Source organism: Akebia trifoliata, chromosome 11 (assembly GCF_017979445.1).
Source record: "Akebia trifoliata isolate Shusen 1 chromosome 11, ASM1797944v1, whole genome shotgun sequence".
Lineage (NCBI taxonomy): Eukaryota > Viridiplantae > Streptophyta > Magnoliopsida > Ranunculales > Lardizabalaceae > Akebia > Akebia trifoliata.
The window spans coordinates 5,300,207-5,352,182 of NC_141385.1; the positions used below are offsets into that span (position 1 = coordinate 5,300,207).

General features: G+C 33.5%; 5 protein-coding genes across 7 annotated transcripts; 4 read left to right on the forward strand and 1 right to left on the reverse strand.

Moving 5' to 3' along the window:
* The first annotated feature begins 14,241 nt into the window (after window positions 1-14,241).
* LOC147390530 (shaggy-related protein kinase eta) lies at window positions 14,242-20,471 on the forward strand. The gene is made up of 12 exons (XM_086417467.1): window positions 14,242-14,400; window positions 15,323-15,415; window positions 15,832-15,891; window positions 15,969-16,241; window positions 16,327-16,401; window positions 16,488-16,544; window positions 17,422-17,562; window positions 17,659-17,709; window positions 17,793-17,888; window positions 18,665-18,748; window positions 19,045-19,146; window positions 19,775-20,471. The coding sequence occupies exons 1-12, from the start codon at window positions 14,314-14,316 to the stop codon at window positions 19,868-19,870; spliced, it is 1,215 nt and encodes a 404-aa protein (XP_086273593.1). The 5' UTR covers window positions 14,242-14,313; the 3' UTR covers window positions 19,871-20,471.
* A 2,657-nt stretch (window positions 20,472-23,128) lies between these two features.
* Window positions 23,129-26,419, forward strand: RPL16A (ribosomal protein large subunit 16A). The gene is made up of 5 exons (XM_086417468.1): window positions 23,129-24,077; window positions 24,166-24,273; window positions 24,369-24,411; window positions 24,539-24,734; window positions 26,015-26,419. The coding sequence occupies exons 1-5, from the start codon at window positions 24,075-24,077 to the stop codon at window positions 26,211-26,213; spliced, it is 549 nt and encodes a 182-aa protein (XP_086273594.1). The 5' UTR covers window positions 23,129-24,074; the 3' UTR covers window positions 26,214-26,419.
* A 1,320-nt stretch (window positions 26,420-27,739) lies between these two features.
* DOT4 (Pentatricopeptide repeat (PPR) superfamily protein) lies at window positions 27,740-31,463 on the forward strand. Of its 2 annotated transcripts, XM_086460023.1 has the most exons (2): window positions 27,743-28,434; window positions 28,723-31,462. In XM_086460023.1, the coding sequence occupies exons 1-2, from the start codon at window positions 28,080-28,082 to the stop codon at window positions 30,708-30,710; spliced, it is 2,343 nt and encodes a 780-aa protein (XP_086316149.1). In that variant the 5' UTR covers window positions 27,743-28,079; the 3' UTR covers window positions 30,711-31,462. The 2 variants fall into 2 exon arrangements, with proteins under 2 accessions (XP_086316148.1, XP_086316149.1); XM_086460022.1 differs by having other exon boundaries at window positions 27,740-31,463.
* Window positions 31,464-31,762: 299 nt separating this feature from the next.
* LOC147390533 (uncharacterized) lies at window positions 31,763-33,372 on the reverse strand. Its single transcript, XM_086457263.1, has 3 exons — window positions 33,058-33,372; window positions 32,859-32,954; window positions 31,763-32,775 (listed from the first exon to the last, which is right to left on the reverse strand). Exons 1-3 carry the CDS (start codon window positions 33,283-33,285, stop codon window positions 32,695-32,697), a joined length of 405 nt encoding a protein of 134 aa, XP_086313389.1. The 5' UTR covers window positions 33,286-33,372; the 3' UTR covers window positions 31,763-32,694.
* Window positions 33,373-37,528: 4,156 nt separating this feature from the next.
* Window positions 37,529-49,735, forward strand: LOC147390534 (DNAJ heat shock N-terminal domain-containing protein). 2 transcript variants are annotated; one of them, XM_086458255.1, is made up of 9 exons: window positions 37,531-37,837; window positions 38,459-38,587; window positions 38,691-38,820; window positions 40,168-40,288; window positions 42,769-42,850; window positions 44,540-44,590; window positions 46,147-46,185; window positions 48,273-48,372; window positions 49,417-49,735. In XM_086458255.1, exons 1-9 carry the CDS (start codon window positions 37,616-37,618, stop codon window positions 49,542-49,544), a joined length of 1,002 nt encoding a protein of 333 aa, XP_086314381.1. In that variant the 5' UTR covers window positions 37,531-37,615; the 3' UTR covers window positions 49,545-49,735. The 2 variants fall into 2 exon arrangements, with proteins under 2 accessions (XP_086314382.1, XP_086314381.1); XM_086458256.1 differs by lacking the exon at window positions 44,540-44,590 and having other exon boundaries at window positions 37,529-37,837.
* The last annotated feature ends 2,241 nt before the right edge of the window (window positions 49,736-51,976 follow it).

Here is a 51,976-nt window from a genome sequence, read left to right on the forward strand (position 1 = left end):
ATTAAGTTTGGGGCCCTAAGATTTTATTTATTTTTAACTATATTTTATATAAATTGATTTTATGTTTCTTCCATTTTCAATTTATTTACAAAAATCTACATATTTCTTCATATAGGTTGCAAGAAAATCTTAATATTTTTTACTAGGTTTTTCATGGACTCATCAAAGAGTCCAAACTTCTATTTTATTTTTTCATGTTAATTGATTTGTTATTCTGCTTTTATGCTATAGTTGTAAGATTTTAGGGTTTAAAAACTTTGAATATTTGAGAAATAAGAAGATTTGCAAGTTTTTATTATTCTTATAATATTTTGATTTATTCTCATCAAGGATATTTGAGATTTTTTTTTTCTTTTAATTTTTTTTTTTTTTTTTTTTTTTATTTTTTTTGTAGAATTATATCCATTGTGGATATTTGAGATTCCATTAAACATATTGCTGAGATATGGGAAACATAACAAATTACATGATTTTTTTGGACTTTTAGGCTCTCCATCAAACTTATGACTGAGATGTGGGAAAAACACATACTATAAAACCCATGGTGGAGAACAATGTGTTGATGGAGAGCCTATGAGAGTCTTACATTTTATTTATTTTTACATAAATCATTATTTTTTCCACATCTCAACCACATGTTTATTGGAATCTCAAATACTCTCAATGCATACAATTCTTCAAAACACACACAAGAAAACAAAATAGAATCAAAAGAAAAATAAGAAAAAAAGAAATCCTAAATATCCTTGATAAAGAACAAATCAAAAGATTATAATATATAAAAAAACTTGCTAATCTTCTTCTTATTTCCCCAAATATTCAAAGTTTTTAAATCTTAAAATCTTACAATTATAGAATAAAAGGAGAATAACAAATCAATCAACAACAAAGAAAAATAAAAATAAAAAATTGGACTTTGTGATCATCTCATGTAATGAGATTTTGTTTGCTAGATATGGTCTACCACAAAAGAGCAGCATTAGCTAGCTTTAGACGTTCCAAGGGTAGTCAGTCATATAATATGTTAGTTGAGTAAATTCTTCAATTTTTTATTCTGGTCATGTCTTAGAGCTCATATCCTTTATTAGAGGTATGTCCAAAACACAAAATTGAAAAACTTACTCAGCTAGCGTATTATATGACTACCCTTGGAATGTCTAAAAGTGTGGTAGACCACAAAGTAGCGGACAAAAGCTCATTACATGAGATGATCACACACAAGAAGTATTATCCAAGTAAAACACATAAAGTATTTCAAAAAAATATATCTAAAAGTTCTCTTCCTTTAATTCAGTCTCCTCTCAAAAGCTTTTCTGCAACCTCTAGTTCAGTCACCACAGAATAGTTCTTCCATGAGGAGGTTCTTATGCAACCTTCGGCGTTAAGTGGGTAGGAGAGGAGAGACAATAAATTTGGAGGGGGACACTATGTGAAAACTGAAAATTTTGACGAGAAAATTCGACAGGCCAAAACTCACAAATTTTAGAAAGCTAATTTTGACGGTCTATGGCCATTGAAATTTTTTATGATCCCCAATTCTACGGCTTAGAGCCATCAAATTTCTCCCATCCTTCATTAATTTAATGATTTCGGTCCGTCAAAAAAAAAGTTACAATGGAAATTTTGACGCCTTGGTCTGTCAAATTTTATGAAATTCAACAAGCCAAAGTCCACAAAATTTTAGAAAGCTAATTTTAACGGTTTATGGCCATTGAAATTTTTGATGATCATCAATTCTATGGTTTACAGTCATCAAATTTCTCCCATCCTTCATTAATTTAACGGTTTCAATCTGTCGAAAAAAAAATTTGACAATAAAAATTTGATGTTTTGATCCATCAAATTTTATGAAATTCGACAGTCTTAGGCCGTCAAATATAGGCTTTTTTTCACATTATGAGGGGAGGATCCACAGTTGTGTTTTATTATATAAATACATAATATTAAAATGTAGAAAAAAAATATTATTAACACAATCAAACCTTGAAAAAGTAAGCGAAGTTTGGAACAATCAAACCAACAATTAGTTTAGTAATTATCTTGGATAGAAAAGAGCTCTTTGGATATGATTATTCTCGTATATACCTTGTTTGGTTTTAGAAAAATAGAGACAGCTCAATAAGCTGAGTAAAATAATAAATAGATTGATTGGTCGTTTGAAACATTACATTAATATTCGATGATGTAAGAATTTGTTTAAACTTTGATAAACATAGTTGAAGATGGATCTTGTATTTTTATAGTCACATCTTCTTCTGTTTTTTAACAATAATAAGTGATTAGGTAGGGGTTTGAAAAAGAATAGTGCATTTACGTTGCCCCCATCCATTTTTCTTCAAAGCTCCACCCACACTCTGATGTTTATGACAAAATGCTCTTATATTTTAAAGTTGATGAAATGCTCCTTTGACCGTGCTGCCCCCATCCTCCTTCAATTTCTTTTGCCCCCTCTTAAGTTTTTTTTTTTTGTTTGTAAATATTTGAAAAAACTTTGATCTTTTAGCCCTTCTCCATCTCAATTTTTTAGGTTATTTAGACACCCCTATGTCAAATTGGTGAATTTATATTTCTTCATATAAATTCACTACAAAAGTTTTACATAGAAGGTAAAATTTATATCCCATTACATAACTTTGACCAAGTAATTAAATATTTTCCCATCTTTTTATATATATGTGATTCCCATCACAAGGTCATTTGCTATTGGGAGTTCACGTATTATAGTTTTCTTCACATTTCCATCTATAAATTATTATTATTATTATTATTATTATTATTATTATTATTTCAAGAATTATTTTTGCATTTGCAAATTATTTGTAGTGTATCATGCGAGGCCTAAGTGCAAAATTGTCACAAATGAATTGTTGGGATAAACATCCGATTCTCCATGATTTTTCTTTCTGATTATAAAATCATGCATTAGATTCCATAATCCAATTGCATTGTTTGGTTTGGATTATCCAGCATTTCTTTTTCATAATCATATTGGATTTTAACATTCAAACCAGATAGCACTTTAAGAAATTCTGGATTCTGAAAATCAGAATGTAACAATTGGAATAGAACGGACTATTTCTCATAACATATAAATTCCTTCCCAATGTCACAGTCTAGGTTTCCTATAAATATCCTCTCAATCCAAAATTACTTGGATGAGTTCATCCATCTCTTAGTAGAATTGTCTTTTTTATTTTTTTTCTTAATCAAACTTTGGATATATATGCATTAATTATGATCATTATAATTTTCCTTTTTATTGGTTTATAGCTAGTAGTTGATCATCTATTCTCCCAGCACTAACAATTCTTTTATACTTTTATATACCATTAGAGTTTGCCGAGCTTGCAGAACATCCATCCTCTTTAGGTTTAAGGAGGTAAAAGAGGATAGACAATAAAATTGGAGGGGTTTTATCAAAACAGTGGAGAAGAAGAATGATAATATGTAAAATTGGAAGGATATTCTTAAAAAGGAGGGGTAGAATAGAAAATGTAGTAAAGTTGGGAGGGTACTTTAATTTAAAGAAAGACTAGATGAAAGACAATGAAGTTAAAAGTTGTCATCTAGATTCATAGCGAAATTAAATCCCAGCCTCTTTATGTGGAGGATAAAGGGTGTGTGGTTTACCATTGTGTTTTATTTTGTAGATTATAGCTACACAATTTTTAATTTAATTATTCTATATACCATAACAACCTAACACAATCCTTCTTTATCTTGTTTTGGATTGTTAGGGCCATTTGGATATCGCTTTTCATCAAAATAAGATCCAATCTCTACCCTAGTTGATAAAATGATTAAGTGTCTTAGATCCTAACCCATATTGAATTTAATGGGGTTAGAAAATTGTGAGCTGGTGTGGGTTCAAGATCAAAGTCCTAACCCTTGTTTTTTGGGGTGCGCAAAGTATACATTTTGGAAATTTTGCACACGTCATAATATACAAAACTAACCCAAGCACATTCACAACTTTTGTTTCCAAGACTTTATTTCTAGTGTCTCTGACGATAGAAGTTGGCAGCTATTCCAAATTACTCACTCATGTTCATCGTCACAATTTCAAAAGTCTATATACACAAACTGTACATTTATTTTCAAAAAAATGAAAATTTATTTAAATGACCCTCACGGAGAGACTTCTTTCTAAATAATCCCTAAGTTTTCAACAGTTGCTTGGCAGGACATATAGTAAACTTTTTCTTTCTAAATACTCATTGGACTTCATCTACCACGTTTCTCACGATTGAATGCACTAACCATTCAAACTTATGGTTTTCATCAAAAAAGTGGGTTTTTGACACCTTGATTTATTTTTGGAGGCCCCATTCCATCATAGAGTATTTAAGAAAAAAGAAAAAAATCATTTTTAAGGGTTTTTTCAAACATTTTGAAGATGTTAAAAAATCAGAGTTTCTTCATTTTTTTCTTAATTTTTTGATGAAAATTGATCAATAATGATTCTTTTGGGTTGAAATCATGTAAACAAGTTGCTATCTTAAGTTTTTAGTCAATCTTTCCATGTATATTAGTCGAAAAAAACTCAAAAATTGAAAATGGGTCGGTCTTACCAGTGTCGATTTCACCACTTTTTTATTTTTTTTTTTAAATGGTGAACTTGACAGTAATTAAAAGGGCGTTGAGTTCGATAGTAAATAATAAGTGGTGAACTTGACTGTATATAGTAGTGAGTTCGACAGTAAAAATGGTGAACTCAACATTAAATAAAAAATCGTCAAGTTTGACAGTAAAAATTATGAACTCGATAGTACTAAGGAACCATTAAGAAAAAGTTTACTAAATGTCCTGTCAAGCTAACATGCAAAACTTAGGGATTATTTAGAAAAAAATCCTTTCGTGAGGGTCCTTTAAATAATTTCCCCTCAAAAAAATGATTAGATTTTTTTATATTATAGATTAGATTAATAAATGTTATAATCACACAATTCTCATTTTAGAGTTGTCAATGGGCCAATTTGGCCCTAAAACCCAGAACTAAATAGATGTGTTATGCGCCAGTTGACGCTAAACCGCTAGCTAGCCTAAATAGGTCCAATGTTATCCTAGTCTACATGAGCTTTGGCTTAGTTTTAGGTTTGAAAATTTTTCAACTTCGTCTACAACTTCTACTTGTTAGAATTCTCTGTAAAAGGAAGAGCGGATCAACAAGTTTTTGAACAATCAAATATTGATTTTGCCACTCTTAATACAATTGTGCTAAAAATTATTAGCTTGAGCCTAACTTAATGTTAATCATATTAAGCTCATTAATTGCCAATATCTTCACGTCCAGCTTTTATATATCACAAGTTAATATATCAACGGTTCCAATAGACAGTCCCATATTAATATAGATAGTAAATATTTAAAGAGGAATGCTTGCACTTATCAAAAATGAAAAAGCGAAAACTAACATCCCTATACCTATTTTGTCTTTTAATAAAAAATATAAGAGTATATTGATATTTTATATAATAAACGCATGTACATAATAAATGTTAAAAGCATTTAATCTTTGGATAAATACTTTGGCAATCAATGCTAACAAGTATTTATCATATAAAAGACTATCATTTATTGTATAAAAGATTAACATAGACTTGTCTTTTTTACTAAAAGATAAAAGCATTTTGTAGAGTTATAAACACACTTGGGAAATTGGAATCTGGGGGTATTTTGGTAAAAATAATCTTTTTAAGAGTATTTTTTTATACAAAATTCAAGTTCCCAAGTATTTTTTTGCACTTTAACGGGCACAGGTTAACAAGACCCAAAATATATAACGGGTAAGCATATTGTTATAAAGTGAATGAAAGTGGGAGAATGTTGACCACTGAGGTCTTTGATGTTAGTATTCCCCATATTTCAATTCTTAAGAATAATTTATACATGAAGAGAGAGAGAGAAAAAACACTTATCTTGTCCCAAGGGATGTTTGGTGGGCCAACATATGTCCCCTTATGCCCCCAACACAAAATCGTATATCATTTTCCTCGGGATGTGTAGAATCATGAACATTTTGTCTGTGTATCCTAATACAAATGACATATGGTTATATGACAATGGCATATGTCAAAGAGGGGGGACGGGTCAGATTATCAAGACTCATATATAAATATCCTCATAACACACATCTTGGGACTATTTTTCTTGAAGATAAATCTCAACTGTAAGGTTTTGAATTTAAATGATTGCGATCATGTTTTTTTTTCCATAAATTACTCGATCCTGACCTAATTTGATTTTAAAATTTTCACTCGATTGACTGGCATGTGCACATAACCTTAGATCAGAGTGAAAATTTTCAAATCAGAAAATCATCAGTGTTTTTTATATCCTACACTCACATAATTCAATTAACACTAATAGGGGCGACATTTGAGGATTAAAATGGCAAGTTCATCCTTCAACCCATTTTAAAATGTCAAACATGACTACGAAAAAATTTGCTAAAATAAAAAATTACGGCCATTAAGGTTATCGATTAACAGTGAAAAAAATTACAGTGAGACCTCAGCTTCCGATTTTTGAGATGGTAGTCATGATTGTACTTGAAAGTACAGTAGTGAACACCAAGTAAATGCACTCAGATAAAATACGTGTCATCACAGCAAATTGAACACGTTTAACTACTGTTGGAAGTTTTACCCAGCTGAGTAGTTGTGGTGTGTTCAGGTCTGCACTCTGCAGTGCAGGTTTTCAGAAGTCTTACTAGCACAAGAAACTAGTACAAGAACATCAGACGCCAATTTGACATTTTGACCGTTTTCAAGTATAAATAAGTGAAACCCTTTTCTTACTAACATAGTAAGATTTTGTGCCTTACTAAGGGCTGTTATGCCCAAATAGAGAAAAATTCAGATAAAAAAATAAAAATAAAAACCTTAAAAAACAAGTTGTTTTTAGACAGATTTACCAAAACATGCACAATTTTTCGTTTATTTACCAAAACAGTACACTATTCAAAATTTTTTATCAAAATGATAAAAACAGTAAAATATTTTTTCTTTTTATCAAAAGTACTTTTTTTATTTTTTGACTGAAATTACAAAAATAATTTGGTAAAAAAAATTGTAAATACATATGATTGTTGGATTACTGAAAGAGAGTGAATCTTTTTAGTTGGATTTTCATTTTTTTAAGGTTAAAATTATAAATACATATGTAAAACAAAAAAAAAATGTATTTTTGGTAAAAAAAATAATTTCGAAAATGATAAATTTATCATTTTCAAAATTATTTGCTATAATGTACCCTTTTGGTAAATAATTTCAAAAATTCTATCGTTTTGATAAATTATTCTTGTTTTTAACTAGATCAATGGAACTTTCACACACCTCCCAAACTTAAAAATAAAATTCAATGGTGAGTAATAATTTTTTTTTAATATTTTTTTTTCAAAATTCATAAAATTTCGTGGATCATGTTTCAGGATGAGAAGAGGTGAGCCCAACGACCCTCAGCACGGTTAGGGGGACTCTATAAATAAAGGGGTGATTTGGACGTGCCCTCTCTGTTTTGATAACTACAAAAGATCCCTGTATTTTGAACTTGATGGCAATACGTCCTTTGACCTGGGTCTTCTTCAATAGATCAATGTAAATAACTTAAAGGGTCAGGTTCAAGGGCCATATGAGAAAACATATAAGAAAACTTTCGACGGTAAATAAAAATTTAAAATATGGGTTAGAAATTTTGGATTGAGCTGATTTTTTGTGAGGATGATCTCTATGATGGGAAGATCATCCAAAAAAAAAAAAAAATCAGCCCAATCTGAAACTTCTAACCCCATTAAAAGTGATTTAGAATGTGGACCGTCGATTTTTTACCAATTTTTATCACTAATTTGTAAATCACTTTTGATGGATTTAGAAGTTTCTGATTGAGCTGATTTTTTGTGAGGATAATCTTCTCATCATAGTGACCATCCTTGCAAAAAATCAGCTCAATCCAAAACCTCTAACCCTTATTTTGAAAAACGAAAGTTTTCTTATATATTTTCTCATATGGCCCTTGAACCTGACCCTAACTTAAATGCCCTCACATTTAACCTCTAACTCACTTCCTCTCCCAAAACAATCTTCTTTTAACTTTAGGGTAAAGTACTTTAGCCTCTTCCTCAAATTTAAGGTTCTATTTCTTCAAGGTTCAGAACTTAGGAACATGATAGTACTTTAGAGAAGTGGAAGATCAATGTAATTTTAGATAGAAATATTAAGAGTTTATACAAGACATTGAAGACTAGATTAAATAAATCAAAAATAATTTATCCTAAAAGTTAATAGTTTGAAGATGAAAGATTTTTTTCTTCGTCTCAACCTTCAAATTATTTTTTCTTCAGCTTTGAAATCTCAAGAACAAAGATCAAAACAGTGAGACACGTTTTTAAATTATTGTGACAAAGTCCGGATTCAAGACAGTTCGGCAAGGGAAAATCTTGAACCAAGTCAAGGAAAAATAGAAATATACTATTATTTATGGATAATAAAAAAAATTTGCATACTTCATATGTTAAATAAAATTTTATATGAAAATATAGAATTGGGATTACTATTTAGATAAATAAAAAAATTAAAAAAATCCAACAATTGAGATTTATGCGTATCTTGATAGCACAAAACTAAGAGACACTTATCCTGAGGATAAATCTCAATCATTTGATTTTGTATTTAAACGATTGGGATCAATTTTTTTTTTTAATGAGTCGAGATCTTAACCCTAAAAATGTAACATTGAAAGTTTGTAAATAAGTAGAAACTAAGTAGTCAATTGAAAGAATCATGAATTATTAGCGTATTTTTCAAATAATAGGATAATTTTGTCACTATTGTATAAATAACCCTAACTAAAAAGATAATTTTTAATTTTGGTACCCTCTTCACAGCAAGTTAAATGATGTTGTACGCCTAACTTAGAAGTATGTTTTCTCAATTTCTCTAATATCCAATGTCCAAACCGCTCGATGTCCTTCAAGCCAAGTAAACACGATTATTTGGTCCTAGACTTGAGTTGATGCAAACAATAGACCAACGATGATTTTTGCGACTAATAATCCAATGGTTGTCGCAAACTATCGATAAATGTGTATTTCATGAAGTGGGCCACGTGGTTTGAATCTCAACATATAAGTATTGGACATATAATGTGTATAATGTGGTAGAACATTTACTAAATTATTGGTATGTTGATCTAATGGTTATTAATAAGCAACTAGTTACTTGGTATTCATTTGAATGGATAATAACCGTTTGATCAAGAGAAGGAAACATCGAACATTGATGTTGGTATTTGTATGGAATCAAGAGACGACGAAATCAATAACATAGGATGCCTTTTTATAGAGAGGACGAAACTACGAAAGTGATGATGTTCGAGATAATAGTGTAGTTGCAATTTTCCTTGAGATTTACATGATTCGCTGCTGAGATGCAAATTAGTCTACCACATAGACATGACGTAGTTCTTAATCCTCATGTCGTGGAAGTGCGTACAGAAACATAAATGCTTCTTACTTGTATCTTGAGGAAAGCATCTATGGTTCCAAGCACACCATCATGTCAATGCAGTGTGAAATGCAGTCACTCCAACATTTTTCTTTGGAAATACTGTAATAAAAAAAAGATATGTATTGAGAATCGTGATAATCTGACTACTTCACATGGCAAACTCAATCGACTACCCTAATGTGACAAGTTCAGAAATCGTAGATATGCGCTCCTCGAGATACACGACAACTCTTCCCCATAAAAAAGTGTATCTCAAGAGAATCTTGTATCCTAAGGACCGCATATCTACGGTTCTTAAACTTGTCGTGTCAGGTAGTCGATTGAGTATGCCACGTGGGGTAGTCAGATTATCACGACTCATATATTAATCGTTTGTTTTAGAGTATCTTTTCCTTTTTGCAAGAACCGGGATAATATGACGCTCTCCTCTGACAAACGCCCCCATCATAGAATTGTAGATTTTTTACCTTAGGATACACGAGAAAAAAGATACATGGTTCTGTGTATCCCAAGGCAAATGAACTACAATTCTGTGATGGGGGGATTTGTTAGAAGGGGCGTCTTATTATCACGTCCCTTTTTACAAAGACTCAGGATTCAATATGGTGTCCTTGTTCTTATAAAATAAGTTAGGTGTCTACGTGGCAGACTTTGGTTGGAGTTTAAAATACCTTGGGCTCCTTATCAAGCCGTTCATAAAATCCAATGTGTTTATTTCCTAATCAAATTATGCCACGTGGACACGGTTCATGTCTATAGAAATGGTACATCGTATGTAACTTTGGTCTTTGGATAACATTTTTTGAAGTACCTTGAGATGAAGACATGTGTGTGTATATATGTATAGAAATTATTAACAAAATATTAAATAATTTATTAGTAATATATTAAAAGATATGTCATAATAGAGCTTGGAAAATACTATATCCCATCAATATTCACACATTGAAAGTAAAAAATTAGATAAAAGAACTTCATACACAATGTGAAAAAAGCCCAAATTTGACAGTCCTGGACTGTCAAATCTGGTAATATCTAGAATTTTGACGGTCATAAACCGTCCATATTTAGTTTCTAAAATTTGTGGACCTTGGCCCATCAATTTTTTCTGTCGAATTTTCCAATTTTCAAATTGTGATAATGCTTAGAAAATAATCTTTCCGAACAAATCTATTATAAGAATAATTATAATAGTTTGACAATCAAAACACCTCAACATAATGTATTTTCATGCAAATTAGTTAAGACCAAAATATTTACTTGAAAGAGAATTTCTTACAAGACAGCTCAAATTAGAATTACGAATGCTTACAAAGATTATCATGAAGTAAAGAATCCGCCCGAAATAAATATAAATACATTTGTTAAAAGAGCTTGGAACAAAGATTTCAATTGAATAATTCTCCTAACTAAATTAATTAAGTTAGTGATTTGATGTCTAAAACTATAACATTATATTATTTTTTATATGGATAAATGATTTTAATAGAAAAAGAAAGCAAAAAAAAGACAGTGGTCAAGGTAAATTAATTTTATAAACCATCATATACATAAATAAAATTATTTATTTATTATATCTAATACAATATCTTTCATCAAACTTTTAAAAAATCAAATGCACAAGATTGTAGATATTCAACATTCATCTTCCCCAAATATTGGATATTTTCAAATTAATAGACATCCCTTATCAACCTATATACACTATATTGTGGACTAGCCATTTAATTTGGATCCACTTAAGTGCATTAATTAAAGTGGCCAATTGTTGAATAGAATTCTCTAAAATTGTATGTATTAAAGGCCCAACTTATAAGATTTCCACTGTTGAATTTTGACAAAATCAAGTATGACTTAGCGATGATAGGTTTGTTTTCAAAGATGAATATCTCTTTCAAGACCAAGTTGTCATATTATTTGGCGTGGACTACCTTCATTTTTAAATGGTTCATGTCTAGAAGTTGCAATCAATTTTTGATTGGTCTGGTCTTCTTTTGCATTGTCTAAATCATGGAAACAACTTGATCAAAACGATAGATCTTCTTATTGAATTTGCTAACTTATTATAAGTACTCAGGTACCAATTCATATGATCCTTCTAATTGAGTCTGATTACTTACTATATAAGCTTCACATTTGCTTGAATGATTATTTCTTAATTGATCTTCGTATATAACTTACATCATCCTTTTGTTTTGATAGACAAACAAGGGGTAGTGGTCATTAGAGGTGAAGGTGGGTTTAATGAGTTTTGAACTAAGATTGCTGTATTAACACTTCACAAGCCTCACCAACTTAGCCAAGTCAACACTTCACATCATCCCTTATTTAAAGTAATCAATTGCAAATAAATACTTAGTCTTTTAGGAAATCACTAAGATTTAGATAAAATATAAAATTATAATAAATTGTTAAATTCTATAGGTGATGATACCATAAACCTAAATTCAAATTCTGCTAGTATTGATTACTGAACTCCTGAAAATTAACTTATCAATTCTTCTACACTATCTTCAAGTTCTTTTAAGAAATTATATGCTAGTTGTTCAAATTATAACAATTTCTGATAATTTTTTTACAAACTTTCCACAATTTGTAAGTGTAAGAAGCATGGCTTGATAGTATATGATCCCCTCGTGAAAGATGTCAACCCAAACATGACTTCAATTTAAAACTTCAATCATTAGTTTAATAATTAATTTAAATTTTATGAGTCTTTTCCCTCAAACATGATTTGAAGTTCATGACACTCCTTCTACACCAGACTTCATCAATTTTACTATAAGTTCTCCTTCTACAAATATTTTTTTCTTTAAAAGACATAAATGCTCCCCATTTATAAATACATTTAATATGTTCCTAAAATCAACACATCTATAATAAATGCCTCCAAGTTGTATATGACAACACAAAAAATTCAATATTTTTTTTAAATGGTTACAGTACAAAGAGTTTCTTCTTACATTCCTGATATCTCATGAGAAAGAGTCATGATAATTTGACTACCCCACATGACAAACTCAATACGTGACTAAGTTAGGGAATTGTAGATCTGCACTCTTTGAGATACATGATTCCCTCGAGATACACTTCTTTTATAGGGAAGTACATCTATGTATCCCGAGGAGCGCAGATCTACAGTTCACTAACTTGACAAGTCAAAAGGTAGCGATTGAGTTTGCCACGTGGGGTAGTCAGATTATCACTATTCCATGAGAAATGTATTACATCATATTTTCTAATACATTGACCATCTATTGGTGGACCTAAACACAAAAATCAAATATATATATTGATGATTTATAACTATTTTCTTAAGTATCTGAAAATGGTAAAATCTGATGGATGTAAATTACCTTGTAAAAATGCTCAAGTCTAACAATTAAAAGTCATCATTAGGATGATGTTATGTATGTAATTATAGATTAAAAAAAAAAAAAAATACATTTGATACAACATTTGGAAGAATGTGTAACTCCAACGGGATATCAAAATTTTATTTTGGAGTTTTATTGATGATAAATCAACTTTGATTATAGAAATGTTGTGCAAGTGGATATTTGTGTCTCATTACTAACATAATGAGAGAAGGCCACATTGGCATTTGTTGACACTAAAATTTGGAAGTTAAAAAAATGTTTTTTACTTTCATATTTATTCTAATTATTATCTATGTCATTTTTGTAAAATAAAAATAAAAATAATAGAATAAAATTATAATCCCACACTTCCTATAATCAAGTCAGTTTTCTAAAATATCAAAAGTAACATTTTACGTCACAAAACTTCCTTAATGTGTATTAAATGATAACGTAAGATTATTTATTTAAATTTTTTGAAACAATTTATAAGTTTTTTTATTCATGCATAAATTCCAATTTTGTAATACATGTGCACATGTCACCTGCTAGTTAAAAGTAGATATATTTTGTAGGATTTTATTAATAGGGTTGTATGGATCATATAAAATTCAAAATCCAATCGATTTAAGATTTGGGTTAACATCTTAATTTTGACAAAAACCTAATTTCAATAACCTATTGGATCACTTTTGGATCAGCCGTGCTAGTATCTAATAGAGGATTGATCTGATAATATGTGAGAAAATATCAATTATATATTTTGTAACACATAATGTATATCTATATTATATGAAGCAAATCCAATTTAAGTTAATTTAGATTATATTCAATAATCATCTGATCCGGATTGGATCCAAATACGGATATTCAATAAAGATCCGATCCATAAGCATCAAAATTGATCATAGATCAACCCCTTCTTTCACTCCCAAAACCTAATCCATTGACAGCCCTACCCCTCAAAAAGATAATTGTAAGAAAGTTGATAAAGTTGGGTGAAAAGAAGAGTTTTGTCAACTTAAAGGAAATAAATAAATACTACTTATATTTGGGGGTATACTTTTAATCATTCCAATCTATGTTTGTAATAGTTTTATTAATTATTTGTCAAACTTGGCGGAAATCTAACCCTTTTCAGACAAAGTAAAATTAGTTATATTTTTTTATTAATTTCCAAAACTACCCTAACTGCTACAGACAAATAACGACACAACCACCTATCATCATCGATGAAAACTGGAAACCCACTACCATGTGATCCAGGCCAGCTTTTGTCGGGAGTACCGCTATGAGGGTATTTTGGTCAAATTTTAATATCCACTGTCGTTCTAATGCTCAAAAGGTTATTCTCGTAATTTCCTATTATTTGTTTGTCGGGGACATTTATGTAATTTAAATTAATTTATTTCTTTAATAAACAAGAGAGAGAGAGAGCTGTCTTCCACATGGCTTCATTGCCGCTGGGTCCTCATCCGCCAGAAAACGAGGGAGTGAAGATCGCGCCTCGACGGTCGGAGATGGGAGACGATAAGGTAGTTTTTCGACCATTTCGTTATACTTTCCGATCAGATTCCATGTTTTCCGGTTAGATTCCATGTTATCCGGTTAGATTTGCAGATTTCGATTTTCTTATGTTATTTCTGATTTTTGATCCGTTTTCACACGATCGAGAAATTTATGATGGTTTCTTAGGCGATCTGTGTGTTCTTGTCTTTTTTTATTTCTCTTTCTGAAAGTTTTGACATCTGTTCGTGTTCTTCTCTCGAAGATCAAAGCCAGATTGTCTCCTAGAATTTCCTGGAGAGATTTTAAGATGTTAGATGGTTTTCTAGTTGCGATCGGAGACGGATGTAGGTGTCAGATCATCAGTGTTAGTTATTTTGTGGAGATCGGAGTAAATTTGTCAAAAATCGGTGAGAAAATGTTCGATTTTACTTGTTTGAGATGTGAGGTCTAGATGTCAAGAACTCAAGGACGTGCTGCCACCTGTGATACTTTTTCTAGGTTTCGTTTGGCTTTCGTTTTTGTTTGATCTGTTATTTAGCTAGTTTTTTCCTCAGATCTTTGATTATTTCTTGGATTCTACTGAATCTGTGGTGTTTTGATACTTTGCTTTAATAATTTGTAGCATCGGTTCTCTCTTTGTGGCTGAGTTAATCTTTCTTTGATCTGCAAGCTTTGAAGCATTAGATGCTTTCTTGAAAGCTATAGCTTCTCCATCCTACTTCTCCTTTACGTATCTTCTGAGAATCTATACTTTTTTTTTTTTTAATTAAAAAAAAAAAAAATCTAGAATCATTTCTGTGTCTATATCTTGCCGATTTATTTCGGTTATAGGTTTGTTGAATCTCTTCTCTGCAATGGTTAGTTATTTATTTCGATTTACATTTATATATACACACTTGATCTGTAAGTAGCTTTGTTTTGAATTGTTGTAATCGATGTATGTTGCAGGAAATATCAGCTGCAGTAGTTGAGGGGAATGATCCGGTCACTGGTCACATCATTTCTACAACAATCGGAGGCAAAAATGGTGAACCCAAGCAGGTTAGGTCTAGATCTTACATGCTTACTATTCCTCTTGATTATGATACTGAATCTTGAATTGTAAATTAAAGAATGGTAGTGTTAATTTTCGGTCAAAGATTGTACTGTTTCTAAGAGGTGCAATAATTATGTGTGTGGTAGATGTAGCTCATTAATTAATTCTTGAAAAAAGTTAAGACACTTCACCATTTTTAGCAAGAAATCTGAAAAATATATTTGTGCAAAAACTTTGTTTACAAGCGAAAACAGTGCTGCAAATGCTAAGTGACTTTCTATGATACCGCGTTCGACACTAATGGTTCTGTGTAGACCACGACCTCAGCTAAGTGTCGAACAAAATGTCATGCGCAGATGCTCTAGTGTTCATTTTATTTTTTTAAGATTTTGGAGGCTTAGATGTTTTTGTCATCTTGCAGACCATCAGTTACATGGCAGAGCGTGTTGTGGGGACTGGGTCATTTGGAGTCGTCTTTCAGGTACATGTTAGTTGTTTGTAAGAGATTTCATCGGTCACACCATTTCTAAATGTGTTACTGACTTACTCCTACGGTAGGCAAAATGCTTGGAAAGTGGAGAGACTGTAGCTATAAAGAAGGTCTTGCAAGACAGACGGTACAAGAATCGTGAGTTGCAGTTAATGCGCTCAATGGATCACCCCAATGTGATTTCTCTGAAGCACTGCTTCTTCTCCACCACGAGTAGAAATGAACTTTTTCTCAACTTGGTTATGGAATACGTCCCTGAAACTATTTATCGGGTTCTAAAGCACTACAGCAATGTGAACCAAAGGATGCCACTCATCTACGTGAAACTTTATACATACCAAGTATATAATATGCTTTTCTTTTGAAAGTTTTGCATCACCGGAACTTTTTAAGAATTATTATTTAGTGGGGATTTTTTTTTTCCAGATTTTCAGGGGGCTAGCCTATATTCACACCGTTCCTGGAGTCTGTCATAGGGATGTGAAGCCTCAAAATCTTCTGGTAAAATTTTTTTTCCTTTCCAAGAGTTTGATCTTCAACCAAGGAATTATGGATGTTTCTCTTGACCCGATGTGGCTATTCTGCAGGTTGATCCTCTTACCCATCAGGTCAAACTTTGCGATTTTGGAAGCGCAAAAGTTTTGGTATGCACACCCTTTTTTTTAGTCCGATAATTCTGCCATAACAGTCTTCCCTATAATTTTGAACTTAGATTCATTAAAATGCCGGTAGCTGTCTATAATTCACTAATTTTAGCTTTCTTTCCCCTTTAAGGTTCACTAGAACATGGCATGTGCAAATGCACGTGTTTCTGAAGGGCTTATTTGTAATTAAAAATATTAATGAAAGGGTGGTTTTGAAGATTACATAGGAAAAATGATATTTTTGTAATTTTGAAAACTAACAAATGTGATTTTAGGGACGTGTGACGGTGCGATTGCAATTTTGTTGATTTTTGACCAAAATGACCTTGATTATATTACTAAGTTTAAATGTTAAAGTGGGGGTGTTTTTGGAATCCAAATTTTGGTGTTGAACCACTTCTGTTATAATCACATTAGTTAGTGTTTGAAAATTACAAAAATATCCCCCTTTAATGTTATTTTAATTTCCCTTTGTATTCTAAATTACAAAAAGACCCTTATAATAATACATTTGCATTTGCTCATGCCACCTACTAGTGTTTAGTAACATCTGTTTGTGATCATTCTTTAGTTCATATAAAGTGTCTATACACTATCTTGTGTGGTAAAGGTTGGTTTAATGTTTACAAAACATGAGAATTTGTGCTGTAGCTGTGCTACACAGCCACTTGAAAGTGATTTGTGATTGTGATGTGCACTAATTACTTGTACGTTCTCTATGAACCCACCCCATGAATATCAATAACCTTAAAGAAATAGTGCCATTGATAGCACAATCTAATGCAATGGACCTAAATAAATTCTTGTCGCAACAATGTGATCCTGACCTGCTGTATTTTTTCTTGCTTTTACCTGGTACTTTTAACTGCCACACCAGGTTAGGGGGGAGGCAAATATATCGTACATATGCTCTCGTTACTACCGAGCTCCAGAACTCATATTTGGTGCGACAGAATATACAACATCAATTGATATCTGGTCAGCTGGCTGTGTTCTGGCTGAGCTTCTTCTTGGCCAGGTCTGCCACTTGTGAAGCATTGTCGATCTCACTTCTTATCAGTTTCTCCAAGCATCCACCAACACTTGCTGACTTACTTTTAATTTAATTTTATAGCCATTGTTTCCTGGAGAAAGCGCGGTGGACCAGCTTGTTGAGATCATCAAGGTACAATTTTCTTATCCATGTCAGTGTTCCTAGGAATCATGCAGTTTCAGAGATCATGTGATCACCTACTCGATGCCTTGCAGGTTCTTGGAACTCCAACTCGCGAGGAAATTCGCTGTATGAATCCAAATTACAGCGAGTTTAGGTTTCCACAGATAAAAGCCCACCCTTGGCACAAGGTATGCATGTCCTGCTTTTTAAAAGATGTTTTTAGATATCTCTGATTCTCAGACTGCTACATTCTTCAAAATTTGAATGGTATGAAGGAAAAAATTAGTAATGATCTGGAGGGGTAATAGAGAGCAAGGTTTAAAATATCGTCTCGATTGAATGTTTCGGTTAGTGAAAAAACTGATACAGTATCTGCCGCGATACATTTGATACAAATCTAAGCATTCCTGAAAGATTTGATGTTTTGGGGTCAATGTTTCGTATTGGTTTTGGCTATATACTGATAATCGGCCGATACATCCCACCGATATTTTAAAGAGGCTTTCTGACACATCTTTGCTACATCTGGAACTCATTTGTTTGAAGCATAAGGTCCTTGGATCTTGTTTTTTCTAGTTAGCCCACTTCTCACCAGGGACAATTCTTCCTAAAAGAGCACAAAATCCCTCTTGTGCCACATTAATAGCTTTTGTGGTGGCTGGTGGGGACAATGGCAACTGTCCTAAACATATAAGTTGGCCTTTCTGGACCATCTTTGAATTTTGAAATGACCTGAAATCAGTTTTTACTGTTTTTTGTTCAAGTCCTTGATCATGATGGAATCTGTATAGATACTTGGATGAAGTTTCCCTTTTGGCCAAACCATACAATGGATGTCATTTGTCTTCTAGAATTAATCTGTTTAGGTGAAAGCATGCTTGCATTGCAAATTGTATTGATTTCATGGTCAATGTTAGAAGCTCTCTCTCTCTTCTTTTTAAAATTTTTAAGTTCTTTGCTTCAGGTTTTCCACAAACGGATGCCTCCAGAAGCCATTGATCTTGCTTCACGACTTCTTCAATATTCACCAAGTCTTCGCTGCACCGCGGTGAGTTTAATCTTCTTCAGGGAAAGATGACCAAACGTAAATTACACTTCAACATTGTTTTCTTTTAGTGGTGCTTGCCATCTACTATTTTGGGATCTCTGACACTTTCCGTCTACTGTCTTTTTGAATTTTCTTTGCTTCAAAGGCAACTTTTTATTTCCTTTTGTGACTTGATAATAACTCCTGCAGGCTCTGACATTTACTTTTGTTATTAAATTTTAATTCCCTCCAAAGCAGAACTTGTAATTGTCCTTTTGTGAATTGGATAATTACTGGTTTTTATTTTGTTACTGCAGCTAGAGGCATGTGCCCATTCTTTCTTTGATGAGCTTCGGGAACCAAACGCTCGCCTGCCTAATGGTCGCCCTTTACCACCTCTCTTCAACTTCAAACAGGAAGTATGTTTCTGAACTTTTCAAACTTCTCATTATTTACTGTATGTCCACATGTAAATATATTTGCATTGTGTGGCATGAAATGGGCACTGGGGTCCATTTTACTGAAATTTAACCCAATATTGTGCAAAAGACACCAATTGTACATACAATTCGAGGTTCTTGGTTTTTGGAAGTTAATAACCAACTGTAAACCAACTAAGGATGAATTCGATGAAACCAAAATGTCTTGTTTCTTTCAAATTTTAGAAAATGGAAAATGTTGGTTTAGACCCTTTTCCATGTTTTAAATATGATTTCATTCTGATGGTAGACTTTATTCAAGTTATTAATTTTCAGTTGTGGGGTTTTGATTTGTACTCCACATCAGCAGGACATTCTAATTAATAATTTCCAGTTTAGAGTTCCTGCCTCTGAAGCTTAAATCCTGAGTGGGTACATTTGAAATCTGTGTAAATGGATTGTAAATCCAATTTGGTTGACTCTTGACTGGCATTATTTCTTGAAATAATTCACCTGTTCTATTAGTCAACTATTACCATACATAAATGACAATAAAAAGTTGGTGCAATTATTGGACTCCTTTGTTTAAAAAACTTTTCCCATTTGTTTTGCTTTAATGTGATTACAGTTATCTGGAGCCTCGCCTGAACTAATTAACAAGCTGATACCAGAGCACGCGAGACGGCAATTCGATTTGAATCTCATGTACCCTTCGGGCACGTAAAGATAGATATACCTACTACTGTTTCTACTTCTCCATCAATGGAAAGAAAAGGGCTCCCTCCATCTTTCTGGTTTAGTTATCTCATGCAATCCAGGGCCCAATTGATGTTGTTTTCACGAGCTCGGCAAAGTTATATACACATTGTTGGTGGGATGGGCCTTGGCCTTCTGAAATCTTTAGTTTGCTACTTTTTGGCCAGAATCTCTTTTGTATATTTGTCTGATCGTAAAGATAATCCGAGTCTGACTGATCAGAACGCTGAGTATAAGAAAGATGGTGTCCGAAAAGATTTGGCAGGCGTAAATGGGTTGGCTGGTTGTTGGGTTCCTTTACTTACAGGTGTATTTTTCTGCTTATGTTGTGACGACTGATGGTTGCGGACCACAGATCGAAAAGGTTAGTTTCCTTCTTTTTTTTTTTCCGCTTTCTTCCCATATTATTAATATAGGGATTTTTTAGTTGTAAGTTTGGTTTGCTTTGAATCTTTTTTTTTTTTTTTTTCTCTTTTTAATTTATGTTTTTTATTGTATACATGTTTTCGAAACCACGTCCCCTGAATATTATTAGAATTGGAAAAATCTTATTGTCGTCCCTACTTGTATATTTCGGTGCTGATATGCTGGAAAAGTGATTGTTTGTGTGCTGTTGTCTCTCAAGTTATAAAATGCTTTAAAGCTATCACTTGGAAAAGGAAAGTTGGATTTTAGGGTTTGTATGGTTGCAGGGAATTCGTTTTTCGATTTCTTGGGAAAATGAATTCTGGTGTTTGGTTGCACTTGGGGGTAATACAGTAGCTTTCAGAGCGAGGTGGTGGATAGGAAAACATTTACCCTCAAACTCCCAAGGAGATCGTATTTGGGTGGCAAAAAATGGTTTTCCAGGGAAAATGATTAATTGTACATATGTCTTATTTGTTGCATTCTTAGTATGACGGCATTCCTAAATTCATACCTTCCAATAGAAATCTCAATCGTGCATTCTTATTGCAATGTACATCTCTTCACATTTCATTGCCTATGCAAATCATCAATTCGTTGAATTGTTTTGGAATTTCTAGAATATTTTTAGATGAATCTGAAATGGAATGTTTTGTTTTGCTATTATTAGAAATTGTAGTACTTAGGTGTAAATATTGTGAAAGAATAATGTTGAAGTGACCTCAAGATTGAACCGCACATCGCACATCCTGACCCCAAAGTGAAAATTTAAAGGAACCATAGATGCTTTCACTCGAGATTTCACGCCAGGATGTGCGATGGGAGGTCACTCCAGCCCCACACATTGTGGAATGGCATGAAACTTTGAATTCAGTATGGGATAATGCTGAACCTTGTATCGCACTTCTTGACGTGAAAGTGGATTCGAGTGAAAAAGCATCTATGATTCCTATCCACTTTCACGTCAAGAAGTGCGATATGAGGTTCCAGCTTTTGAGGTCACTCCAGCACAACTCTTGGGTATAATCAAAATGTTAAACTTGACAATAAAAATGTTTGAATTTGACAGTAAAATTGTATGTTTAACTAGTTGCCAATGTGATTTAGATTTTTATTTTTTAATCTTTCATAAAAGTGATTTAGATTTTTTTTGACTGCACGACATTGGATGTTTCTAGAAATATTTAAAATGCATATATAGTTTAGCAATGACACTCAAGACTGAAATATTACAACAAAATCATCAAAAAAATTTAGAATCGAACTTTGTTTGTAATTTATAAATCATTGAAATAGATATACAATTACATCTGAATGTTCAAATTAGGGTGGCGTCTGGCTCATACTTGGATTCTATAACCCATTGCAACGTTTGATTTGTATTATCAACCTGATTTTTTCATAATCAGGAATTAAAATCATGAAGAATAGAAACCAGTTCTCAGGCTATTTCTCCTGGTTCTCAAATACTATTACTTTTGACGATCTTGAAATACACTTAATAATAATAATATCAAAAGCAACAATCACAATGCTAACAACTAATATTATTATATAATTATATTTATTAATAACAATAATACTAATAATAATAATAATAATTTTTAAAACAAAAATATAAAATCATCATAATTTTTTGAGTAAACTTAATCTAAACATAAAATTCACTTTAAAACTAATGAAAAATTACAAAATGTCATCTTTTTCAACTCTTTCCAAAAGTCTTTGATTTTTTCTTTCAAAAATCTATTATCTTCAATATTTTGGTCATGTATTTTTACTCACATTTTTAATCTTAAAAAATGTAATTGGGTATTTTTTTCTTCAAAAAGGACAACTTTTGGAAATATTGTTAATCAAACCAGATTTTGGATTTTGAAAATCAGTTTTATTGTCAAAATCGAGAATTAGGATTTACAATCCGGTCCAAACACTCCCGGAGTATATCATTTGTCATTCGTTGGAAACAATCATTGAAAGTGATGCAATTTTTGTTGGAAAATTCAAGTATGCGAAGAAGAGGAGAAAGGGTAGTTTAGGTAATCCTAAAAATTACCTGGGGGAGAGGGGCTGAGGGGACCATATGGATGTAAAATGTTTACAGAATATTCTATCAAGAATTCAAGATATCGTAAAAGTCACAGATTATTTAGAAAAGAAAAAACAACCACTCTCACAGTGCTATTCAATAAATTTCCTTTTTTATTTTTTCAAAATGATTTTCATGGTTCACCAAATTTTTATTTATTTATTTATTATTATTATTTGTTGATATCATGGTTATCCCCACATTTTGGGTGAGATTAATACTGCAGTCACATGCATCGCCCCCTTGAAAAGTCCTACGTGCAACAAGTTGAGTCAAGGGTCAATAGGACCCTAGACGGTGGCCCCAAGAAATTTTTTGTGGGGTTTCGAACACTTAACCTACTCTTCCTAAGGAGCTTATTAAGGTTCGGCTTGCAACCATGCTAATACCGGCTTATGTTTCATCAAATATGAATAGACAACTTGTTTATGTGCTAGATTTTTGGAAATTTTCAGAGAGCCCTTAATGGGCCAATTAGAACAAAATTCTACTTAGAAAGAAAATACAAAATAAAGGTAATATTTTCTGCCATATATCAGGATTGTAAAAAAGTTGAGATTTGGAAATAATTCGGAAAAAAAATGATTTTTCTTTTTGTGGCCAAGTCATGAATAATAGGAAAATTTAAAAATATATTTAATTCCAAAATATAAAAAAAATATATTTCATATATTAAACATATTATTGCTTAAAATTATAATATTTTCAAGATTTCATTAATTTTCAAAAAGTTAGTGATTTTCTCAAAAAGTAAGAATTATATTGCCGATTAAAAGAAAGCCATACTAATCACAATTAAAACAAGAACATATAATTTTGTATGGATGATAAAACCTTCATTAAATACAAGCATCCATTTATTCTTGTTTCTTTAGTGAGCCTAGTATTTGACCCAAAAAAAAAAAAAAATTGTCTAAATCCCATGGGACCATATCCCATCAATTTATCTCATCAATTTATTTAAAGATTTGGACTCGGATCATACTATCTAGTGGTTGTTGGATCAAAACATTGTTGACCTTAACCTAATCAACAAAGTCATTAACTTGACATAGACCGACTACTAAATTGATTATATCATCAGCTTGACTCAAATTGCCCAATCAATAGACAAGTCAACTAGAAACTTGGTTGAATCAGCTCGATTGGACGACTTGACCTTACAACTCATTGAATCAACTTGGCATCTTGACCTAGACAACTTGTAAAAGGTATCAAGTTGAAGAAATCCCGAGTTCAATACACTGTTCATTTTAATTCTCAAAACATTTATTCATCATTTTCATAAATTATAAAACTTGTGAGTTCGTCATTTTGAATATCTTCAAATTCATTGATTATAGTATAGAAGTGACGAATTCACATGAAATGCATGCTTTAGAAATTAAAATGAATAGTGTACAGAAATCGGAATTTGGACATAAATTTTGCACGTTTCGGGGAAAGTCCTTTTCATAGGAATTGGTGAGGCATTAATAAAAGTTGGTGTGGCAATAGTAACTCTTAAAAAATTCATTTTCTACCTATTTTCGATAATAAAGGGCACTATTGTCATTATAATAAAAAATCAACCAAAACCCTAGTTCAATTGGCTCTTATTACGGATTTTGGGTTTTGCCTTCTCTAAGCTTCCCTCCCAACACCGCAGAGCAACAGTTCTTCCGTGCCACCTTCAGCCATGGTGAGTCTCTCTCTATCTCTCTCTCTCTCTCTGATTTCTGATATTTTATTTGTTTTTAATAAATTTACAAAAAAACAAAAAAAAACAGGCCTCAGAGAAGAAACTCTCGAACCCAATGAGAGACATTAAAGTGCAGAAGCTAGTCCTCAACATCTCTGTTGGTGAAAGTGGAGATCGCCTCACCAGAGCCTCTAAGGTTCATTCAAACTACATTTATAATCCTAAATACATAAAACCCAATCTCTAAAATCCCATTTCAGACCACTCTCTTAATCCCTTAATCCATTACAGGTCTTGGAACAGTTGAGTGGACAAACCCCAGTGTTCTCCAAGGGTAATTTTTCAGATTTCTTATGTTTATAATCATCAATCTTAAATTCATTTTTTCCCCTTGTTTTTGATAATTGGGATCAATCCCAGTTGTTGTTTTATCATTGTTTGATTCTTCTGATGTTGAACAGCGAGGTACACTGTTCGATCCTTTGGGATCAGACGTAACGAGAAGATTGCGTGTTATGTCACCGTTAGGGGTGACAAGGCAATGCAACTTCTTGAGAGTGGATTGAAAGTGAAAGAGTATGAGTTGTTGAGGAGGAATTTCAGTGATACTGGTTGCTTTGGATTCGGTATTCAGGAACATATCGATCTCGGGATCAAGTAAGTCCCCTTAATTGTCTTGTTTGTAGTCTCTGTAATTTGATTTAGTTTCATTTTGATTGTTAGTGTTCATAAGTGAAATTCGGTCTGAGTTTATGATGGGTAGTCTTGTGGATTGTGTGATAACCCATTTGTCTACTTAGCATGCCAATAAAAAATAATGAATTTCGTTAAATATTAATTTAGTCGAAAATAACACATTGGTTAACCTTTTAAAACCATTGCCTCCCCTACGTTTGCACCAATGGAATATTTGGCCCCAGACACTATTTAGTTGAAAGTCGCCTTTTATGACAAATATGAACTCAGTAGCTTTATTGTTAATGTCTGTTTAACTTGTAGAATGTTAATGGTTCATCATTTCTTGGATATACTTCCTTTGATATATGAAGAGGCATTGGCGACAACTCGACCAACCTAGAAATTGTGGTTTATCCATGCTAGTAGCTGCAACAATCCTTTAGAATTGGTTTCGTTGTCATAGTTTTGTATTGATTTCTATTCATAGAGTAGTCAAATTACCTTGAACCTCGAATTTTTTTGGACGAGGCTTTGATGATCATGATGTCAAACTCTACGAGTGCAAAGTAGAAATAAATTATACCTTTAAAGTACTTTATGCATCAAATGAACAATTTCAAGTACCTTAGTTTAACCCAAATTTTGATTAGGCCAAGGTACTGTTCTTCCATCAATGTGAAATATTGTAATCCTTTTTTATTCTCTGTCAAAGTAGTAACATTTCCTGGATCTTAGTAGGAGTGCAACTTGGTCCGGTTCAAACCAAGAACTGTTAGTTTGGTACAAGTTGTAGTTTGGTTCTGGGTTAAGAAAATGGAGAATCGATCAATTCAGTTCGGTTCTTTTGTTTGAGGCTTGAATAGAACTGAACTGGACAGTTAGGACATAGATTAAAGACTTTTTTTAAATAGATAGATTCATGACTTTTTTTTTTATAGATATCTTAATGACTTATATGAAATTTCATGTTCATTGTTTATTTGTGTGTGTGTGTGTTTTTTTTAAAAATGTTACTTTCAAGGTCATAGGATATTGGCAACCCATAAAACCGAACCAAACAGACCTTAGTTTGGTTTGGTTCGGTTCCATGGACGATTCGGTTCGGTTCTAATTCTTATTTAGTGGAACGACCTATGTTGGTTTGGTTTTTATTAGGCCCCAAACCGACCCAACTTGCATCCCTAGATCTTAGTATTAGAATGTATCGCATTAGTATGTACACACCCACATTAAGCAGGCCTTTTTTTCCCCCATTTCAGGTACGATCCGTCCACTGGTATATATGGGATGGACTTCTATGTTGTTCTAGAACGCCCGGGGTACCGTGTGGGCCGTCGTCGTAGGTGCAAGTCTAGTGTTGGGATCCAGCACAGAGTGACAAAAGATGATGCCATGAAATGGTTCCAAGTAAAATACGAGGGCGTGATCCTTAACAAGTCCCAGAACATCACAGGATGACACTATGAATGAAATGGTTCCGTGGGGTGTGATCCTTAACAAGAAGTTTTTGGCAATAGATGAGATTACTCTTTCATAGTTTCATTAAATCTAGAAGTAAAAAGCTTTTTTCTTCACTGAGGATAATTTGAATTTTGAGTTACAACGGTAGCAGTGTTACTAAATGATTTTGTTCATGAGAAAGAATGCACTTCTTTTTTGGTTCATCCCTAGTAATTCTTGCTGAACTCAACCCCTCTAGATCGTCTTGATGTTGCGATTGGATTACACACTTTGGACAGTGGGAGGATAAGGGAGTGTGGATTTTCGATCTCTCCCAAACATTGTTTTAAAACTTGGTTTGATGTGGATGAGACCAAGTTGTCTTGGGCGAGTCAACTCATATCGGACAAGATGTTTAGTCATAAAATCATTTTTTTTTTTTTATAGATAATTTGTTTAAATTTTAAAAAATTAATTATTTTAATTAAATTATGCAAAATGCCAGTTGACTCGGCCGAGATTTTTAAATCTTGTCTAAGTCATCTTGTTTATCTCACAAGATTCCTTATAGATGAGACGCCTTGTCTATCCGTCTCGTTGATAAATGATACTGAGTCATCTCGCTTGGTCTCGGATGAGATTTAAAACTATGGTCCCAAATGCCATGATTTTATTTCATGTTTTTAAAATTTTTTTTTGCCCAAATCCAGGCTTAACTAGAGTTACGACAAATACATCTCATGCCAAGGGGTGGTAAGAAACTGATCTGATCTTGGTTTTTCTAGGTAAATAATGTGGTTTCCCTTGTTAATTACATATTTGGGTATTGATAGAGAGCAAAAATAGTTTTACCTAGAAAATGCAATTGTAGGAAAATCATTATCTGGGAGAGTGATTTTTTTTATATACTATTTTGATCGAAAATAGTTTGACTCAATCCTCCAGCAAAATGATTTTCTCTTCTCCTGATGTTATTCCCCAATTCCAATTCTCTTTATGACATTTTCCAAACATTTTCTTGGAAATCAATTCTTCAATGACAATTTTTCTTAAATAATTCATAATTTCATATTCCCTTGAATTTTATTTTTCCACTGTAATCATAAAGGCCCAAAGATTTAAATGAGGCCAAGCTCTTGGACGCATTCAGCTTCATTGAGCAAATGATCATCCCTAACACCTGTTTGGATTGAGAGAAGTGGAGAGAAGAATTTCTCTTCACCATGTTTGGATTGACAGATTGAGATAGTTTTGATATTTTAAAATGTCTTAAAAAGAGATCTAAGGGTAGAATTAGAATTATAAAATATTTTAAAAGGATTTCTCTACAAATCTCTTCACTTTTTGGGTAGGAAGAAAACTCACTTTTTATTTTTCATTTCTCTTCTCTCTCCCACTTAGCAATTGAAACTCATTTATTTTTTTTCCTCTTCTCTTCATTTCTCTCAATCCAAACACAGCGTAAAGAAATGGATTGGTTCGAGAGTGACAAACATACACCAATATATAGAGCGCTTTAAAATCTCTCTTTGAAAAAAATGTTTTGGTCAGGAGAAAAATTAAAATAATCTCGATCAAAAGATTGTAAAAATGTTTTGGATCAATGTTTTGTTCTGATCTTGACTAAAATCAAAATGTTTTGTCCATGAATATAAGAATAAAATTTTGACCCTTATAATCCTAAATATAGCTGAGAAGATGGATAAGATCCATAAAAAAAAGGAAAAGTTTTTTAACACCTTGTTTTCTCATTCGTTAACTGTGAGTTGAGGTCGTAAAGGTTTGACTGCAGTCAAGAGACTACCTCTGCTCCCTTATCCATCCTCGAACTCTCAACCATTCTCTTTCTCTGTATAAAACTTCCTCTCGTCCTTACAAGCAGCCATGTCATTCGTGGCAACAACACCACCAAATTTCTTCTTTCCTTCACCCCATCAAACCAAGGGAACAAATCCTCTCAAAAACCAAAATGGGTTTCTCTACTTCAAACTCTCCAGCAAAATCTCTCTCTTCTCTTCAAATTTCAATTCTTCAACCTCCATTAGAGCTTCCACATTGCTCCAAAAAACCATCAATCAAGATAAAACTGATTTCAACACAGAAATCTGCAGATTATGTGAAATGGGTAATCTTAAAAATGCCATGGATTTACTCTCCAACTCTCCAAAATCACAACTTGAGTTGAAGACTTACTGTTCAATCTTGCAACTTTGTGCTGATCATAAGTCACTACAAGATGGTAAGAAAGTCCATTCCATTATAAATTCTTCTAGGGTAGTTATTGATGGTGTTTTGGGTTCAAAATTAGTCTTTATGTATCTAAGTTGTGGTGATTTGAGACAAGGAAGATGGGTTTTTGATGAAATTGAAAAAGAGAAGGTGTTTCTTTGGAATCTCATCATGAATGAGTATGCAAAGATTGGGAATTTCAAAGAAAGTATCTCTTTGTTTAAACAAATGAAGGAGTTTGGAGTGGAACCAAATTCTTATACTTTTACTTGTGTTTTAAAGTGTTTCTCTTCTTTAGGAAGCCTCGTTGAAGGTGAAGAAGTTCATGGGTATCAACTAAGATTGGGTTATGGTTCTTACAATACAGTAGGAAATGCTCTGATTTCCCTTTACTCAAAATGTAAGAAAATGTTTAGTGCACGTAAGATATTCGATGAATTGAACGATCGAGATGTTATATCGTGGAATTCGATAATAAGTGGGTATGTGTCGAATGGTCTTCCCTTGAAGGGGCTTGAGATTTTCAGCGAGATGAGATTTTCGGGTGTTGATGTGGATTTAGCTACAATGGTCAGTATCCTTCCGGCTTGCGCAGAAATGAGTAATATTTTGTTGGGTAAGGCGATTCATGGGTATGCTATAAAATCTCATCGTTTCAATGAAGAGATGAGCCTAAACAATACTTTACTAGATATGTATGCCAAATGTGGAGATTTGAGTTCTTCAGTGCAAATTTTTGGGAAGATGAGTAAGAGGAGTGTTGTGACGTGGACTTCAATGATATCAGGATATGCCCGAGAAGGGCAATGTGATATAGCAGTCAAATTGTTTCGGGAAATGGAAGTTGAAGGCATAAAACCTGATTTGTTTACAGTTACAAGCATCCTTCATGCTTGTGCAAGTAATGGATCGCTAGAGCATGGTAAGGATGTTCATGATTACATTGTGAGAAATGGGTTGCAATCAAATCTTTTTGTCGCTAATGCTCTCATGGACATGTATGCAAAATGTGGAAGTATGGATGATGCTCGATTAGTTTTTTTTGAAATGCCCAAGAGGGATATCATTTCGTGGAATACTATGATTGGTGGTTACTCAAAGAACAACCTTCCCAATGAAGCTCTTGGTTTATTCATGGAAATGCAATGCAAGTTTAAGCCAAATGAAGTAACCTTGACATGCATTCTTTCATCTGTTGCCAGCCTATCTGCTTTGGAGAGAGGGCGAGAGATCCACGGCAATGTTCTAAGAAACGGGTTTTTGTCTGACCGTTACGTAGCTAATGCCCTTGTTGACATGTATGCAAAGTGTGGGGCATTACTTCTTTCACGTCGATTCTTCAATAGGATGTCTGCAAGGGACTTGGTGTCGTGGACTGTGATGATCGCGGGATATGGTATGCATGGGTGTGGCAGAGAAGCTATTGATTTGTTCAATGAGATGCGTGATGCGGGCATCAACCCAGATGGGGTCTCCTTCATTGCTATACTCTATGCTTGCAGCCATTCAGGATTGCTTGATGAAGGATGGAGATTCTTCCATATAATGAGAAATGACGGCAAGATTAAGCCCAAGCTCGAGCACTATGCTTGTGTGGTGGATCTTCTTGCCCGTGGTGGACGTTTAACTAAAGCATACAAGTTTATCGAAACAATGCCAATTGAGCCAGATTCAACGATATGGGGAGCATTGCTTTGTGGATGTAGGATCCACCGAGATGTGAAACTTGCGGAGAAAGTCGCGGAAAGGGTTTTCGAGCTAGAACCTGAGAATACAGGCTATTATGTACTTCTAGCCAATATATATGCTGAGGCAGAGAAGTGGGAGGCGGTGAAGAAATTAAGGGAGACGATTGGTCGCCGTGGACTGAGAAAGAAACCTGGTTGTAGTTGGATAGAGATGAAGAACCAGGTTCATGTTTTCGTTGCGGGAGACAGATCACACCCACAATTTAAAAAGATAGAATTGTTGTTGAAAAGGGTGAGAATGAGAATGAAGGAAGAAGGGTCCCTTCCGAAGAAGAGGTATGCTTTGATTAATGGAGGTGATGTGGAGAAGGAAGAGGTTCTTTGTGGGCATAGTGAGAAGTTGGCGATGGCTTATGGAATCTTTAGCTTGCCTCCTGGCAAAACCGTTCGTGTCACGAAGAATTTGAGAGTATGTGGTGACTGTCATGAGATGGCCAAATTCATGTCCAAGATGTTTGGGAAGGAGATTGTCTTGAGAGATTCTAATCGGTTCCACCATTTCATGGATGGTCGGTGTTCTTGCAGAGGTTACTGGTGAGCTCAAAGTGAGCGGTACTTGAAAACCAAATGAGTTGATTATCGAGACAAAGCCACATAGATGCTACATCATCATATCCAGTAAACTTGCACGAACTCTCAAATAACTCAATAACATTTTGGTTCTGAGTTAAGGTTCTGTGCAAAAGGTTAAGGTACCCCAGATGAGATTATTGGGTTGAGGTAACACAAAATGGAATGGAGGACTCCCAAGTTTTTTCTTCTTCTTTTGGACAGTTAGTTGCCATCATTTTTGACTAGATCAGGTTAAAACATCTTGGAGGCAAAATGAGTTTTTATTGAAAAAAAAATGCTTATTTCGACAATTCAGGGTAATGATGAGGCATATTAGGGATCTGCACAATCTATGTCACAACCACTCCACCATTTCATTGAAAGTGAAGCTCTGCATCCTATCATCCATGTGATTATCTTGGTATGATGACGGTGATAGTGCCAATGACATCAGTGAAAACAAGCTTTCAAATAGTTCTAAAAATTGGAGGAATGGCGACTAAGATTTCTTGAGTTTGATTATCATCTCTATTTTTTTATTTGATAATTGTAAAAACTATAAGACGAAGTCAGCATATTCGTATCGTAACAAGTATTTTGATTACTTCACCACTTCAAACCCTTTCCTTTTGATGGTATGTTGTATATTTGTAGACCTTCATGATATAATTCAAGACTTTCCATGATCATCTTATATAGAATCAAGGATTTTCCTTTATGGGATTCAACAGGTTTTCCTTATCAAGAGCATGTGAATGCTTCTCTTTTCTTCACTGGTTGTGAGTAGGTTGACATCACCCAGCAAAGTTTGAGATGAACCATCTGACATGGGTGAGCTTCTTTAACAGAATTTTAAGCTGTTGTAGATTTGTGAGGAGTGGTGGTGGTGGTGGTGGTGGTGGTGGGGGGGTAGTATTTAAAGTAGTAGTTTAATTTTGATAAAATAAATGTCTAACCATAAAGTTGACAAACTTGCCCAAAGAAACAATGAATGGGCATTTCATTGGTTCATATTTCTAACGATATTTTCATCATCTATGGTTAAGTATAATAATTTTATAAATAATGAGTAAAAAAGAGAGTACCAAGGAGGCTGAGATGACCCCCAAGAAGACGAACAGAAGCAAAACAAAGCAAAACGAAAGCTAAGCAAAAACAAAATAAAAGAAAATCACAAGCAATACTAAGAGCTACACAGGCTATCCCATCTAAACACAAAATCTTCAAAGAAAACCCTAGAGAACTCTTTGTTTAGTTTCGCCTAAAAGAACATCAGGCATAGTATCTCCATGAACACCATGTGCGCATTGTTCTCCTTGCCATTGAACACCCCGTTGTTTCTCTCCTTCCAGAGACCCCCACATTTTATATACCTTCAACCGATTTGACCAACTCTGCCACTGACCCCGACATTTGGATTAAAGCATTGATAACGGCAATATACAAATCAAAATCAATCCAAATTCATTCCACGAGTTTGCTCGATTCAATCAAGTCCAAATTGTAGTCAATAATGAGGTAGATGCGATCACGAGACAATAACATTTGAATAAAGTTAAAAGGGTCCAAACAAAAACATTGTGAGAAATTTCAAGACAATCCGAAAACACTCAATCCTACACCACACTACTCTGTTGAAGTTGGCGCAATTCACATTTCTAGAACCAAGGTTGATCCAATCAAAATTCAATATTGTTCTAGCCAAGCAATGTGACCATGAGATCATCACTAACTCCATAATTACCAAATACACCTAAATGTTGGAACCCATTAGAGTAAAATGAGATCTTAATAAATAGAGTAATAAAGCATTTCTTCCTAATTCATTGAACCCTATTTTTCTCACAATCTGAAACAAAACCCCTAATTAAAGACAAAAAAAAAAGAAAAAAGAAAAAGAAATAGAAAAACTACTCTTACAATTACAAACCCTCCACCTCATGAAACAAAACAATAATCATCATTCATCATCATGGAATAACAAGTTTCTTCCCAGCATAGATGGTGTTTCCTGTAAGCCCATTAGCCTCCTTTATTGCATCAATAGAAACCTAATATTAAAAAAAGAAAAAAAAAAACCCAAATAAAAAACCAAAAGATACATTTAATTAGAAAAATAAAAATAAAAATGTACCCCATATTTTCTAGAAAGACCCCAAAGGGTATCTCCCTTCACAATATCTATGGTTTGAGCAGATGAAGATGACCCATTACAAACCACTTTGGGATTCTACAATAAATAAAAAATATAACCAAATTTAGTGGTGATCAAACAAGATGGGATAAACTGTTAAAAATAGCTAATTTTTGTTTTCTGTTCTCATTAGTGTTACCTTGGTGGGTTCTTGAAAAGGAGGATGACATTTAGATTCCTGGAGTGGTGAAGGAGATTCGTTGTTGAGGTTGTTGTTCTTGTTTTTGTTGCAAGGGTTTAGGGCTTTGAGGATGCTCATAGCAATACCTGAAAACACGAAGAATCCAGCAGTCTTGGCTACTGTTGTGTCTTTATCTTTGCCTCCATTTTCGTCACTGGTGCTTCCGGTAGGCCTCGATACCGACATCCTAAGTCGTAACAGCGGACTTTGGGGTTCTGTCCAAAGAGATGAGAAGCGTCACTGTGGTTAATAGGACTTTGTCCAGTGGGGTGTCAACGGGTCGGTTCTACCGGGGCGGAGCCAAGATTTTGCTCATGTGGGGCAACCAAGTGTAGATTTTTTTGTTTTTTGTTTTTTTGGGGACAACTATGAGTGAAAAAGACATGTTGTGAGGGAAAAAAAATAATAAAATAAAATTATAGGGGCAGTAGTGACAGATTTTTTTTTTTTTTTTTTTTTCAGCTGAAATCTGTCCCAATAGTTCACTGATTCGTAGACTTTGATACCCAAAAGCTATCCGTCAAGCATAGATACTATTTTTTTAAATGAGAAAAAAGAAAAAGTTTTCAATGAATTAGACCATTATTTATAGATGGAACATTTTAAATTGTAATTCCTTAATTGAAAGAAAAGATCAATAATGAATTCTTCAAATAAGTTGAATTCTTTTAGAATTACCGTTTATTTTTCGTTAAAATTGTATAAAAATATGTAAAATAAATGGATGTTCACGTTAAAAAAAAAAAAAAAACTTTAAGGAATTCACATTCTCTTTATATTTTAATTTAATTCAAGTACATTTACTTCAAAATATTTTTTTGTTAATTATAAATAAAATAAATTTATTACTCGAGTACCCATCAGATACTCATTAGGTACTTGAAAGAGACTCGATTCATATTGGGTCTTTGGTAATGGTAGATTCAAAATCGACTGATCGATTTTGGGTAATTAGATACCCATTGACACCTTTAGTTGAAAGTGAATGATCCCTCTCTCTATATTTGGGACACATAGCTCATGATTCCTTGATGAAACATAGCCCAATAGAAAAATTTAGTAGCTAGCCAATGTAGCATTAACGATGTGATGGATTGGTTCGCATCAGGTCGATTTAGAATCAATCCATTGCTTGTTAGGCTGGCCAAGTTAACCCGAATAAAAAACTATGAGTTAGGACGGTTAAAGACTCGGTGTAGGCATCAAAATTTTGAGAAGACTTTTACAAATTTCAAAAGAAAAATACTAAAGTAACATTAAAATTAACATGGATTCTCACATTGGTGAAGTGGATGTATGTATGTATGTATGGAACCATAAATGCTTTTCATCGAGATATAAATGAAAAGCTTCTACGGCTATATATGCACTTAAACATCAAGAATGTGGGAATTAATGCCAATTTTAATATTACTCTAACTCATTTCAAAAATCAAGAGAAAATTCTTAAAATTCATAAATGGACTCACATATCCAAATTAGGCCCACTGATTAGAAATAGGCCTTTTAAGGCTTGGGTTTAGGTTTCATAGATAATAATATCCATGATCAAAATAAGACCAAATGACCATATTAAAAGACTTTACACTTAAATTAACAGATAAATGTAAAGCCGAGGTTGGGATTCTCAAAACAATCTATTCTTTTCCAGACTTCCCTTTTCAAATTCAAGAGTCGAGAAACTAGGTAGGCGTTTGGATAGGACTCCTTGGCTACTTCTGACTCTTGCGGGGAGTTAGAAATCGTTTGGATGCGTTTTGATGAACAACTCCTTCGAAGAGTTACTCCGCGCAAGAGCAAGAAATTACTTTTTGTGAAGAAGTCGAGAAAACCTATTTCTCAAAACTCATCTTGCGGGGAGTCAAAATCTAACGGTTTGTTTTACCAAAATACCCTTAATTTTATTAATTTTCTATGAAAATATTCCTAATTCATTTGCCCTTAAATCAAATGAAAGAAACATTTATTAATATTAAAAAAAAAAATTTAATTTGAGTATAATGGATTTAAACACATTATATTAATATTTAATATTTAAAATATTATATTATATTATATTATATTTATATTTATAGTTAAACACATTATATTAATATTTAATATTTAAAATATTATATTATATTATATTAATATTTATAGTTAAAATGTCAAAAACAATATAGTTTGAAGGCATATTATAACACTAAAAGACAGTCTGTCAATTTTTTTTTAAATTTTGAGTATAATGGATTTAAACACATTATATTAATATTTAATATTTAAAATATTATATTATATTATATTATATTAGTATTTATTATATTATATTATATTAATATTTATAGTTAAACACATTATATTAATATTTAATATTTAAAATATTATATTATATTATATTAATATTTATTATATTATATTATATTAATATTTATAGTTAAAATGTCAAAAACAATATAGTTTGAAGGCATATTATGACATTAAAAGACAGTCTGTCAATATTTTTTTTTTAATTTTGAGTATAATGGATTTAAACACATTATATTAATATTTAATATTTAAAATATTATATTATATTATATTAATATTTATAGTTAAAATGTCAAAAATAGTATAGTTTGAAGGTATATTATGACACTAAAAGACAGTCTGTCAATTTTTTTTTTAATATTATGTCATACTATGTCAAAAACAGTCTGTCAAATTTTTTTTAAATTTTGAGTATAATGGATTTAAACATATTATATTAATATTTAATATTTAAAATATTATATTATATTATATTAATATTTATTATATTATATTAATATTTATAGTTAAAATGTCAAAAACAGTATAGTTTGAAGGCATATTATGACACTAAAAGATAAAAAACAATAACTGGTATAATATAAGGGTATTCTGGTCTTTTTTCTAGAAGTCATGAGAAGTCAGTATGGTTCCCAAACAGACTTCCAGCACAAAAGTACTTTTGCCAGTACTTCACAGAGTTAATTGCCAAACGCCCTTTCTACACAGAATTACTTTTCCAGCTCCTCCATAGAGTACTTCAGCTCCTGTTCTTTAGAAGAGTAGTTCTGCTCCTGGTATCCAAACAGGCCCTAGCTTTCCGAATCCTGTATGTGAGGAATTCCGCCCTGGCTTTCTGGTTCCCCTTCCCTAGAGGCTGGTCTAAGCTAAAGGGCATCGTAGCAACCGATCCTTGCAGCTTCTTATTTTCATATAATATATCTTTTCCATCCAGTGCCCGCACTGCGTCAGAAAATCTTCGTCTTCGATCTCTCTTCGCAACGCAATAAAGAAGTTTCACAGTTTCTCTCGGCTCATGCGGTCATTGATTCAGTCAGGGGGGTCTGCGTCCATTAAAAACAAAAATCCGAATCGGCGAATTGACTAAGTCCAAATACTCTTATTGTACTTCTATCAGCTCTAGGACGAGGGACTTTCTAAGCCTAAAAGGCGCTAGACGGCACTGTTGACGGCTTATTTTCTTAAAATCAATTTATCTTAAGTTTATGAATATTAAAGTTTCATTGATTTAGAAATATCTTAGATTATCTTTTTTCAAAAGACAAAAACCTTTACTTTAGAGAATAAGAAGTTCTTAAGCCCTCTTCAAGAGCAAACTTTACAGTCCTTCTCCATAATTAATTAATCCTTCCTAACCAATCAAGTGCGAAGATTGAAAAAGAAGAAATCCATACAAAGTCACTATAGAAGATCAAGCATCACGAATCACTTGGAGAAATGAAAGTTACGCATCATCGTTTATGTATTTGACAATTATTTAGATGAAAACACTCGGTTCAATAATTGTACTAAGTCTAAATCATCAATCTTCATCAAATCAATAAAATCGTTTGTTATCTCATTTTGTACTACTCAAGGTAGATAGCAAAATTTGTTATCAACAATCGATTTTGGTTTGAACCTTTATGGACAACTGGTTAGACCTTACCCAACAACTCCATCAGGGCCCAATTTTTTTGTTTTTTTTTTTGGGACCTTACCTCTAAAAATTGGTTCACCTCCTTCTCTTATTGAGCCAATTTTAAATTTTAAGACATAATAGTTTAAAAATAAACTCCTCCAACGTTTTAGATGGAAAAATATTAATAGGCAAATGAATCACTAGGAAATATTACCGTGGTTGGACCATAGAAAAGTCCCTAGAAAAATTGGAAACATATGTTACTTTGCAAACGGACCCTACACATTACAAATAGCTATACGGAAACGTTTGCTTGGCGTGTGGGATAGACATTTCACAACATCACGACACGTGCCGATTCACCATAACACACGATGGTACGTGTCTCACATTAGATTCATTAGCTGACCCTAGATTCTAGGACCACTGGTGGCTTATAGAATGCCAAGTCAGCAAAAAAAAAAAAAATTCACTCAAAAAATTTTCTTCCTCAAATTAATCAAAATTTCTGATTAAAAAATCTCTTTAATATTAGAGCTCCATTGCCCTCTAGTCTCTCCTACTATTTTTTTCTGGTTTCAGCCATTTTTTTTTTCATTCTTTGGAGTGATGGCTCAGTTACTCTCTCCTGTGTGCACAGACGCACTCAAATTCCGCAACTCCTCAAATTTCTATTGTTCTAGTAACCGATGGCGCATGTTAGCAAATACCACCAATCGGTTTACGAAGATCGGTGTGGATCGACGAAGAGGTCGTAAAATCAAGGCTGTTGCAGAAGATTCAGCTTCACAGGGAGCAACTGCTGATGATTATTACTCTGTTTTAGGACTGGTAATGAATTTTTATAAGTTTTTTTACGCTAAATTTTGATGTTTGTAACTAAATTTGTTGTGAATTTAGCAGTATTCATTTTAATTTAAGAGACATGATCTTTGATTTATTTAAGAATTTAGATTAGTTTTTTTTTATATATGCCAAATTTAGCTGAATTTTGATGTTTGTAACTAAATTTAGCGGAATTCATTTTAACTTAATGTTCAATTTAAGAGACGTGGTCTTTGATTCATCTAATGATTTTGGTAAGTTTTTTTTTAATGCTAATTTAGCTGAATTTTGTTGTTTGTTACTAAATTTAGCAGAAATAACTGAATGTTCAATTTAAGACACAGCATCTTGGATGATCTACCAATAGGCTTGACATTACAAATAGAGATTACTATTAGGTTTTTTTTATTTTTATGGTTTGGTTCTTATTTTCTTTACCACAATCTGGTTCTAGAATCTGATATTGTAAAAGGATTATCCCGTAATCAGAATCAGAAATGAGGCAGGACCCATATCTTGTGATTTTGAAATCTGTTTCTCGCATTTTTTTTGGCGCTAAAGTGCCTCTTTTCTGCTTAATTCAGTTATTTGTTGATGTTAATCACACTGGTTGGTTGAATGCACCAGGTGCCGGATGCAACGCCAGAGCAAATAAAGAAGGCTTACTACAATTGCATGAAAGCTTGCCATCCAGACTTGAGTGGCAACGATCCCGAGACCACAAACTTCTGCATGTTCATCAATGAGGTTTACACGGTGGGTTATTATTTATAGTTTGGATGTTTAAATTTGTGGTGATTTGCAGTTTATATGTTAAATTTGTTGTCTCGGTTAAATTTAATTTGGTTCATTGATGCAGACACTCAGCGATCCCGTGCAACGTATGGTTTATGATGAGATTCATGGGTATGCTCTAACAGCAATAAACCCTTTCTTGGATGATTCTAGCCCAAAGGATCATGCTTTCGTTGATGAGTTTAGTTGCATAGGTATTATGAGTTAATTTGATCCCTCCAGTTCTTGGAAGACGTAACTTTTGAGTTCAACCCTTTTTTTTTTAATATTTCCTTTTATTTGCAATTTGTTAGGCATAGTGAATTTTGGGCTACCTGATTAAGAGCAAATCCAAGGGGAATATCCAAACTGACTAGCTATAATGTCTAGCCCCTCCATTTTGGATATTCAAGGGGTATGCACTCCAACCAGGGTATAAAAAATGATTATCCATAAATATTTTAATATATTTTTAATTGAGCTAGAGATGTCTAGTGCATTGGAGATCCCTAAAATCCAAAACGACTTCTCCAAAATAGTAGTTGGGGGATGGAGAGTCTAAACTTGCTAGCCAAAATGGATAATGAAAATCCCATTCTCCATTATGGAGAATGGGATGGATAGTAGAGACAGATTTTGGATTTGGCTCTCCAAAATGGCAGTTGAGAGGGGTTGGCGAGTCAGATGGAGAATGCATTGGAGTTGCTCTAAGAAGAGGAGTATTCTATCCTCCTCCCCTTTACTCCTTTCAATGCCTTCCCAAAGTTCTCTTACCTTGGCTTCATGTCCTCTGTAGGGTGTCCTAGGAAAGCACTAATGGCCTTTAGTTTCTCCCTGAACCATGTGGAAATGTCGTTGCAGATCCCTCATCTCCATGCCCAGACCCAAAAAAACCTGGGTATATCTTTCTGATTTTCTTCCAATTGACCCTCTAAAAGTGGCCACTTCAATCCCCTGAGTTGCGCTAGTAGGGCTAATGTTCTTTGAGGACTCCATGATCCCTCCCCCATTGTTAAGTCCCAGAGTGTGAGTGACCATCCAAGCATTACCACTTTCAGTAGGAAACATTACTAAATTTCCATTATACACTTACAGAGTTTCCTTTACCAGGTTCTCAGCAACAATCTATTGATTATCCCTAGATGCAGTCTCATTGGCTCAGTTACTGGGTTGAGGGTAGACTCAATAACTGATAAGAGATCAACCTCTCTGGGAAATCAGCCAAGAACATGCCCGTTCTCACCGGATATGGTGAATCCATTAGAGGGGAATCTGTATGGGTCACATCTTCCAAATTTTCACCATAAATGACTTCCATTCTTGGGGTTTCACCATATTAAATGTTTTTGGTGCCACCCCAGTCCCGATGATACTAATATCGGATGATCAACAGTCCTTTTCCCTTTAAACTCTAAAAAAAAAGGTTTGATTCGGGGAAGAGAAAGAACTGAGCTGAAGATATAATATTTGTTATATACAATATATGTTTTACATGATATCCTATGTAACAAACCTCAAGTTTTGACAATGAACTCATTGTGTGATCATCTTTGTATTGATAGGCTGTAAAAATTGTGCCAATGTCGCCCCAGATGTTTTTAGAATTGAGGAAGACTTCGGAAGAGCTAGAGTCTACGGCCAATCTGGCAACCCTGAATTGGTTCAGCAGGCTATTGATAGCTGGTGAGTGACTATGATCTGCTAGTGTTATTTGCATGGATTTTTGTTTTTGCTAATCTATGTGGGTTATGTTCGAGAAAACATTTATGAATGTTATAGTCTCTAGTTTATCTATTGTTATCTCCTTCGAGAAATCATGGTTCTTAGAAGAAACAAACAAGTAATACATGGAGAGAATATTAATAGGTTTGCTCTTGGTGTTATTCTGCCTTGTTGAATAGGGATGCTTTGTACAAAGGACATTCTTCTACTTTATAAGTTTCCCTTTCATAGTTAGATATCATTTTGTATTCAATTTATAGGGTCTATAGCAGTGCTTGACCTAACTTGGTCATGGTTGATTGTTGTTGGAGTAAAGGGGGAATGGTCATTGGTGAGAGCCGACTCTTTGATGTCAGATAAAGCCCTTGAAATATGTCCAGAAACACAATATTAATTGGTCAAATGACACATATCACACCAAAATGGTTGCGAATAATCAGAAAAAAACCAATGGTTAACAACATTGACCAAGGCAACGACGAAGCCAACGTAATGATGACCATTATCAGATAAACTAACAATGGAGGGATGAATCTTGAAGATACCGTTCCAAAGATCTCTCATCCCATATACCAAGAGAAAACTTGCTTTGATACTACTTCGTGTAGATGGAAAAGATGGGTGTTTGTTAATCTGAAAAAACCAAAAATTCGAAGAGGAAATGAGATGAAAAATAATGTTCGTATTGATAAAGATACTGGAAATGAAAGGGAAGGTGACAATGAGATCCAAGAATGAGTAAATGTTGCATGAAACAGATACGAAGGTCGTCAAATGTAAGAATTACCACAACTGGTTGCTGGTTGATGCTGGAGCTTTGTAATTGATGGTTTAATCTATGAACCAATGAAACTAAGGGGAGGGGGGAGATCAAAACTGTTCCTCAGAGGAGATAAGTTAGGAAAATAAAAGTCAAAGCTGTCTCCTCCTTTTTTACAGTTGTGTTTAAGCGAATAAACTTTTGATCCTAGTGCCAATCCTGACCATTAAAAGAAACAAAAAGCACCCTCAAAAGAAGAAGTCCAAACAACCCATTGTGGACATGAAATCCCCAAAATAACCTTGGAAAGTACCCTAGTTTTTCCTAATTGAACCAGATGAGCATGGTTGGTGTGGGAGGTAAATTTCATATATTTTTTTTGATAGGCAGCTAAATTTCATATTTGCCATGATGGTGACGCATGTCACCATTGGGATACAAACTAAATATAGTGAAGCGTTTAAGTATAAAACCTGAGTCTGACTCCAAGCTTTGGCACTAGTATGTTGGAGTCGGACTCAAAAGCAAGGATCCTAAAGCCTTGGAGTCAGACTTGGTAGAGGCAATTCTTTGGGCTCATGGCAGGTCTAAGACAATTCTGAGCTATAGGCAATTACAAGTAAGTTCTGTTATTAGCATGGTTGTTACATGACGCGAGTAATGGGTGTACAATCACATACAAAGGTTAAAGGTTACTTACCCCCGGAAATATAGTAGGTTTAAATCTCATCTCGAAGCTTCATGAGAAAAATCGAGATCATCAAGACCAAGACATTATGAAACATTCTGAGACAATCTGAAACATTCTCAAAACATTCGATGTTTGGAGTTAATGTTTTGTTCTGGTTTTGGGCAAAACCGAAATGTCTCGGATGATACATTGAGACGGGATGGAACTTTAAACCATGCTATCAATATTTTCAAAATTAAACTTTTTTTTCCTCAAAACTGGATTTATTTGAACCAGCCACAAGAGGAAACCCCACTTCTGTTCTTTCTTCTCTATTATATAAAATTTGTCCATATTTTTTATCTCTTCCACCAACCACCCTAGTAGACCACCTGGAGAAGTTGTTCCCTATTTCCTTAAAAATTACCCTATAGATACCAAGCTGTTCATACCCCCGCCACAAATTGCAATTTGATGAGCTATCAATCAGTCAACTCCTCATTGGCGATGTAAATAGCACACATTATGTAGAGTTGTATGTCTACTTATTAGGTGGCCAACCTTGAGTATACTCCGCACAGATTTTTCCGGAAAAAGGACTTTGGGATAGAGGCAGCCAACTTTGAAATGGAGAGTACACTGAAAATATCTATGCATTCATGTTCCTAAATCCTCTCATCCTTAATATCTGTAAGAACCTGATACTATACTCAATTGTGGGGTAATTGGACTAGATTTCTCACCTCCCATTTGTTTTACGTTTCTTTTTCATTGTTACTGAATATTTGAACTGCGAAAAATTGAATCTGTGCAATCAGTAAGAATTCATTTCTCATATTATAATTGTGAATCTCGTACTGATTCTATTTATAAGTCTGAAAGCTTTGGGAATTGTGACATGCCATCAGACTCTGACCATTTTATGCTTCTTTCATTGTCTGTTGATTATTCAAAGGTTGCTAGTTCAGAAAACTTATAACAATTGGCTGAGTTAATCTTCATTCTTCTCAGCCCAGTAGACTGCATTCATTGGACTTCTGCTGCACAACTATCTTTGCTGGAAGATGAAATGCGCAGGGTGGAAAGAGTAAATGTAAGATACAAAACTATTGCTTAACATAACTGTTCATTTTCACTTTTAAGAGGTTAATCTTTAAAGGCTTTATTGCGTTCATTACTGGATCACAACCTCAGGAATCATTGTGGTTAAAACTCAATCATCATCCAGTTGTTAGAGATACCATTCATAATTTTTCCTACAGAACAAAGCTAATCATAATCCGAATATGGCGTCTAATACCCTCAATTAACTATAAGGAAAAAATTGCCAATAAGAATACAGTAGTTGACATCGTCTAGTTCGTATTGCAGAGTTTATTTATTATATAACATTTATGTACAAAGAATTGGTGACTTCCCAAGGACACTGACGCACTGATAAGTGAGTAAAGTGTATGCTACATAATGAAACATCATCATCACCATCAAAGTCGGCTAAACAAATCCTTCCCTCCTTTCAATTCTATCCAGAGTCATGTCTCCTCTTATTGAAATTGTGTTCATGTCCGCTTTCCCTATTAATCCATGTTTTTTTCAAATTTCATCTTTCCTAGTCTTTCCACTCCTCCATCTCAACATCCTCATATCTTTTACGCTCGATCTATTAACATGATGCTTCTCAATCTCCCAACATTTAGCTACCTAAGGAAGCCATTACAAGGGAACTATTCAATGATACCTCCCAAAGATTTTGATTCGTTAGTTCTCAATACCCAAACTGTGAAACTAGGTCTGTACTTAGTTGTGTCAGATGAAAACCATTATGACCTTGGCATGCCTCAATTTTATTCCTTTAAGTGAGCAAGACCCTAACCAACGGTTGATGTAGCTGTCTAAAGTCCCACAATTCCAGCAACTCATGGTGCTAATTTTATCAGTCCGGAAGTTTCAATTGGAGGAGACAATCAAACAAATGATGATCCTAGTATGGTACAAAAAAATACTGGAGTGGTTTAAAAAATGAAGAGTAATGGACCGAGAAAACAGCTTTGCTTTGATTTTTGATACTGTACACCAAGTCCATACTAGTACCCTAAGCATGGTTGATAGAACACGGGATTGGACCAGAATTTATGGAATTTAAGAGTCTCTAGGTTCACTGACATTTCAATTTTCCGTATTAGGTTTTTCGCTTGTTCAAGAGTTAGTTGTAACTGTTCTGACTCTAAGAAGCATTGATTGTTATTGTTGGTATTCATCATCATCATCATCATCACCCTTGAAGGAGTAATCTGTGATGAGATCACTTGTGAGATCTTTGGTCTAGATTATTGACCAGAATTTAGCACATGATTGCTAAAGGAGTAATCTGTGTTGCGTAGTTTCCTGGCAAAAAACCAATTTAATAGTTATGGTATCAAAATTTGATTGAGTAGACAATAAACATTTTTTGTTTGGAAATATAATGGTAGTTCATGATATATGTTCTCTACCTATAATATTCAATGGCTATACATCATTGATGAAAATCATGCATCTAGCATTAAAAAAAAAAAAGAAGAAGAAAGAAAGAAAGTAAAAAGAGAGAGAAAAAATAGATTTCCACTAGCACTAAAGTTTTGCTTGGAGCATCACATTAAATTCCTAAAGTAATGAAAATAACAATTTTCTATTTATAAGCATAATAGTGTATGCTTATGAATGGCACACTATTGGAGACATTTGTGATATTTCTTGCAAGTAATAATTAAAGTGGCTAAAAAATATGAGTTGCTTTGAACAGGTGGCGCTTATGCTTTCTGGAATGGGAGCTTCATCTGATGTTTTCAGAATGGTATTGACTGAAAACATTATTTTGATCTTCCAGTGGTTCCACTTGGTGTTATTGTTTATTGAAGGTTCTTCCTAGATTAACTTGTGACTCAAGCTCAACTCAACTGCCCCTTTTCGTTTCGCAATGTGTGTGTGTGTGAGAAAGAGAGACGGGCTTATATGGACCAAAATACCAGTTATCTATATGGATCGCATGTCCATGTTGCAGCTGAAAACACGATTGCGTGCCCAAATGGATGTAGAGAATAAAATTTTATGAACTCCCCCCCCCCCCCCCCCCCAAATTTTTTTTTTTTTTTGATAAAGGACATTTTTTGACCATTGGATTTAATTTTAAAATGTGAGAGTTTAGTGGTTGTCCATTTACAAAGTTAAGACACAATGTGAAAAAAGCCCTAATTTGACGGACCAAGAGGTCAAATTGGTGTCAAATTTTTCATTGTCAAAATTTTTTTTTTTTTTGACGGGCCGAAACTGTCAAATTAATGAATGATGAGAGGAATTTGACAGCTCTAAGCCGTCAAATATGAGAACATCAAGAATTTAGATGGTTCTAGACTGTCAAAATTCAGTTTCTAAAATTCGTGGGCCTTGGCCCGTCAATTTTTTGTGTTGAATTTTCCAGTTTTCACACAGTGAGATCTGGCACCAAACAAATTTTTTTTTTTCCAAACCCAATCTAGACCACGAAATCTATAGGTCTGAGGTGTCATTTGGACCTACAAGGCCCAAATGAGGAGCTTGGTCCAGGCTCTACATTGTCCTCGGTCCATGTAACCTTTTCCCATATATTTATGTATGTATCTAAACCATATACACATTTTATTTGTACTTTTCGATCAACGTGTAAAAACTTGGAAAAGAATTTAAACTATAAGAACGAAAGAATTTAATTAAATCTGATGGATACATGCAGTTGTATCACAACTTTATTTGGTACAAAATATAAAACTAGAATTGTTAAAATGACATTTAATGTTTTTCTCCTACAGTACTTTTTGTAGATTTCACTTTATAGTTATGTTTTGTCAAACTTTCTTCTCATTTGCATTTCTGCATTAAAACGGTCTAGTATTCTTTGAGATAAGGCGTGTAGTCCCCTATGTTTTTTCAAGTCGACTTCCATTTATACTCTCACAGACCTGGTATTAGTTACCGAGGAAAATCATGTAAATTTTTGGTTTAGAGCTGTTGAATAGCTTTGAACTGACAGCTCCAAGGAAATAGAACTTATATAGGCCATCATGTTCTTTATTTTGTAGCAGTAATGATGAATTAATAATGTTTTTATTCAAGGCAGCTTATATTCTAGTGATGGAATTACTATAAATAACATCAGATCGAGCTAAGAGAATTGAATTTGGGAGTTCTTTGAATTGTAACTCTTCAGTTGGTAGACAATGTTTATAACATTCTTATGATCTGAGTCGGACAGGTTTTCTCAAGGGAGAGATTTTCTTTTCAAATCAAATGTTTATCGATATTAATTCGTTGCTTTCTCATGCTTTTGTCGTTTCTTATCTCCTCAACATCTTTACTACCATAATAATATGACAGGCAAACTCTCGGTGGGAAAAGCGCCAATCGAAAGTCTTGGTAAGAATTCTAACTCTACTATTATTTATGTTTTTAGGGGGATGAATATTTGTGTTAACCAACATGTCATACAAACTTTTCTTATCACTATTATTTATCAATCATTGAAATTTCTTTTTCTTTTGTCATGCATGAGTACGTCTTTTTTACTAAATCATCATTTTAGCCTAAATTATTTCTATTTAGTTTCTCTACTCCAGCAAATTATGAGCGCTAATTTCCAAGACAACTGTTTTAGATTGTTTACAAACCAGTTATGTAAGAAATTACAAGTACTTTCTAGGTAGTATTCCCAAATTTTGTTCTCCAGAGAAAATAAAATGAAATTCCACCTTTGAAGATTTTTGATTCCTTGGATCCTGTCATCATACTTTATATTACAATCCTGATCCAATTTATTGTGGGGTAATATTTTCATGTTGCTAATGATGTAGATGATTTGTGTTGAATATTTTTGGACTTCAACATAAATTCGTTGGACCTAGTGTAGTAGCACAAGGTGCGAGACAAGTGACAAGAGTTCTCTTTGAGACATCCTCACCATTATCCCAAAAATTTAGAGTTCCTCCTTTCAATTCCATCTAAATTGAAATAACAAGGAATTTCACTATTTGCCTTAATTTACGGAATAAAGATAATCTTCCTCAAATACTATAGTAGAATATTAAAAAAGTAATTGAGTGGTTGTACACAACTGTCAACTTTAACCCTTATTGCACCCTTGTTATTTTTTGCACAAATAAGACTACATCATCACATTATTCTTCCCAATTAACTATCAGTTGTAAAATCATGACACACACATACCTGTTGACAATAAAAATAGAATCATTCAAATAATGAGGACCTTTGATGATACTGCTGTAATACCTGAATTCACTGAATTAGTTCTAGAGCTAATCATTCAAATAACGAGGATCTTTGATGATTTGCATCAAGATACCGCTGTAATACCTGAATTCACTGAATCAGTTCTAGAGCTAATCTGTATTCCTCATTTTACGTCAGATTAGATAAATGAGTTTTATGTCATGCACTCATTTTAATAATAGTAGACAAAGATTATTAGATTTGGAATATGTTCATTGTCCATTGTTTTTTAGAGTACATGACCCTCTTTGTTTGCCTACTTTTTCAATTGAATTTCAGAATTATCGTATTAAATATGAAATAATATTTAGAGAACTTGTTTTCATTAATTTATACAGTTCAGAACATTTACTAACCCCTAATCTACTTGCTTAACCACTAAAAGAAGGAACACTTTAAGGGAATCGTTGATGATTTCAATTGTCGAAGTTGTTCCCATCTGAGAGTGTTTCTATGACAACTTTTAAAAATCATCTTCACCTACTAATGGACCAAGCACTAATTATCTTGTCTACACAAAAGACAAAATTGCAAGTGCAATTTAGGAGATCAGGCATGAAGGGGAATGGGGTGGTGGGATTTTGTTGGTACTTCAGTATCATGTAATAATATAGAACTAACATATACATACAAGGTTTAAAATTTATTTCATCTTGGTTTTTCTCAACCAAGACAAACTGGTTTTTTGACTTAACTAATACTGAAATTTAGGCAAAAATCCTATTTCCCTAATGTTTCGATTGTTTCAACTTGACTTGGTTCACATTGGCTTGTCTCAATTATACAAACAATTAGAGAACGTAAATAAAAGCAAAATCCAAAGATTTCTTCTCCAAAATTATTGATGTTCTTCATACTATCAATTATTGATGTTGTGTCATGCAGAATATGTTTGTAAAAGAGACACAGTACAACTTCTCAGAAGCATCACACACACACCCAAATGGAGAGACACCTTACCATTCTAGAATCTAGATTATCTAAATATTGCAAATTCCAAGGTTTAACCGCTTCTAGCATCTTTACTTTAAGCTTATTTATTCATCAAATATATTATTTTGGGTTTTACTTGAATTTGTTTGTTTGTCATCATTTCTTCTCTTAATTCATGAAAGTTCCATTTTCAGGATTTGTTTTAGTTTTTCACCTGATCGAGAAAATATCCGAGATGAGATTTTGTTCTCTATACATTTTTAATTCTGACACTTTTGATGCAGGAAAAGGCTAAAGTGAGGATGATGAAGAAGAAAGATTCTAAAAAACCTGGATCATACTGGGATGACCTTTGGGGAAAGCCCAAAAACCACGAAAACTCAGGTACTATGGTGGGATATAATAAAATAGGCTAATTTTGAACTTACTAGATTGAAGTACCATCTGGCTGTATTAATTTTGTTCCGATTTCTTCAACCATTTATTGCTTTTATTTAATTTATTTTCTCGTGTTAACGTTCAATATTATTTTAGTACATTCTTTATATATTATAGGCCTCATAATTCTCTATGCCTAATAGGTCCCCTTGTGAATTAGTTGATGGGGGCTACTTTTCTAATATACTTCCATCACTTTTAACTTCTCTTTGTAAGATGCCTCTTAATTTTAAAGTTTTCTTGAAGAGATTTGTTATATACTTGCACAGGAAGCACAATCCTGAAGTTATATATATATTCCCCAACCATTTCATAAGATATGGAACTTTATCTGAGGAATGTTTAGTTATTTATTCATTTTTTTTTTCAATCAATAAATTGTATTGAAGGAATTTTCATTCAGATTTTTTCTGTATTCTCTGCTACTGTGATGTAAGGGTAAATACCATTATAAGTCCCATATGAAGCAAGTTTTTTTTTTTTCTTGTTTACATTGGTGAATTTTTTGTACTCTAGAGAAGCTGAATTGCTGTTTGTACATGTTTCTGCAGCAGTCCTGAATCTCTAGCCTTATGTTCGTGCATGAACAACTTATATGCACCGTGGGCTTAGACCCATAGCTTAGTTGGTTTGACACATTACAAAACAACTTTGAGGTTGTGGGTTCAAGTCCTACTTACCCATCAAAAAAAAAAAAAAACTTAAATGTACCTTCAAAATGATTGATTTGGCATCCCAGATAGGTTTGGGTCCTAGTTAAGGTGACCCAGGAATCGTAATTGAAAAATATAGCAATAATGCTTCCCCTCGTGTTGACTTTAGTGTCTTTCCATAACACTATTGTGACAATTGCATCGATTCTTTTGTTTGTCTACACCAAAAGTTTGTGAGGCATTGGTAGTTCACTAGAACTGCATTTTACATATTAATTTGCATGACTTGTCTCTTTAGTAGAATTAAATTGAAAAGGTAATATTGGTTTGTTGGCAGAGGAGGACATAAAAGAGAGATCGAAGCGAGCTGCTGCAGCAGCTCGAAGATGGAGGGAGTACTCAAGGAAGGGCGCCGATAGACCTCCCACTTTCAAATTGCCAGAAGTGATCTCCAACAAGGATTGATCCTAGCAGTTTCAGGTACCCATATATTGTTCAATCAAATGTAATTAACAAATTTAAAAGCAAATTATTTCTAGAATGCAAAGAAAATCCTCTTATATATAATATATGTAAAACCCATCTCTATTCATGCAAAATTAAAATTAAAAGGAGAAATTTATAGAAGCAGTATAAAAGTGCCTTCCAAGTTTCAATTCTGTCCTTCAAAGCTATCATCACATAGCTGCATTCAGCAGCCAAAGCATTACCACTAGTATTAAACTTGATTCTTTACCCTCACAAAAAATAAGAAGGTAATTTTGTGGTACTCCTCTGGTTTTGGTGTATATTCCATGTGCCTCGCCCCTATGAATTTTCAAACTGATGAGGTGCCCCCTTGACAACAATCTTCTGGGAGACTAATAGAAACTGGCCTAAACACCATAGTCTTCAACCTCTTGACCGAAAACCTTGATTTTGTTTTCTTCTAGAAGGCATTATTTTCGACCTATTCAACCGTTGCTATTAAAACTTTGATATATTTGACGACTCTTGAGATTTTATTCGAAAACATACCCATTATGTTCAACTCTTGATTTATTTGGTAAATTCTTCTTGATTTTGTCATTCTTCAAGATTCTTCATTTGACAATGCCTGAACATGTGAAAATTCATCCACTTTAATCTTTCGTTACTTCTAAACATAAACATCGAAATAATATTAAGCCTTTGACTTGTATACAACTCTGGAATAATCATAACTATAAATAACTTTTCTAATTGAAAATATACATAATGATAATTATGTTCGAAGAAAATAAAAACTCAAGATGTTTTGAAAACTCCCATCTTATCTGATTGATCTTAAAGGTTCACACCGTTGGTCTCTAAACCTAGTCCAAAACCTCAACACTGTGGGGACATTAAAGGAAATCACGATTTTCAACCTTTAGAGTGAGTGCAATAGGATTTTAGGGCTTTATGCAAGTGATTGAGGACAAGGGCCTTTCAGTCACTTTCTGTTAGTCTTTCACAGAAGATTGGTCAAGGGGTACGTCATCAATTTGAAAACCTAGGGGCAACTCAAATATACGGACACGCCAGAGAGGCACCTGAAAATTTACCCTCAACAACTTCACCACCTTATCTGACATTTTTAAAGTTATAAAAATCTTTGAAATATTACCTCTGACCAGAGGGACCGGATGAGGCAGGGCCAGAACCAAGGCATATGGGTCCCTCTCCCGGGCACGTGCAACACTTGTGGATCACACTCACCATGTAAGTGAGGGAGTGCCCTCACAAGTGAGACCGCGGAAATATTGCTCATACTGGGTATCGAACACACAACCTACTGACTCTCATCTCCCAATTCAGTTTTTACTAGAGGGAGGAAATATTAAGTTATAAATATATTTATTAAATTCTTTCAAGTCAAGAAACACAAGACAAAAATCCAGGTATGAAGACTATGAAATAGCGTCGTTCGCTTCATTTTTAGTCATCTTTGGGGGTAAGATATAATGTGTGGGATGTTGCAGGCACTATTAAGTCCTAGTCCGATTCTAGATTTGATGGACTGAAAATTATTGAACCTGATCCTACATTACATGTTCAATATGAAGGCCTCAATCCTTGTTTTGAGTTAACTTGATGAAATTTTGAGAACATTAATGGGGAATTTCTAAAACATAGATAGATATAGACATATAAAGTACATAAATCATACATAAACACGAGCTCGAGCTTATGTGTAAAGGAATCTGACCTTTTGGGACCATCTCTACAAGTCGCAACCAAACCATGATAAGGAAATGGGCACATGTGGACGTTAAGAATGCACAATGTGGATGAATGAATATGCTCTTGAATCTTCTGTTTTAAAGCATCAAAATTTGATTTTTTTTTTTTTTTAAATAACCAACCTGAAAGAAAATACAAATAAAAATAAAAGTAAAAGCTAAAAAAATAAATAAATAAATAAAATCAGATTGTTGAAGTAGGAAAAATCATGGCCAGTTCTCTTCCTTTCTAGGACTTGCATGAGTGGATGGTAGGACATTCAAATCATGGATTAAAAATGGTTTCCTAGCCTCTGTCACCAACGAAACCGAGTTGACTCGTCTAAGTCATATGTTTAAAATTATATATCATTATAATTACACACTTTGTTAATAAGGTGGATTACTAGATTCTCAGTCACAAAATTTTTTTATAGATAAAAATATTTAAATCATTTGATTAATTTTTTAATTAAAAACACAAAAACCCAGTTGACTCAGTCAAAATTTCATAAATTTGACAGTAACCATCTTACCCGACATCCTCCGAGATTGGGTTGACTTACCCTGAATGATTTTGGTCTCTCCAACAAGTTTTTAAAATGAGTCACTATAAACTGACTCATTTAGGATTTTTTAAAATCTTCCTCTTTCTCTCCCGCCTCCATCATATGT

What these genes read in the sequence shown, in the direction of transcription:
- RPL16A (XM_086417468.1), top strand. An exon ending in AACCCCAGTGTTCTCCAAGG is followed by an intron (nt 24,412 to 24,538) that starts GTAATTTTTCAG and finishes GATGTTGAACAG; the next exon opens with CGAGGTACACTGTTCGATCC. An exon ending in CATATCGATCTCGGGATCAA is followed by an intron (nt 24,735 to 26,014) that starts GTAAGTCCCCTT and finishes CCCCCATTTCAG; the next exon opens with GTACGATCCGTCCACTGGTA.
- LOC147390533 (XM_086457263.1), bottom strand. Translation starts at nt 33,285, where the DNA reads ATGTCGGTATCGAGGCCTACCGGAAGCACCAGTGACGAAAATGGAGGC. An exon ending in CTTTTCAAGAACCCACCAAG is followed by an intron (nt 32,955 to 33,057) that starts GTAACACTAATG and finishes TATTTATTGTAG; the next exon opens with AATCCCAAAGTGGTTTGTAA. An exon ending in GTCTTTCTAGAAAATATGGG is followed by an intron (nt 32,776 to 32,858) that starts GTACATTTTTAT and finishes TTTTAATATTAG; the next exon opens with GTTTCTATTGATGCAATAAA.
- DOT4 (XM_086460022.1), top strand. Translation starts at nt 28,080, where the DNA reads ATGTCATTCGTGGCAACAACACCACCAAATTTCTTCTTTCCTTCACCC.
- LOC147390534 (XM_086458255.1), top strand. Translation starts at nt 37,616, where the DNA reads ATGGCTCAGTTACTCTCTCCTGTGTGCACAGACGCACTCAAATTCCGC. An exon ending in TCATCAATGAGGTTTACACG is followed by an intron (nt 38,588 to 38,690) that starts GTGGGTTATTAT and finishes TCATTGATGCAG; the next exon opens with ACACTCAGCGATCCCGTGCA. An exon ending in AGCGCCAATCGAAAGTCTTG is followed by an intron (nt 46,186 to 48,272) that starts GTAAGAATTCTA and finishes CTTTTGATGCAG; the next exon opens with GAAAAGGCTAAAGTGAGGAT.
- LOC147390530 (XM_086417467.1), top strand. Translation starts at nt 14,314, where the DNA reads ATGGCTTCATTGCCGCTGGGTCCTCATCCGCCAGAAAACGAGGGAGTG. An exon ending in CTGAGCTTCTTCTTGGCCAG is followed by an intron (nt 17,563 to 17,658) that starts GTCTGCCACTTG and finishes TTAATTTTATAG; the next exon opens with CCATTGTTTCCTGGAGAAAG. An exon ending in AAGCCCACCCTTGGCACAAG is followed by an intron (nt 17,889 to 18,664) that starts GTATGCATGTCC and finishes TCTTTGCTTCAG; the next exon opens with GTTTTCCACAAACGGATGCC.